The 68,496-nt window shown below is 48.0% G+C and overlaps 3 protein-coding genes and 1 pseudogene across 15 annotated transcripts; 2 read left to right on the forward strand and 2 right to left on the reverse strand.

Moving 5' to 3' along the window:
- Positions 1-5,566: 5,566 nt before the first annotated feature.
- Positions 5,567-6,831, reverse strand: LOC121044516 (glyceraldehyde-3-phosphate dehydrogenase-like; annotated as a pseudogene).
- Positions 6,832-21,041: 14,210 nt separating this feature from the next.
- On the reverse strand, positions 21,042-32,953 carry SLC5A6 (solute carrier family 5 member 6). 12 transcript variants are annotated; one of them, XM_040496312.1, is made up of 19 exons: positions 32,527-32,953; positions 31,416-31,482; positions 30,670-30,828; positions 29,027-29,111; positions 27,706-28,377; positions 27,289-27,354; positions 26,902-26,953; positions 26,458-26,525; positions 25,985-26,139; positions 25,423-25,563; positions 25,088-25,217; positions 24,434-24,522; positions 23,895-24,007; positions 23,482-23,549; positions 22,981-23,067; positions 22,652-22,833; positions 22,333-22,436; positions 21,965-22,083; positions 21,042-21,616 (listed from the first exon to the last, which is right to left on the reverse strand). In XM_040496312.1, the coding sequence occupies exons 5-19, from the start codon at positions 28,096-28,098 to the stop codon at positions 21,464-21,466; spliced, it is 1,920 nt and encodes a 639-aa protein (XP_040352246.1). In that variant the 5' UTR covers positions 28,099-28,377; positions 29,027-29,111; positions 30,670-30,828; positions 31,416-31,482; positions 32,527-32,953; the 3' UTR covers positions 21,042-21,463. The 12 variants fall into 12 exon arrangements, with proteins under 12 accessions (XP_040352246.1, XP_040352249.1, XP_040352244.1 ...); XM_040496315.1 differs by lacking the exon at positions 32,527-32,953 and adding an exon at positions 31,667-31,900 and having other exon boundaries at positions 30,670-30,760; XM_040496310.1 differs by lacking the exon at positions 32,527-32,953 and adding an exon at positions 31,667-31,900.
- On the forward strand, positions 32,125-36,919 carry ATRAID (all-trans retinoic acid induced differentiation factor). The gene is made up of 7 exons (XM_040496325.1): positions 32,125-32,359; positions 33,051-33,172; positions 35,377-35,448; positions 35,660-35,731; positions 35,832-35,953; positions 36,254-36,351; positions 36,574-36,919. The coding sequence occupies exons 1-7, from the start codon at positions 32,261-32,263 to the stop codon at positions 36,676-36,678; spliced, it is 690 nt and encodes a 229-aa protein (XP_040352259.1). The 5' UTR covers positions 32,125-32,260; the 3' UTR covers positions 36,679-36,919.
- Positions 36,920-37,143: 224 nt separating this feature from the next.
- On the forward strand, positions 37,144-60,095 carry CAD (carbamoyl-phosphate synthetase 2, aspartate transcarbamylase, and dihydroorotase). 2 transcript variants are annotated; one of them, XM_040496308.1, is made up of 45 exons: positions 37,144-37,427; positions 37,681-37,820; positions 39,668-39,797; positions 40,938-41,080; positions 41,252-41,393; positions 41,597-41,768; positions 41,972-42,157; positions 42,341-42,453; positions 42,790-42,935; positions 43,200-43,331; positions 43,471-43,704; positions 43,838-44,059; positions 44,264-44,452; positions 44,746-44,870; positions 45,045-45,175; positions 47,932-48,044; positions 48,735-48,979; positions 49,191-49,437; positions 49,799-49,897; positions 50,085-50,309; positions 50,390-50,572; positions 50,776-50,994; positions 51,309-51,476; positions 52,073-52,255; positions 52,384-52,488; positions 52,913-53,152; positions 53,383-53,464; positions 53,753-53,919; positions 54,087-54,251; positions 54,424-54,555; positions 54,766-54,967; positions 55,327-55,517; positions 55,619-55,759; positions 55,986-56,087; positions 56,537-56,633; positions 56,914-56,964; positions 57,253-57,297; positions 57,402-57,571; positions 57,682-57,756; positions 58,278-58,490; positions 58,663-58,788; positions 58,985-59,140; positions 59,228-59,329; positions 59,539-59,633; positions 59,731-60,095. In XM_040496308.1, the coding sequence occupies exons 1-45, from the start codon at positions 37,346-37,348 to the stop codon at positions 59,831-59,833; spliced, it is 6,729 nt and encodes a 2,242-aa protein (XP_040352242.1). In that variant the 5' UTR covers positions 37,144-37,345; the 3' UTR covers positions 59,834-60,095. The 2 variants fall into 2 exon arrangements, with proteins under 2 accessions (XP_040352242.1, XP_040352243.1); XM_040496309.1 differs by lacking the exon at positions 56,914-56,964 and having other exon boundaries at positions 37,145-37,427.
- The last annotated feature ends 8,401 nt before the right edge of the window (positions 60,096-68,496 follow it).

Below are 68,496 nucleotides of genomic sequence, written 5' to 3' on the forward strand. Positions count from 1 at the left end.
GTTCAGCTCAGGTCATGATCTCACAGTTTGTGAGTTCAAGCCTCACATCAGGCTCACTGCTGTCACCCTGTCAGTGCAGAGGCCACTTCACATCCTCTGTCTCCCTCTCTCTGCTTCTGCTCCTCCCCTGCTTGTGCTCTCCCAAAAATAAATAAATATTAAAAAAAGAGAGGGAGAGAATGAAAAGACAATTCAGAGATGGGAAGAAAAAATTTTAAAATCACAAATTAGACAAAGGACTTGAATCCAAGATATATAAGGAACTTTCAGAATGCAATTACAAGGGAGTCAATTTTTTTAAATGGGCAAAAATTTGGAAATATAAAATTTTAGAAGACAGCACCGACAACAATTTCTTTGACATTGGCTATAGCAATATTTTTCTAGATATGTCTCCTGATACAAGGGAAACAAAAGCAAAACAAAAACAAAAACAAAAAAAAAAAACCCACAACCCATTGGGACTACATTAAAATAAAAAGCTTCTGGGGCGCCTGGGTGGCTCAATTGGCTGAGCATCCAACTCTTGATTTTGGCCCAGGTCATGACCCCAGGGTCATGGGATTGAGCCCTTGCATTTGGCTTGGTGCTGAGTGTGGAACCTGTTTAAGATTCTCTCTCTTTCCCTCTGCCCCCATCCTCTGCTCTCTTTGTCTGAAAAAAATAAAAATAAAAAGCTTCTACACAGCAAAAGAAACAATCAACAGAACTAAAAGACAACCTGCTGAGTGGGAAAAGATATTTGCAAATGAAATATCCAATAAAGGGATAGTATCCAAAATACATAAAGAATTTATACAACTCAACACACACACACACACACACACACACACACACACACACACACACAAATAATCCAATTAAAAACGAGCAGAAGACATGAACAGATATTTCTGTAAAGAAGACCTACAGATAGCCAACAGACACAGGAAAAGATGCTCACCATCACTCATCATCAGGGAAATGCAAATCAAAACCACAGTGACATATCACCTCACACCAGTCAGAATGACTAAAATCAAAAACACAGCAGACAAGTGTTGACGAGGATGTGGAGAAAAAGGAACCCTCGTGCACTGTTGGTAGGAATGCAAACTGGTGCAGCCCCTGTGGAAAACGGTATGGAGATTCCTCAAAAAATTAAAAATAGAATTACCATATGATGCGGTAATTCCACTAATGGGTATCTACCCAATGAATTATGAAAACACTAATTCAAAAAATATCTATGCACCCCTATGTTTATTGCAGCGTTATTTATGATAGTTATATTATGGAAGCAGCCCAAGTATCCATCCATAGATGAATGAGTTAAGATGTGGTATATACATACAATGAAATGTTACTCAGCCATAAAAAAATAATGCAGTCTTGCCATTTGCAACAACATGGATGGAGCCAGAGAGTGTAATGCTAAGTGAAATCAGTCAGTCAGAGAAAGACAAATACCATATGATTTCACTCACATACGGAATTTAAGAAAGAAAAACAAATGAACAAAGAAAAAAGGAAACAAACCAAAAAACAGATTTTTAAGTACGGAGAACAAATTGATGGTTACCAGAGGGGAGGTTGGTGAGGAGATGGGTGAAATGGTGAAATAGATAAAGGGAATTAAGAGTATACTTACGATGAGCACAAGTAATGTATAGAATTGTTGAATCACTATATTGGACACCTGAACCTAATATAACACCATGTGTTAACTATAGTGGAATTAACATTTTTTTTAAAAAGGGCAAAGATTTGAACTGACAATTCACCAAAGAAGCTACATGGATGGCAAATAAGTACATGAAAAAATGCTCAAAGTCATTAGTCGCTAGGAAACTGCAAATCCAAATCATAATGGTGGGGGCATCTGGGCATCATAATGGTAGGGGCTCAATCAGTTGAGCGTCCGACTTCGGCTCAGGTCTTGATCTTGAGGTTCATGAGTTCGAGGTTCTGCTGTCGGCCTGTCAGCATAGAGCCCGCTTTGGATCCTCTGTCCCTCTCTCTCTGTACCTCCCCCACTCATGCTCTCCCACACAAAAAATAATAAATACTAAAAAAATCATAATAGTATACCACTTCATAACCAATAAAGTGGCTATAATAAAAAAATACAGACAACAACAAGTGTTGATGAGGATGTGGAAACACTGGAACTCCAATACACCACTGATGGGAACGTGAAATGGCCCAGTTGGTGTGGAAAACAGTTTGGCCGTTCCTCAAAAACTTAAACATAAATCACCACACGATCCTGCAAATCTACTCCTAGGTACACACCCAAGAGAACTGAAAACACGTTCACACAAAGACTTACTTGCACTTGAATATTCATAGCAGCATTATTCATACTAGCCAGTATGTAAAAATAACCTAAATACGTGAGTGATGAATGGATGAACAAAATGTATTTCCACCCAAGGGGATACCACGCGGCCGTGACAAGGAATGAACTATGATGCACACTACAACATGCATAAGCCTTGAAAGCATTATGCTAGGTGAATGAAGCCAGATATGAAAGGCCATGTGCTGTATGATATGATCCCATTTATATGATTGTCCAGCAGAGGCAAATCCATAGAGACAAAAAGTCGATTAGTTATTGTCAGAGGATGGGTGTAGAGGGGATTAGTAGTGACAGGGCTTCTGCTGTGGGTTATCTTAATCAACTGCAGCTGTCATAGCAAAATACTGTAGATTGGGTGGCCTAAACAACAGAAGTTTCTTTTTCATGCATCTAGAGGCTGGGAAGTCTAAGATCAAGGTGCTGGCAAAGTAGGTTTTATTCTGAGGCTCTTGGTGTGTGCATATGGAGACAGAATCCTCTCCACCTCTTCTTATAAGTGCACGAATCCCATCAGGGGGACCCCACCCTCATAACCTCATCTGTCTCTAATTACTTCCCAAAGATCCCAATCTCCAAATACCTTCAATTTGAGGAAGAGGACTTCAACATGTACTCGTGGGTCAATTCAGTCCAAGCAAGGACTGATGGAAATGTTCTAGAATAAGATAGTGGTGGTGGTTGCACAACTTCGTGAATATACTAAAAACTATTGCATTTTATGTTTAAACACACACATACACACACACACTAAGATGCCACCATCTACCTGTTAGAGTGGCTAAAGTTAAAAAAATAAATAAAACAAAACACACATGACAATACAGAGGGCTGCTAAGAATGTGGAGGAACCAAAACTGTCACATATTGCTCAGGAGGGTGTAGAATAGTTCAGCCACTCTGGAGAACAGTTCGAAGGTTTTTTACAAACTTAAACACACACGTACCACAGAACCCAGAAATCTCACCCCATGTTATTTGCCCAAGTGAAATAAAAGCCTGTATTTACAGAATAACTGAAAACCACTTCACAAATGTTGACAGTAGCATTGTTTGTCATCACCAAAACCTGGAAACAGTCCAAAAAATTGTAGCACATCTATAAAATGGGTCGCTAGTTTGTCATTAGGAAAATGGCACTGATACCACAACACAAATAACTCTCAAATGCATTAGCTCAATGAAAGAAGCCAGATTCAAAAACTTACAGGGGGCACCTGGTGGCTCAGTCGGTTAAGCATCCAGCTTTGGCTCAGGTCGTGATCTCGCAGTCTGTGGGTTCAAACCCCACGTGGGGCTCTACGCTGACAGCTCAGAGCCTGGAGCCTGCTTCGGATTCTGTGACCCCCCTCTCTCTGCCCCTCCCCCCGCCCCTCGTGCTCTGTCTCCCTCCATCTCTCAAAAATACATAAGTGTTAAAAAACAATTGAAAAAACCTTACACACGGTATGATTCCATTTACGTAACATCCCAGAAAGGCAAAAGTGTAGGGACAAGACCCAATCAGTGGTTGCAGACAGACACCGTACCTTCGGTTCCTGCTGGCCAATTAGCTTTCTCTTTATTGGTGTGCCCTCCACTCCCCACCTCCACCTGCAGCAGCCCTCCCTCCCATGAGCGCCCTTAGGCTTAAGCTTCTCCATTCTACTAAATCAGTTATATTACTCCTCGGCCGGCTTTCGTTTTCCAGAATTGTGTTGACATTTCTTTTTTTTTATATAATTTTTTAAAGTTTATTTATTTACTTTGAGAGAGAGAGAGAGAGAGAGAGAGTGCACGCACAAGCAGGGGAGGGGCAGAGAGGAGAAACAGAATCCCAAGCAGGCTCCAGGCCATCAGTGGAGAGCCTGCTGTGGAGCTTGAACTCAGAAACCGTGAGATCATGACCTGAGCTGAGATCAAGAGTCAGATGCTAAACCGACTGAGCCACCCAGGAGCCCCTGTGTTGACATTTCTTAACTCTTATCATCTCCTCCCCCCTCTTTAGCCCTATAGGTTTATGGTCTTTTTATTTCTTTACTGTTATTACAGTGGGGATTTGGAAGGGAAACGGATAAATGCACAGTCAATCTGTCACGTTAACTGACACAGCTGTTCTTTAATCAAGTCTACAACATAAATATAGTTGAGGAAATGGATACTATTTTCTCATGAATATATATAAAGTTTATCACTAGCCAACCTGAGAAAATATAGATGTTTAGCAGATAGGATCCCAGTAAGGATGGCCATGCAAGCCATTTGATTTTTGACTCCCAGAGGGGACACCCTAAAAAGAGTTGCCTCGCGGTTTCCGGTCTGTCAGCCAGAATTTCCAACAGCTGCCTAGGCTATGGGCCAGAGTTCATGAGAGTCTGGCAAACCAACAGTTTTATACGGGCCTGTGGGAGCTGGGGCAGCCCCCTAGCAGTGGTAAGCTGGTGACTCAGCAAAGGAGTTGTAGGTCTGCGTGTATCTATCAGCAGAGTCCCAGGAATCACACTTAAAATCAAGACCCAGAAATGCCTTTTCATTACTTACGTCATAATCATCCCCTCACATAAATGCGTAAAACTTGTGTTGAAATAGCACTGACTCCCAAAGGAAACATTCCTGTTCTCTCTCGTTTCTATGGCACTGTGATCTTCGGTCTCAAGCAGTCTTTGAAAAAGGCAGTAATACTCAAATCTTCCACACCAAGATCACATCAAGTACCACAAAAACGCCAGAGTCTCAGGAAGCAGCTGGGCTATTGTTTCCCCCTTCTTTAGATGCCCCACAGAAAAACTGAAGCACACTGGGTGGTGGCTTCTAAACCTTTGGATCCCCCAGATGTCAGTTGCAGGTTGTAACATGCTCTACTCGCATCTTACTCTGTCACTGTTCGTCTTTGCCAGCTGACCCTGAAAATTGAGATTTTACTCTGTAATACTATAAAACTGTGATCTTGTATCTCACTCCAGCACACCACCAATACACAGAAAGAGAGAGAGACATACAGACAGAATTGGGTGCCCTTGTGTTTATGTGGAAACTCCGGGCCATGTAAACCAGGGCTTTCTTTTTTACGTGTGAGGGTGTATAGTGTACTTTATTGATGGTACGTGACAGGTAGGGCTCCCTAAATGCCTCCCCTTCTTCAGGGGGTTTGGAATGGAAACTGTGTTGAGGACAAGCGATTTTTCAGTATGTCGAGGGACCCCTGTAGGGCAAGGACACCCCAGCAGCCGAGGGCCTCTCTCTTGCTCACATGCCTCTCCCTGGGGCTGGTGTTCCAGGGTTCTTATTCCTTGGAGTCCATGTGTCCATCGCCCTATTGCTAGAGACAGATTCATTTTCATCAAAGGAAATAAGCTTGACAAAATGGTCATTGAAGGCAATGTCAGCCCCAGCACCAAAAGTGGAATTGTGGGAGGGACGCCTGGGTGGCTCAGTCAGTTAAGCATCCCACTTTGGCTCAGGTCTTGATCTCACCGTCTGTGAGTTTGAGCCCGGCGTTGGGCTCTGTGCTGACAGCGCAGAGCCTGGAGCCTCCTTCGGATTCTGTGTCTCCCTCTCTCTCTGCCCCTCCTCCACTCATGCTCTGTCTCTGTCTCTCAAAAATAAATACACATTAAAAGTTTTTGAAAACCACATTAAATAAAGGTGGAAGAGTGGGTGTCACCGTTAAAGCTGCAGGAAAACTGGTCCTTAGTGTAGCCCAGGATGCACTTGAGAGGGCCCTCTGATGCCTGCTTCACCATCTTTTTGATGTTGTCCTATTTGGCAGCTTTCTTCAAATGGTAGGTCAAGTCCATGACCAACACATTGTGGGTGGGGATACAGAAAGTCATGCCAGTGAATTTCCCGTTCAGCTCAGGGATGATCTTGCTCACAGTCTTGGCAATACCAGTAGAAGGAGGGATGATGTTCTGGCTGGCTTCTTAGCCATCATGACATAGCTTCTCAGAAAGGCCATCTATGGTTTTCTGGGTGGCTGTAGCGACATGTACTGTGGTCATGATTCTCTCCGCGATGCCAAAGTTGTTATGGACGATCTTGACCAGGGGCTCAAGCAGTTAGTGGTGCAAGAGGCGTTGCTGACTATCTTGAGAAAGTTGTCATACCTCTTTCTCTTGGTTCAAGTCCATCACAAATATGGGGGTGTCAGCAGAAGAGGCAGAGATGATGGCTCCACCCTTCAAATGAGCCCCAGCCTTCTCCAGAGTAGTGAAGATACCCGTGGGTTCCACAAGAAATTCAGCACCAACCTCACTCCGTTGGATGTTAGTGAGATCTTACTCCAGGGAGACTGAGATAGGCTTTCCATCAATGACAAGTTTCTCATTCTCAGTCTGGACTGTGCCATTGAACTTTCCATGGGTGGAATCATACTGAACCAAGTAGACCATGTAGTTGAGGTCAACGAAGCTGTTATTGGTAGAGACAATATTTACTTTGCCAAAGTTAATAGCAGCCTTGGTGACCAGACACCCAACAGAGTCAAAGTCATTTACTTGGGCCTTCACCATCATGTCTCAGGGACACAGCTGTTGTCAAACAGGGAGGGGCAGAGAGCCAAAAGGAGCCAGGACTTTCTTGAACAGAAGTTAAAGGAAATCTTGTAAAGCAAGGAGGCAGATGGTTGGTTGCTACTCTTAGGCACTACTGTCTTATTCTTGCTAATGAAACGCTGATTTTGTGAAGTATGGTCTGGCAACAGACTCAGGAATGAGGAAGGTGTCACCCAGCAGCATTGCCAGAGTCTCAGACAAAAAATATAAACACACCCAGTTAAAACTGAATTTCAGACAAACAAGGAATGCTTCGTGCCTTCAGTAAGCTCATGTGAGGATATGGTGCTGGGACCAGCAACAGTCACTTTGTCACCATGAAGAAAAAGTCATGAGGAAATCAGAGAGACCGAGCCAGAACTCTGCCATTGTTGAACTTCTGAATGAGGCAGCTCTGGAATTCTCTTTGCCAGACTTCTTGTTTTGTGAAAAAATGAATGTCCTCACTGTTTACGCCTCTTTTAGTTGGGCACTCTGTTTATGCTGCTGGAAGCCTCCCAAACGATTCACCCGAAGGTATTTTGAGTCTCGCTCGGTGTTAAAATGGCTGTGGTTCGCAGGCCCAATCTCCTGTCCAGATCAGCAAAACCATCTTGTTATACCATCTACTGGCCTAGCAGTATCGCATGGATCTTTCTCAACTTCTCACAAAAGAATCACAGAAACCCTCCCACGGACTTTGGAGGTGGGCAGGGGACTGTTTCTTGCCTCTTAGGATGGAGTAACTATGAACAGTTCTCTGTGTCCTCAATGTCACTGACAGCTTCAGAGATCTGAACTGGCTGCATGGGGAGTGCTAGCCAGGCAGGCCAATTTTATGGGAAAGACGGACGCTGTTTCACAACTGTGGGTATAAGATAAGTAACCTTTAGCCCAGAAGAAGTTGAGGCTCAGCATCAGTGGCGTTTGTGCTACTACTTTCTTTTTTTTTTAAGTTTGTTTGTTTTGAGACAGGCACACGGGGCGCATGCCTGGCGAAAGCAAGTGGGGGAGGGGCAGAGAGAGAGGGAGAGAGAGAGAATCCCAAGTAGGCTCCGCCCCATCGGCACAGAGTCCTACGATCTCACAAACTGTGAGATCATGATCTGAGCTGAAATCAACAGCTGGACGCTTAACCAACTGAGCCACCCAGGCACCCCACTTTTAATAATACCCACTATTGGTTGGTTCTACTTCCAAACATTCTAAAATTAATACAGTTTATCAAATGTTTGATGGCCACAGTTTGTATAGGTGGCAAACATTTTTACTTTTTGGAATTTTGAGGTGTGCCTGTGTGGCTCAGTCGGTTAAGTGTCCAACTCTTGACTTCTGTCAGGTCGTGATCTCATGGTTTGTGGGTTCAAGCCCCACATTGGGCTCTGTGCTGACAGCAAGGCCTGCTTGAGATTCTCTGTCCCCCTCTCTCTCTTCCCCTCCCCCACTCTTGTGCACACACGCTGTCTCACTCTCTCTTTCAAAAATAAACATTAAAAAAAAGTTTTCGAATAGATTATAGATGCATGTGGCATATGTAGAACTCAGACCAGTAAGTTCCCCATCCATCCTCGTCTCCTTTTTCCCTTCTCTAGAAGCAACCATTGTTACCAGTTTCTTGTGTACCTTTCCAGACTTTTGTATACATGGACGAATATATAAATACGTACAGCTCTTTTAAAGTACAAATGATAGAACATAATGCACATTAATTATATCTTGAAGATTCCCCAACATTATTAGTCTTTACACTACCTTACTTTGTTCAAGAACTGCATAGTATTCTAATGCATGGATGTGCCATAATGTATTAGGTATCTCCAACTGACAGACACTTTAGTGGACATTTGTCATGTTTTCTGGTTTGCCAACTCCTTTGGAATACTTTTCTTATTTATTTATTTATTTATTTATTTATTTATTTAAGAGAGAGAGAGAGAGAGAGAGACAGAGTGTGAACCGGGGAGGGGTAGAAAGAGAGGGAGACACAGAATCCAAGGCAGACTCCAGGCTCTGCGCTGTCACCACAGAGCTTGACGTGGGGCTCGAACTTGTGAACCATGAGATCGTGACCTGAGCCGAAGTCGGATGCTCAACCAACTGAGCCACCCAGGCGCCCCTGGAATACTTTTCATGTTTGTGGAAATACACATTCTGCAGTCTCTGAAACTCCACCAACCAGTTGCACCCATGCCAGTCTCCAAATCAGAAGTGGACCCCAGGAGGAATCGGGCTTTGCGCGGGACACCTATTATGCTGGCAAGGGTGCATCACAGCCTTATGGCCTTGGGGGCAGCATGGGTTACAAAATGAGTTCCTGATGCAAAAGAGACATTAGTGGTGCGGGTCTGAGCGACAGGTGCGATTGCAGTCAAGTTCTTGGGGGCATTGCAAATACAGCATCTAGTTTTTGGTGGCAGCAGAATGTTCTGGGCCTTTTGTTCACCAGGCTATTTATACATGTGGTTTGTGGCTTTAATTCTGGAAGATTGTCATCAAGCCTCTTCTCTAGCCCTCTCAACGGTTTTCTTTATAACAAATGACTTTCTGCTCATCAGCCAGAGTCACTTCTGCTTCTGCTTCTCGCAACCAAGAGCCCAATCTGAGACAAACATTTTGTTTTCTTTCTAATTTGTTGTTTTTATTGTCTAATTTGTTATTTATATTATTTGTCCATATACATCTTTGTAACTGTGTGCAAGTAAACCTGTGGCATAAAGTCCTAAAAATGGAAATGCTCTGGAGAAGCCTATTTGCAAAAGATATGTCTGATAAAGGAATATTATCCAAAGCATACAAAGAACTCTCTTTTTTTAATGTTTGTTTATTTATTTTTGAGAGAGAGAGAGAGAGAGAGAGAGACATAGAGCATGAGTGGGGGAGGGGCAGAGAGAGAGGGAGACCCAGAATCCGAAGCGGGCTCCAGGCTCTGAGCTGCCAGCACAGAGCCCAGTGCCGGGCTCAAACTCACGAACTGTGAGATCATGACCTGAGCAGAAGTCAGAGGCTTAACCGACTGAGCCACCCAGGTGCCCCGGAAATGCAAATTAAAACGAGGTAACACCACACACCTATTAGAGTGGCCAAAGTCCAAAAAACTGGCAATACAAAAGCTGAAGAGGATGTAGAGAGTAACAGTAACTCTCACGCCTTGCTGGTCGGGTTGCAAAATGGTACAGCCACCTTGGAAGAGAGTTCGGCAGTTTCTTACACAACTAAACATACAGTCTAGCAATCATGCTCCTTGGTATTTAACCAAATGGGCTGAAAACTTATGTTCACTCAAAAACCTGTGCACGGATGTTTATAGCAGCTCTAATCATAATTGCCAAAATTGGAAGCACCAAGCTATCCTTCAGTAGGAGAATATATAAGCAAACTATGGCCCATCCATACAATGTAGTACAAAGAAATGAGCTACCAAGCAGCAAAAAAGACATAGAGGACTTTTTTTTTTAAGATTTAAAAAATTTTTTTAAAAAGTTTATTTATACATATATTTTTGAGAGAGAGAGTACAAATGGAGAGAGAGAGAGAGAGAGAGAGAGAGAGAGAGAGAGAATCCCAAGCAGGGAGCCCTATGTAGGGCTTGAACGCACAAACTGTGAGATCATGACCTGAGCCGAAACTAAGAGTCCAGCATTTAACCGACTGGGCCACCCCAGGTGTCCCCCCCTCCCTTTTTTAAAGTAATCTCTACACCCAACATGGGGCTCAAACCTACAACCCTGAGATCAAGAGTCACGTACTCCACCCACAAGCCAGCCAGGCCCCCTGACATGGCGGAACTTTAGAAAGTGTGTTGTTAAGTGAAAGAGGCCAATCTGAAAGGGCAATGTACTATAGGATTCCAACTGTATGACATTCCAGAAATGACAAAACTATGGAAGACAGTAGTAAGATCAGTGGTTGCCAGTTGTTCTGAGGGAGAGAGGGATGACAAGGTGGAACACACGGGATCTTTAGGGCAGTAAAACGATCCTGTAGTATACAGTATTGGTAGACACATGTCCTTATACATTTGTCAAAACCCAGAGAATGTACAACATGAAGAGTTAACCCTAATATAAACTATGGACTTAATTAATAATAATGTATCAATATCGTTCATCAATTACATGTATTACACATTGTATTACACACTAATACAAGATGTAAACAATGGAGGAAATTGTGTGCTCAGGGAGAAGGGATATGTGGGAAATTTCTGTACTTTTCAATTTAGATTTGTAAATCTAACGCTGCTCTTCAAAATACCAAAAAAAAAAAAAAGGGGTGCCTGGGTAGTTCAGTTGGTTGAGCGTCTGACTCTTGATTTCAGCTCAGGTCATGATCTCGTGGTTCGGTTCAAGAGATAGAGCCCTGAATTGTGCTCTGCGCTGACAGTGTGGAGGCTGCTTGGGATTCTCTCTCTCCCTCTCTCTGCCCCTCCCCCAGCTTGCACACATGCTCTGTCTCCCTGTCTCAAAATAAATAAATAAGTATGTTTTAAATACCAAAAAAAAAAAAAAAAAAAAAAAAAACAACCCAAAAAACCCCCAATGAAAACTTTCTTACACCCACTAGGATAAAAAAGATGGGTTGGGGCGCCTGGGTGGCGCAGTCGGTTGAGCGACCGACTTCAGCCAGGTCATGATCTCGCGGTCCGTGAGTTCGAGCCCCGCGTCGGGCTCTGGGCTGATGGCTCGGAGCCTGGAGCCTGCTTCCGATTCTGTGTCTCCTTCTCTCTCTGCCCCTCCCCCGTTCATGCTCTGTCTCTCTCTGTCTCAAAAATAAATAAAAATGTTAAAAAAAAAAATTAAAAAAAAAAGATGGGCAATAAAACTTGGTTAGGATATGGAGAAATAGGAGCTCTCATACATTGCTGGTGGGAATGTTCAATTTGCAGCCAGTTTGAAAAACAGTTTGGTAATCCCTTAAAAGTTGAAACATAGAGTTACCGTACGATCCAGCATTTCCACTTCTAGGTATATAACCAAGAGAAATGGAACCATATATCCACATAAAAACTATCCAAAGACAGAGAGGAGCCCACTCTAAGCACCATCTGTGCTTTGGATTTTGAGGCTCCCTTGCAGAAAATTCATACAGAGCATGGCTTCTTGGGATTGCCTGTCAGAGTCAAATGCTAAATATCCACGAAGGAGATTGCATGGAAAGTCACTCACATCCAGTACTTACATCACCCAAGAAAAGCTGTTTCTATGCTGTTGCCATCCAGGACAATCAATCTATAAATGTAATGCAATCCCAACCAAATTTTAAGAGAACTTTAAAATTGGAATTCAAGAATTCTGATTCTTTTCTGGAAGAGAAAATGTCCGATAACAGCCCTCAAAATCTGAGCAGGATTATTGAGTGGGAATTCACTCTATATAGATGAAAATATAAACATAAAAATATATAAAGCTATATGAATATAACCCAAGCAGATTTAACAACATACAATAAAGGGATAATTATAAATCAGTGGAACAGAATAAAGTGCAAACGAATCCATAAATCTGCACAAATGAAGCTTACATAGAGGCAACATGTAAAATCAATAAAGGAAGGGTGGCATTTTCAGTAAATCATGTGAGATAATTGACTATCTACTGAGGAAAAATAACATTAGATTGACCCTCCTCCCCCATCACATCAAACACAGCTGGTACAAATAATTAAATATTTAGGGGCCAAAAGTTAAAATACTTTAAAGGTTTTAAAACTATATTTTAAATAATATTGGGGTGGAAAATGTCTGCCTAAACAAGATACAAAATCCAAAAGCCATAAAAAACTGAGAGATTTGTAGGTGTGCCTGGCTAGCTCAGTCAGTACAGCATGTGACTCTTGATGTCAGGGTTGTGAGTTTGAGCCGCCTGTTGGGTGTGGAGCCTATTTAAAAAAAAAAAAAAAAAAAAAAGCAGAGAGATTTGTTCTCAAAGTTTAAAACTTCCGTTAAAAGAAACACTATAACAAAAGTTATAAGAAAAGGGAAAGGGGGGGGAGGGATTGTTGCATGGAATTAGTACCCAGAATATATACAGAATTCTGACAATTATTTAAATCAACAAAGGAAATGACCAGGAAACTCACAGAAAAATCCAAACCAAAAAAGAAGGAGGTAGAGAAGGAAAAAAAAAAAAGGAGAAGAGGAGGAGGGGGAGGGGGAGGGGAGAAGGGGGAGGAGAAGGAGGAGGGAGAGAAGAAAAGAAAAGGTGCTCAAATTCAATAGTAATCAAGAAAAGTAAATAAAATGAGGTGGAGTGTTTTTCCCCCCATCAGCTTGTTCAACACTTAACCAACTGAGCCACTCAGGTGCCCCAGATTGTTCAACACTTAAAAGATTGCTTGTCGGGCGCCTGGGTGGCGCAGTCGGTTAAGCCTCCGACTTCAGCCAGGTCACGATCTCGCGGTCCGTGAGCTCGAGCCCCGCGTCGGGCTCTGGGCTGATGGCTCAGAGCCTGGAGCCTGTTTCCGATTCTGTGTCTCCCTCTCTCTCTGCCCCTTCCCTGTTCATGCTCTGTCTCTCTCTGTCCCAAAAATAAATAAACGTTGAAAAAAAAAAAAAAAAGATTGCTTGCCTAATTGCTCTGTAATGCTTTAGTTGCAATATGATTCTAAAATGGTTTATAATTGCCAGTATGATTTTATTTTTAATACAGGTTTATTTAGAAGTGTTATTTAAACTTCCAGATGTATAGGGATTTAAAAAATATTTTAGTATTGGGAATACATGAATTGTTCAAAATGAAAATGTATAAAAAGTGTAGAGAGATGAGACACAAGCTGCCCCCCACCAACCTGTCTCCTTGTCATCTCATCCCCTCTCAACAGACGGGGAGACTCCCCTCTTCATTGGTGTAAGCTTCTTTTGTGCCCCTTCCAGAGGAAGTTTGTGCATATACAAACAAGTAGGAATGTATTCTTTTCCACATCATTTTACTACAGTGACCTACATTATTCTGCACCTTGCTTTTCTTCTTAATATGTGAGAAGGGAGAGCTATGTCAATGACCATGATATGATATTTAAAATTTTTTACTGAAAAATATACATAGAACATATAAGACATACTTTAATGGATGTTTAAAGTGATCCTTTGTGGGTGCCTGGGTAGCTCAGCGGTTTAATATCTGACTTGGGCTCAGGTCATGATTTCATGGTTCGTGAGTTCAAGTCCTGTGTCGGGTGAGCTCAAGCCCTGCTTTGGGTGAGCCCTCCTTCTCTCTCTCTTTCTCTTTCTGCCCTTCGCTCGCTTGCACCTTCTCTTTCTCTCAAAAAATAAAATAAATAAAAATAAAATGATCCTTTGTGGGGCACCTGGGTGGGTCAGTTGGTTGTGCGACTGACTTTGGCTCTGGTCATGATCTCCCAGTTCATGAGTGCCAGCTCCAAATCAGGCTCCCTACTCTCAGGATGGAGCCTGCTTCGGATCCTCTGTCCCCCTCTCTCTCTGTGTCCTCCCCCACTCTCTCTCTCTCTCTCTCTTAAAAATAAATAAAACATTAAAAAAAATAATGGAAGGGTGCCTGGGTGGCTCAGTCAGTTAAGCACCCAACTCTTGGTTTGGGCTCAGCTCATGATCTTGCAGCTCATGGGTTCAAGTCCCACATCAGGCTCTGCACTGGCAGTGTGGAACCTGCTTGGAATTCTCTTTCCCTTGCTCTCTGCCCCTCCCCCACTTTCACTGTCTCTGTCTCTCAAAATAAATATACTTAATGAGAATAAATAAGTCATGTGACCCTTTATGATATTCCCACTCAGTGTAGCACTAGAATATTGCAGGTGGCTGCAAGCCCCTTCCTGATCACATCATCCGCTCTCTTCCCTTGAGGTAATCTCTCTTCCTGGCTGTAGGGTTAATCATTTCTTTGCTTTAAAAAAAAAAAAATGGTTTTACCACCTTTGTATGGGTCCATAAACAATAAAGCATAATTTTTTTCTGTTTTGAACTTTAACAAATGGAATTACGGTGTTTTCTTCCATGACCTGCTTTCTTTTGATCAACATTTTACTTGTTGATGTGTATGGTTGTGGTTAATTTTTAGTCATTGCTGCACAGCATTCCTGTAAGAATATAACACTAGTTTTTATGGACTTCGGGGTTGTCTCCAGTTTGAGGCCACTATGTTGCTAAGAAAGTTCTTGTACATCTCCTGGTTTAGGGCAACAATTCCCAAAGTGTGGTCCATGAACCCCTAGGAGTGCTGGAATGTTATCAGGGAGTCATTAAAGTTAAAACTGTTTTCTTTTACGCTAACACTAAGATGCAATTTACTCTTTTCGCTCTGTGGACATTTGCACTGATGGTACAAAAACAATGATGGATAAAACTGTAGTCACTTAGCACAAAGCAAGTCGATAGCGCCAACCTATACCCGGAGTCATTTTTTGCCAGTTTGGTTAAGAACGTAACTGCATATTATTTGGGTTTTAATTGGAATATTCCTGGTTATGAATAATATTGAGTTCCTTTCCACATATCCTTGATTACTAAGAAGACTGAATTCTTTTTCACATATTTGTAGACCATTTGGATTTCCTTATTTATAAACTGTCAATTCAAATCTTTTCCTCAGTTTTAATTATTTGTCCTTTTTACATTGACTCGTAGCTCTTTATGTCATATGTTCTTTAAGTCAGATATATTTGTTGCAAATAGATTTTCCCTACTTTTTGTATGCTTTTTGTTTGTTTCTTTATTTGTCATGTTAGCCAACATTCAGTGTAGTCTTGGCTTCAGGTGTAGATTCCTATGATTCATCACTTATATCCAACACCCAGTGCTCATCCTAACAAGTGCCCTCCTCAATATCCATCACCCATTTTCTCCACCTCCTCAACACCCCACCCCCATCAAACTTCAGTTTGTTCTCTGTATTTAGGAGTCTCTTATGGTTTGCCTCCATCTCTGTTTGTATCTTATTTTTCCTTCCCTTCCCCTGTGGTCTTCTGTTAAGTTTCTCAGATTCCACATATGAGTAAAATCATATGATCTCTTTCCTTCTCTGACTGACTTATTTCACTTATACCCTCGAGTTCTATCCACCTTGGTGCAAATGGCAGGATTTCATTCTTTCTCATTGCCAAGCAGTGTTCCATTGTATATATAAACCACACCTTCTTTGTCCATTCATCAGTTGATGGACATTTGGCCTCTTTCCATAATTTGGTTATTGTTGATAGCACTGCTATAAACATTGGAGTACATGTGCCCCTACAAATCAGCACTCCTCTACCCTTTGGATAAATTCCTAGCAGTGCTATTGTTGGGTCATAGGGTAATTCTATTTTAAATTTTTTAGGGAACCTCTACACTGTTTTCCAGAGTGGCTGCACCAGTTTGTATTCCCACCAACAGTGCAAGAGGATTCTCCTTTCTCCATATCCTCACCAACATCTGTTGTTTCCTGAGTTGTTAATTTTTAGCTTTGGATTCTGTGCCCCTCTTTCTCTCTGCCCCTCCCCCGTTTGCGCACACACAATCTCTCTCTAAAAAATAAACATTAAAATTTAAAATTTAAAAACAAACAACTTTGATTATAGTTAAAGAAATTAAATTATTTTTCCTTTAATTTTGGTTATAGTTTTAAAAGCTTTGTTGTAGATTGTTTTCATAGATACACTTAATCAGGTTAGGGAAGTCCTTCTTAGTGCTAGCTTTTCTCCTAAATGAATGTTGAACTTCATGAAACCTGTTTCTGCATCTGTTGAGATGATAATGAGATTTTTACTTTCATCTGTTAACATGGAGGATCATATTATTTGAGTTTCTATTGTTAAAGCTACCTCCTATTTCCGAGATAAACGCAATGATGATGATATATTATCTTTTTTATATACATTGCTGAATTCAGTTCACTAATATTTCATGATTTTGCAGCTATGTTCATGATAATATTGACCTTTATACTTTTCCTTTCTGCTTATGCTGTCTCTGTCTGGTTTTGATATTGGATTGATGCTATGATAAAAGATACTTAAAATTTCATGCTTTAAATGTTTGTTGCTGCGTGTGCCTTGGTGGCACCAAGTTGGTGCCTCGGTTAAGCATCCAACTCTTGATTTCGGCTCAGGTCATGATCTCACGATCAGCCCTGCTTATTGAGCCCTCCATGGGGGTCTGCACTGACAGTGGGGAGCCTTCTTGAGATTCTCTCCCTCTCTCTCTGTTCCTCCCCCACTTATGCTCTCTTCTCCCTCTCTCTCAAAATTAAATATTAAAATATTAAAAAACCTTTTTAAGAACTTTAAATGTTTATTGCTGGAAAAGAGAAAAATGCATTCAGGAAAGTTCCCTCTTCATCTATACTCTGGAATCGTTTATGTAAATTTAGAATTAGTCATCCCTTGAAAGATTAGAACTCAGCAGTGAAGCCATGTGGGCCCGGGATTTTCCTCACGATTAGAGGTTTTATTTAATATTGTTTCTTTTTACTGGAAATAGGGCTATTCGCATATCCTATTGCTTCCTGAGTCCGTTTTAGTGATATTTTTCTAATAATTTGCCCATTTTCATCTAAAGTTTCATACTTGTTGGCCTAAAGTTGTTCATAATCTGATTACCATGTTAATGTCTACAATATCTGTCATTATGTACCCTTTTTGTTTCTGGAATTATTTGTGTCTTCTCTTTTCTCTTGATAATTTTTGCCAATTGGTTTTATTATTCTTTTCAAAGTCCCAAATTTTGCCTCGTTGAGCAATGTGAAATTGGACTGCAAATCTAACGAGAGCGGATACGAGATTTTCCAGAGATTTTTTTTCACTGCTTTGTTTGGGTCTAATCCAACTCTCCTTGCACTTGGCTGGCCCCTCTGTGGATGTCTTCATCACCCTGCTTAGGCTGACACCACGCCCCAGGCTACCTCACCCTTCTTGGGCTCCCATCTGACCACAGGTCTTCCTCCTACACAGATGTCCTCACTTCACTCGGGTTCTAACAGCTCAGGCTGGGCTGCTCACATAGGCAGATACCCTCTTCATTCTGTTTGAGTTCTGCTTCCCCATGCGGGACACATGCAGACACACGTACAGGCTGGCTCTGATAACCCACATCAAGCCACCCTCCTTGAGGATGCCCTCCTCATGCTGCTCAGACTGACGCCCCACCTCAAGCTGCCCCTATGCACAGACCCCCTCCTCCCGTTCCACTCCAGCAGACAGCCCACACCAAGTCTTCTTTTGTGGAGGTGTGTGGGGTATGTCTTTTTCATGCTCCAACCCCTCACCAGGCTACCAAACCACATGGACACTTTCCTCGTCCCAACTTGGGCTGTAACACCACACGGCAGACTGTGCCTCCATGTGGTTGCCCTCCTCATCCTGCTTAGACTATGATGTCTAAGCTGGGCTACTCCCATCCATGGTCTCCATTTCACTTGAGCTCTAACATGCACACCAGACATCCTCCAGCACCGATGCTACTTTGCACTGCTCCACCTAATGGCTTTAGGACTGAATTATGCAGGAAGAGAAGGGAAGAGGAAGAGCTCAGATAACTATACCCAGAGGTATTTTTTCATGAAAGGTCTTAGTAACATAATGCAATATATGAGTGGACTGGATCATAACGTGAACATAGTCCTACTGTGGGTCTGTCAAAGGTTTGAAAGCCACTGACCTACAAAGGTTCTGGAATGATGGCATAGTAGCACCCCCCATTTAGTGTGTTATAGTTGTCTGGACTATCTCAAGATTCCCTGTCACCTGTGGACACCCCATCCAAACTGACATTCTTCCATGGCAACAGAGATACAGCTTTGATTCTAGTCCTACAACCTGGGTTCTAGTTCTGCCCCTCAACCTCTCACTAGCCATGTTATGTTACCTTATATATTAAAAATGCAGATGTTACACAATGCACTTCTCTCCCAAGGCATAATATGGGGTAGTACATGAAAAGTGCCTTGAAAACTACAATAAACACGATCACACTGACATCAAAGGAATGAATAAGTCCTTTACGTGCAATGTAACTAAATATTTTTTTGTTTATTTAAGTAATCTACACCCAACGTGGGTCTCAAACCCACAGCCCCAAGATCAAGAACTGCACACTCCAACTGAGCCAGCCAGGCGCCCCTGTAACTAAATCGTTAACCAGCTCTGTGAAATTCACATTTAATAGATGAAAAAACTAAAGCTTAAGGAGGTTAAGTGGATGCACCAGCATTTGAACCTAGATCTGTATACTCGACTCCACCATCACCAGTGGTATTTTTAAAGATTCAATTTTTTGGGGTGCCTGGGTGGCGCAGTCGGTTAAGCGTCCGACTTCAGCCAGGTCACGATCTCGCGGTCCGTGAGTTCGAGCCCCGCGTCGGGCTCTGGACTGATGGCTCAGAGCCTGGAGCCTGTTTCCGATTCTGTGTCTCCCTCTCTCTCTGCCCCTCCCCCGTTCATGCTCTGTCTCTCTCTGTCCCAAAAATAAATAAAAACGTTGAAAAAAAAATTTTTTTTAAATAAAAAATAAAAAAAATAAAGATTCAATTTTTAAGTCATCTCTACTCTCAATGTAGGGGTAGAACTCACAACTCTAAGACCAAGAGGTGCGTGGTCTTCTGAGCCAGCTAGAGGCCCCCTAAGTGGTACTTTAAAAATGTGCAAATAAGTTTACTTTGTTAAAAGAGCATCTTTGTTCTGTTACAGACTTTGAATTATTTATACGGAGTACCAAATGTTTTTACCCTCTCCCCTTAAATGTCATAATCCTTGAAACCTTTGAATCCTGTGGTTTTTCCTCTTTTCTCTGCTAACATGCAAGGGTCTTGGACTGAGGCAACTTTGAAATAATGGTGGCACCTGGTGCAGGGTCCTGAGGTGGCATAGTCATTTTCTTGGATGCAAAATGGCGGTCAACTTTAACGCCCTTGCATGTAGGTGATGGATAAACATGTTGAAAATGAACAAAGCACAGCCTGGTGAGATCTAGAACTCTGATAGCTTGGTGCGTGGGGGTAGTCAGCCAGGAGCAGCACCCCCTTTGCCCCCAGGTAGAGGGGCTATCAAGAAGGCAGACCTCAACTTGGCATTTCCTGAAACTGTCCACAGATCTGCCTGAGGGGCCCGGAGAGCTTATGCAGAGTTACTTCTGTGCAGTTGGACAAGGCCAGGCCAACCGAGGGCCTAGGGTACATGGGCTTGAGCTGTGCTCTTCACAAGAGTCCAGCTCCAATGTTCTATTTTTATTATTATTTTTTTAAGTTTATTTATTTTGAGAGAAAGAGCACAAGCAGGTGAGGGGCAGAGAGGAGAGACAACCTCAAGCAGGCTTAACACCACCCAGCAAGTAGCAGCATTCTCCCAACAGCCTCCAAAGTGAAAATTTGAGCAGCGGTGATTGTACCAGTCAAGGACAAGATGGGTGGGACAGGAGACGGACTGAGCTGCAGGGAACGAACAGCAGCAGAGGGAGTGTGCATCTTCCACCCAGATAAGCACAATGCTGCTCCCTGAAGACATGACAGCCAGTCTGTGCAGGGGTAGAAGGGGCTCTATCACTGCCATGGACAGGCCTGGGGTGAACCAGAGCAGCTGTGAACAAATAGTACAGGAACCCTGATTCTAGGCCCATTAAGCTTTTATTTCCTAGGAACAAAGATATGTGGGAAAGAAACTCCAAAAGGAAACGAGTACAAACAACGAAATGACACTAGGGTGGTGTGCCAGGTGGGTGGCACACTCCACAGTGGACCTGGTCATGCTCTGGTTTCTTGGATCTACATCTGTCCCGTCCCCAAGTGCCCATTACATAGGTGGAGGGTGCGGGCAGCAAGGTAGAAAGCTTCCCAACTTTATGCAAAGGAGATGAATGTACCGATCCTTTTTGGTTTTTTTTAATCTTTTTTTTAAATGTTTTTTGTTTGTTTTTTTTTTGAGAGAGAAATCGAAAGCATGAGCAAGGGAGAGACAGAGGATCCAAAGCACAATCCACGTTGACAGCAGTGAGCCCATGTGGGGCTCAAACTCATGAACCGCAAGATCATGACCTGAGCCAAAGCCAAGACGCTCAACTGACTGAGCCACCGAGGCACCCCGTACCGGTCTGTTCTGAGAGGACTCTTGGGGACAACTAACCCTCTGCCTCAAGAATGGAGGTAGACAGGTAAGAATGAGAGGAGCCTCGGTGTCACGGACAACCTGAAAGTAGTCACGGGCTCTCTGTGGCTGACAGAAACTATGCTCAAAATAGGACTGCAAGAGAAGTGACAGCTGGCCAAGGCAGCTTTGTATTTAATGGTAAACATGGCCAACCTTGTCAAATCAGGCCCCAGAACAGTGATAACCAGCACTGCAGTTTCTATTCACTTCAAAGGATCCTGATGATGATTAATCAGAAGCCATTACCCACTCCCCAGAGGATTTGCTTCTATACCCTTTGCTAGCAAAATCCTGTCCACTGCAAGCCCGGTCTTCTAGAGAATAGACTGTCAAGGGACAAGTAAAAACCCTGTCCTGCCCTCACACTTCCCATGTTATGATGGCTTCTACTGCAGCCCAAACATCTAAGAACAAGGTCCTTTGGTGGGCTAGGTAATCTAGTCCTTGATTGTCTCTGCATTATGCATCACATAACTCATCACTTTACTACAGGCTGCCTCCAGGACTGGGACCCGAGCTCGGATCACAGTGAGGTCTCCTGCAGGATGAAGGTAGGGCTGCTCCCCTGGTGGGCTGAACCTTCCTCAGGCACGGCCATGGCCTCCTTGTCTCTGCTATTCTTCAACATCCCATTACTCATCTTTTCTGGAAACGCAGGGGTATCCACCGAGAGATCCTGGAGAACACACAGACCAAAGGGAATGAGACACTGCTTTGATCCTTGCTGGAAGGGAGATCAGCAAGGGGCAGCGGGAGAGAAAGGGAGAAGCAAAGCACACGGTGAGCAGGGAGGCAGGAGAAAGGAAAGGCCAGCACGTTGGGCACCTCTCTGGGCTGAGACCCTTCTGTCCACCAAGCCAGCACTCCCCCATGGGTAGAAGCCGGGGGGTTGCTGGGGGACGGTCCAGGTTCAGGCAAACAATCAGGTTTGCTGGGGAGAAAGGAAAGGGATGGAAGGAAACCTAGAAGGTCTGGTAATAATCTGGAGAGGTAAGGGAGGGTATAATCTGGGCAACATAACTGCTACCTGGCTGTAGCTTTTGCAGTGAAATCGCTTCTGACAAGACAGGGGCAGGAGATCAACAAGTCTTGAAAACACTGGGGAAATGGTCCGAGGGTTCAGGGTCCGGCCCCGCATTCCCCCTGAAGGCAAAGGCAAAGGCACTTCTGAGTCTCCTACTCAGTAACCAGTGCACACCCAACAAGCCATCTGTTCTTGGGGCTCTGAGTTCTCAGCCCCTGCCAACCTCCCAGAGCTCAGCCAAGAAGTCTGACTGTTAGACACCCAGGAGCCCAGAGGGCAGGGTCCGTTCTACCCCAGAGTCCAGATTCCCTGATTAGCCTCCCTCAGCCTGTCTTGCTTCTCTGTGCCCCCATCCCACATGCCCTCACCAGTGAGCCAACTGACAATCAGGCCCACCACAATGACTGTGGTGGAGTTGTGAGCGCTGTACCATAAATACGACAAGGAGTAGAACCGTTGCAGTCCTGTAGGCCTGGGGAGAGCAGGAATAAGGATAGTTAGCAATTTACTGACAGGGCATTCCTCAGGGACCTGGTTCCACCCACCTACACTGTCCTAGGGTCTTGGGACCCAACTCTCAACATTGCCCTGAGGACTCTGGTGGTCCATCCCTTAGCAAGGCCCCTGGGAAACCCCTCAAAAATGAGCTATTCTCCCCAAGTAGAAAGTGAGTGAACCCCAACTCACCTGGAGTGAGTGGTTGAGGGCATCAGTGTGGTCATGGCAACGGTGGTCAGGTTACTAGGCAGGGAAAAGCTGGATATATTAGAGGGAGAAGGTGCCACGCCAAAGGCCATCTTGGTCACTATGCTCCCAATGCCAATCCAGAAGGCCATGACAAGTCCAGCCAATAGGCCCACAATGGCACCCTGCCCAGAGACACAGCACATTCTCCAGTTATGATGCCAGCCCTAATAAACCTTCACACCAGTTCCCAGAACTCACGGGGAGAGCCTTGCCAAGCCATTCCCCAGGCCCACCCCTGTAAACGACTGTGGAGCCAGACGGTCACTCACAGGAGGGTTGGCACAAGGAAAGAACATCCCAAGACAGAAGAGTCCGAGCAGCGGCCCCCCAACCATGCCAAAGATGCTGAGTGCTGCCTGTGGAGGATAGGGTTGAAGAAAAAAATAACAGAGACTATTCAGGCTCAGAGACCCCCCCAGCCTTACCAATGTAGAGTACAGCCACCTGCCAATGGCTCAGCGCCCCCCTTGTCAGATCTGTGTCTTCTACGTGAAAATGTTAGAATGCAGGATTCCAGAAGGCATATGGGTAAGGAAATGTGCTGTGGGTTCTCCTCTGAGGCTAAAATAATCCCCAGATGTCTGAGCCAACAAGGACCTGGGAATGACTCTGGAGAAGGCTACTCACAGCCAAAGGTGGTCCATCAAAGATGAATTTTTGACACCCATCCCTATACCATTCCCTTCACATCAGTGGTATTCCTCAACTTCCCATCTCAATCACCTCCTTATCTCCCTTAACAATTGCTTTCTTTTCTGCATAGTCCTTACCTGCAGCACAGGTCCCATCTGAGAAGAAATATAGGCCATTCCCAGACAAAGTAGCCCATAGCCAAACGCTGGGGGAAAAAAAGGGAGAAAACACGCAGAGGTAAGTAAATAGAACTAAAAGAAGAAAAAGCAGAGGAAAGCTCCTTCCCCAAACCGCTACCTCTGTGTCCCTGGAAACAGGGCATATTACCTCCTGCCCCAGTTCCAGGTCCCTCCCACCCGGTCCTCACGCTTATGGGACTCAGAGACCTTCCCAGGAAATGCCCTGAGATAATAAACAAGGTTGTGTGCTTCATGTGGCAAGCGCCAAGCCAAGGCTAAAGCCGGTGCCGTCAAGCAGACTGATTGATGACAGTGCTTCAGGTGTGTCTTAGAAAGAATACAACTGAAAAGATGAGGAAGCATAATCCCACCGAGGATTCTGGAAAGCATGATGGCCTGGACTTCAGAGAACTGAGGGAACCAGGGTCGGATCAGATCTTCCATCGTAACAGTTGCCAATGAATTAAAAGCAGAGGATATGGTGCTGAAAGAAGGAAGAAAAAGATGAGCTGTGCTGACTCTGGGAGCTGAGAGGCAAAACCACCAGGGGCCCTACTAAGGGAGTAGCACTCTAAAGGCAGGAGAAAACATATGCAGCCAGAAGCCATCCTCACAGTTGGCAGCCGAGGAAGAGGCCTGGAAGGCAAGGACACCTGTCCTTTTCTGACTGGGGTACAGGTTTTGATCAAGTAGAATCAATTCCTGGTGTCGTAAAAAGAAGAATCCTTCACCAAAAGGGGGGGCATCTCCTGGAAGATATGCTCTCTCCTACACAGATAAGCTGTCCCTCATCATCCACAGATAAGAGGGCACATTGAGAAACTCAGAGAGATCCCCTCCTCCACCTGTCACCTTGTGTCAAGCAGGGATCAGCTGCACCAAGCCTGAGGAAAATGGTCAAAGAAGGTACCTGAGGGAACCACTGAAGAGGCAGGCAACAAAGAGCCCAGGCAGGCCCGGCAGGCCTTTCAGGAGATCCATCACAAAATACAGGACGAACTGCAGGCAGAGCAGAAGTGCACAGCTCTCTTGAGAGAGGAGCCCTTCCCCAGGGCAAGACATGTGAGAAGCCCCCTACATGTGCCCCTGCCAGCCTACGGAAACCCGGTGATTAAGAAGGGTGCTAAGCACTGAAGGTGACCCACAGGAAGTAGAAAAAAACGGGCTCTGGAGACAGAACACAGTTCGCACCCCAGCCATGCCCAATTAGCAGTGTGACGAGCATGTGGGCCACCCTGATGACTTTTTTCCATTCTATAAAATGAGGCTGTTGTGGGGATTAGACGAGACCGGGTATGTGACAGCTCCTAGCAAAGCGCATCACACGGTACATAGTGGTGAGCCAATAAAGGTAGGTCCCCACCCCAGCAGGGTGAGCACTGTGATTAGGTGATACTGGGAACTGGGACCCTCATGTGCCAGATTGTAGAATCCCACAGTGAAAAGCCACTTACATCCATTTCCTACCCAGGGTGGGAGTCCTTGCTGCAGCCAACCAGACACTCCTCATGGGGCCTAGGTTGGCCCTCATGGGCACAGAAGAGTGCCAGGGAGGCCTTCTCACCTGGTCAGGGGCTGCTTGAGCCTGCTGGGTGCTCATGGGATACTTCTGGTAATAGGCAAACATGACCAGGCCAATGAGACAGCTCATGCAGAGGACCACCTGCTGGCAAGGGAAGACTGCATAGCAGGAGCTGCAAGACACCAGTGCCAAGGAAACAGAGACTGTTAATAGACATCTTCAGGCATGTCCCCAAGTTCCAAAAGGCAAACCTGTATCCTGACCCCAATGGGTATGTTTGCGCTCTGGCATCATGCCCCCACCCAACTGCCCCGTAGAACAGGGTCCCACCATCTTCTCTAGCCCCTGCTCCCTGGTCTTCCTGTCCCTGCACTCACAGTATAGCAGCCTTCTCCGTGCGGGAACTGAGGTAGCGCTGCACCTGAGCCTGGTTCACCCCATACAAGGAGAGCATCATGAAGACACCCCCAAAAGCCAACGTCCAGAAAGTGTGCCGCACAAAAGGATCTGGATTCAGCCTGCAACAGATGCCAAATGGTCACTGTGGCATAGCCCCCAACAGTCTCAGCCTTCCTCGCACTCCTACAATGAGGGTCAGAGGAAAGCAGAGCACAGACGCTGCTGCAAGGGCCAAGGAGCTACCGAAGGCAAGAACTGGGTAGACACGAGAGACGGTGCAGCAAGATGGAGGAAGGGTTCTATCCCTCCAACCCACAGCCTCATTCCAAGTACCAAAAACATCCTGCCCCTCCTTACCCTCCAGCCAGATTCCTGTGATCACCCTCAATCTCTGCAGTGCCAGCTTCCCACCCATCTCAGTGATGCCACCTAAGGCTTACACAGCTTGTCCTCTGCTTACTGCAGCCCTGAGTTCAGGTTCTAGGATGGGCTCGGCTCAGAGGCACTACAGACCCCAGCCAGGGGAAGGGGTACACTTACTCAATCCCAGAGATGCGGCCATGCTGGGAAGCCACTTCCCACGCATTCCCCAAGCCGCCCACCCTGGTTGATCCCACAATGATAACCACCAGCTGCCCTAGGAACATGACCAGCGTCTGGAACACATCTGTCCAGATGACTGCCTTCAGACCACCCTGCAGGGAAAAGAAAGCATACCTGACACAGATGTCTTTAAAACCATCCACAAATTAAGACACCCGACCACCAGCAAGGGCACTATACCACCAGGGGCCTAATTCCCACCCCATCCCCTACCTTCAGTATGCCGTCCCCTCTCCTTCGTCCCACTTCCCACCAAAGTCCTATCGCATCTCCTACGTATTGTTTCATCCCACTCTAAAACTCCATCCCATCTTCCCACCTACATTTTTACCTCATCCCTTCTTTTTCTTCCCATCTTCCCTCCTTACTTGACCTCTTCCCCTTTCTCTTTTAAGATTCACCACACTCACCAAAGCAGTGTAGATAGTACAGACAATGCCTAGGGTCAGCACTGACAGCCACAGATCAAAGCCAGTCACTGCAAACAAGTAAAAACCACAATTCTGTCTCTGGAAGAGGGTTTCCCAGAGACTAGAAAAAAACCCAGTAAGACATGAAACGTGCAGTCATCAAAGATGTAATAAATCATTCACTATAATCGAAAAAAATGTTCGAACCCCACCAAAAGGTACTGATTAACCAATTCAGACGAGACATGGTAATGTCTGATTAGCTTTCAAGTGAGGCGAACCAAGGTGCTTCCACCTCCGGCAGAGACAAGCCAAGGGCCCATGCAGTGAAATAACTCCCCGGCCAAGGTCAGATTCTTTTCTGCACACTCTCCTCTACCTGCCCCTCCCAAAGGTGTTTTCCCAGCCTGCTGTGGCTGACAGCCAGGGGCTGTGACTCCTCACCTGCATTGAGGGCCAACGATGGTGCATAGAGCACAACCCCCATGTAGATCACCTGTCAGGTATGGAAAAGAGAATGTGAGGGGGAGGGGAAATGAGGGTGGGTACGGAAAGGAGAAAAGATGGACCTCAGCTCCTAATGGCCTCCCTTCATCTAGGCTCACTTTCCTTTCCCTTCTTCCAAATTTTAGCTTGCTGCCACCATACTGACTGTGCTGGAGCCAGAAGGAATAGGAAACAGGATGCCTCTGGTGGCTTCAGGGACACTGACACCTTGCAGGACCTTTAATCCTGCCTGAGAGCAGAGGAAGCTCAGAGTGCTTCAGAATGCCTGAGTTTGGGTCCCTCTACCATATCCCAGGCTCAAATTCTACCTTCATTTCCACTTACCATCTGAAAGATGAAGGTCACGGTCCCACAAATCCGCACAGCCTTATTGAAGCGGAGCTCCAGATACTAGATAGAAATATGCAGATATAGATATATAATCGTAGACATCTTTATATATTTAAAGGCATTCCTCCCCACTCTACCCCCTCAATTCACACACAGCATCCCTCAAGAAGTCCAGGAACATGAGGGAATATTCAACTCCTATCCACTCTGGGCCTCCATTCACAGTACCTTCCTTCTCTCCCCACTCCCACCTGACTTCACCCAGAAAGAACTTGGAAACACATGATGTGTCCCATCGCTCTAATTAGGCAGAAAAGGTCCAGGGGCCCAGATCCCTTGTATGTGCCCTCTTCCTCCTTTCCACCTCTGACCCTGGTGGTCCTATGTGCTCCTCCCTTCCTCTCTGCTCACCTCATAGGCACTGGTGAGATGCAGGCGGTAGAAGACAGGGATGAAGACGTGTGCAGGGATCACCAGCCCCAGGAAATAGCAGCAGCCCAGGAACCAATACTGGGTCCCAAATCGGTAGATCTCGGACGGCACACCCAGAATGGCCACAGCTGACTGGAAGGTGGCCAGCAGCGACAGAGCCACAGGAAGACAGCCCATTTTGCGGTCTGCCATGAGCAGCTGGCCAACAGTATGCCGGCCCCAGCCACGAAAGGCATGGTAGAGCCCAATGGCAAGGGAAAGAACCAGCAGCAGGGCAAACACCACATAGTCCACAAGGGAGAAGGCAGATGTGACCACGTCTGTGTCTGAGGCTGGAAGCAGGGGAGTAGAGGTGCTAACCCCCACACTCATCTTCACTGTGTCTGTGACCTACAGTCACTTGCTGCTCCTGGGCTCTGGGCTGCCACTCAGCTGGGCAACGGCAGGCAAGTGGCTACAACCTGGCTTCCGGCCACGATCTCACAGTCCTTCTCCTCCACCAAGTGACATTGTCCAAGGTGAGTTGCAAAGGAATCAGCTCCTAGTCAGGCCTATCTTGCCTTCATGCGCATCTGCCCTCAGGCCTGTGTATCCAACAACCATCAAACTTGGACCAGCCAGTTCTGTACAGCCCTTGGAGATCTGGAGGTCCTGGTATGGTTTTGGTAGGGGAGGAAAGAAGCAACAGAGTGAGACAGCCAGGAGACAACTATTTGGCTAAGACTGTTTTGGGCAGACACAGCTGAGAAATATAAAAACTTTCTTAGGTCTCCACCCCAGTAACAAAAGAAAAATCAACTCGAGCCCACATTTCTTCTCAAAAAATTTCCCTGCCCCCACCTGCAGGCACAGACCCAGTCACTACAATGTACTAAGCCAGCAGACCCCAACCTGGCGCCACAGCCCAGCAGGGAAGAAGAAATGGGAGACCAATAACAGCATGGCTCCCTCTATTTCCCCTAGCTTCAGCCCCCACCTCCCATATTCCTAGTGTCAGCTTCCTAACAGGACGCCTTCTTAGCCCTGATCCCTAGTTAGATTACCTTCATGGAAGCCCAAACTCCATTCCAGGCATCCCCAGGCCAACCACTTTGCTCTCTCCTGCCACCCACCTCCCAGCTCCTCCCTGCAACACAACAGTCAATAGCAGATCTGGGAAGAGTGATAGAATTCAAAAGTGAGAGGGTAACATGCTGGAGCCAGGAGTTCAACTTATGATTATAGAAAAGCAGATCAGCCAGGGAGCTGGGGCAAGGGCAGCTGGGGAGAGTGCTCCTATCCTCCTGAGGTAGACACCTACCTAGAGAAGTAATCCCTGTTCAGAGGCAGCACTGCCTGGAGAAGCTGTGTGTGTCTAGAGCTGGGCAGAAGCTGAGAGTCTGGCTCTGTAAGTGGCGGAGGTGAAATCAGGAATTAGGGGTGAAGTGAAGTTCAGCAGTTATTTGTTCTGGCCGCTTTAAGGAACCAATGTGATCCAAATGGCCCTATCACCCTATGGCCCCCAAACTCTAGCTCAGTCCTAGAGATTCCAGAATGGGGAACAGGGAGCTCACATTCAACAGCATTCCTAGCTGGATTAGGCTTTCACTGTAAGTCACACTTGGCACTGTGTGCTAAAGGGAATTACAAAGGAGGAGCTGAGAGAAATGGGAAAGTTGCTTTTCTGACTCCTGCACAAAAAATACTAATCCTCAAGAATATAGCATTATCCTCACAACAAGGACAAGATTATACACTTCAAAACTTAAAGGAATATTAAAAGATCACTATTACGACCCCTCGTTACCAACAAAGACACCGAGGCTCAGTGATTCAAGTGATCTTTCCAAAAACCACAGAGCTAATTATTGTCAGTCCAGATCAGAGCTCAAGTCTGGTGATTCCCATCCAGCCACTCTTCATTTATACCATAATGTCTTCAAAGAATATCTGCGAGATTCTCACTGATATGGAGAAAATACCACAGCATGTCAGATTTTTAGATAGCCTAAATGATGACAGGTAATGTTGTTTTCGGTATCTCTTTTTTACATTTTCTTAGTGAAGCATCTCACTTTTTGTAACCCAGCGGTATGCCGTAAACTTCAAAAACTCCAATAATTATAAATAAGGAAAAAGTAACCATTACTATCGCTTTTAAAACACCATGCCTCAGTTTATGCACTTTACACAAACATTCTCTGATTCTCAAGGAAGCAGAGTTAGACAAGTTAAATAACTTGCCTAAGGTTACAGGGCACAATACAAAACAAAGGAGAACGAAAGAGCACTAACTGCAGGTATGACAGGTGATTCACCTGGGGGGAGGGGGACATCCTTACTATTCCTAGAACCAGGGTAGGAGCAGAACATTAATTGCAGTCAGTCATTCGCAGAACAAAGTTTAGATTTAAACTAGTCTAGACACACATTAATATAACCTATGTCTTCTGTGCTTGCCCACTAGGAGAAAGATCAGCCTGGCTGTCTTATGGTTCTCCCACACTGTGTTCTTGGGCAGATGTTGCCTAGCTGGCAAGATACGGCCTTACACAGACCAAACCTGAACTCTGAACCTCGTGGACCCAACAAAGATAGGAAATCAGAGCCGGCAACTCTTGGATCACATGTTCTACGAGTCTCAAATGTTAGTTCCCAAAAAAGCGTTCCCACCAGGTCCCTCTGGTTTAACCTAAAGATTCCCTGCGGCTCCTCTTTGGCAAATTTGACTATGACAGAGGTGATGAAAAATACTAGGAGTAAGAGAGGGTGTCTGCTGTATGCAAATAAGAATGTGTAGCCTCTGTCTCCCTCTCTCTCTGTCCTGCTTGCTTTCTTCTCTCTCTCTCAAATAAGTAAACATTAAAAAAAAAAAAAAAAAAAAAACCATGTAGGGTTAGTGACAAAGATAGAGCAGTTACAGAAAGGAAAAAAGTCTCGGTATAGACTAGAACACAGACTTACAGAACTGGTGACCCTCTACTTCTGGGGTAAATTGGTGGAGCTTCTTGATAGAATTCTATTAGCACGAGGTGCAGAGAACCTTCCCAGAAGGCTGAAGACAGGCAGGCAAGACGGGTAAAACCTGACCCAGTGAAGTGTTCCTTAGACAGGATTCTGATTCTAGGAACAGGAGAGTTAGTGGCTTTCCAAAAACTCTACACCATTGTAAAGCCCATGGACTCGCATCTGAGACAGTGGGAGCCAAAAGTAAGAGCTGAGTTGTGTCACTAAAACTGAAACACACAAGGCACAAATAGTGGACTGTGAGACCCCTTCTTAAAACTATAACACACACAGAAAGGGAAGAGAATCACTTACACCACCCTACCCCCCCAACCCCTGCCTGCGCTGAACTGCCTGGACTCCTACAAAAGGCAAATGGGGCCACCGCAGGACCCACTGCCTTAAAAAGATTCCTTCAAAATCTGTCCTTGTGCCTAGAATTCCTCAAGGTCTGAAAGGGTTTAGTACCCTCATTAAAATGCTAATAACTACCAAAGCCTTAGAGAACGTGCCGCCAGCTGAAAGTAAATCCTTTTAGGAGAGTCCACGTGCCCGTGCATAAGTGCAAGGGAAGCCCGGGGGGCCACTCTAGAGGAGTTAGCTTTGATGAGCTTTTGCCTGGCCCTCAGCAAAGGCACCACGCAGTCCCTTCGGGCGCGGGGCTCCCCAGGGCCACCCTCGGGGAGCGTTCGCCTTTCCCTTACCTCCGTGGCTCAGCCAGGGCTAAGAGAGTCCAGTCGTTTTTCTCGTGATCAGCATCAGCCCGTTTTTCTGGGAAGGGAAAGGAGATAAGAAGGCAGCGAAGCGCGTGTCCCGCCCCTCCCTCCTCACCAAGCTCCGACAGCCACGCGGTCTCCTGACTGAGGTGACGGGGCCAGGGTGCCCAGGGCGTCCCCAGGCTCATCTCCTCCCGCCGGGGTTTGCCCTTCACTCTTCGCTCCTCCATCACCCTTACCCTCTTTATTTGCTGGCTTCCCGCCTTCCCTCCACACGTGAGGTGGCTTAACCACTAGCACCACGAGGCTCGCAACTCAGATCTTCCCGCGCCTCCACGAGGGGGGCCGACTCGCCCCGCCCCTCCCTGCCTCGGCGCCACTCTCGGTAGCCTTTGGGCACTGGCCCCCTGGCGCCGGCCCGCCCCATTTGCCGGGTCTCCACGGTTGAGTGCGGCGGCGGTGGCAAAGCCTGGCCTGCCACCTGCCGGCTGAGTGACAGCGGGGCCCGCCCCCTGGCCGCCTCGCGTGGCGCCGCCATGTTTACTGTGGGCGGCGGGAGCTGCAAGTCGCTGCAGTGACGCGACCGCGGCATCCGGAAGCGAGGAACGCGGAGCTGAGAGAGCGGCGGCTGGGAGGCCTTTGCTAACGGGGGAAAGGAGAGGGGGTTGGCCAGTCCTCTCTAACGGGGACTGGGACGCACTGAAAAGAGCTCTGACCTCCTCAACCCGCAGCAATCCCCCAGCCCGCTTCGGGCCGACTGGGCCACACCCGCGGAGGGCGGAGCCACACGCGCAAATCTCGCGAGGCGTTGAGAAGGACAAAGGGAGCGAAAAATGGCTCCTCGCGGGCCGGGTAGTCCTTCGAACCTGGTGCCTTGGGCAGCTGCCGTGCTCCTTGTTGTGGGCGCGAAAAGGGCCCTGGCGCTACCCGAGGTACAGAAACAAGTTAGAGGTCGGACTGCAGCATAGTTCCTGGGCAGCCTTGTTTCGCGCTCGCCCGCCCTGGTCTCTCGGCTCTCCCCAGCCCGCCGGTGGCGACGATTTCGTCCCTGAGGCTTCCCTCGCTGTAGCCCCGCCGGCTCCCGCTCCCGTGTACTCACGCTGCGTAGGTCCCCCAGTGACCTCGCCTTGCTGACGTGGACCTTTAAAATTTGATCTCCTTGCTCTTTTGAATAATTGTAAATTGTTCTTCTACCGACGAGTCCTCTGACTGTACTTCACGCTCGTCACGCGCGAATGCCGTATATCGTGCCCTGGCAGGACTGTACTTTCTGTAATGCTTGATGACTTCTTTGTATACCTGCAGTGCTTTTATACCTGGCCAAACCGGGTCTGTCAGATTGAGAAGTCACTGGATAGGGCATAATAAATATTGTCGAATGGTGATCCTCGAAGACGAGGGCCTGTCCTGGGTGAGCTCTGGTACAGAAAGTCTCTAGTGTGCTGATTTGGCTCCTGGCTCTAGGCGAAGAAATGCATCTCCTAGTCAAACTTGACATAAAGATAGGACACCTACCTGCCCATTGTTAAAGGAATTTTGAAGAGTGTACGGTAGTTAACTTTTGACCCCTGCTTGTTCTTGGTTTTTCTTTCTGGAATCCTAATCGTTTTCTCTCCTCTGCAGATATGCATCCAGTGTCCAGGGAGTGTGCGAAATTTGTCAGAAGTGGCACTTTACTGTCAGCAGACACCGGAGCTAATGCTGCAGGCCCGCTGCTGCCTGAATCAGAAGGGCACCATCCTGGGGTGAGAGAAGACAACCCTGGATCCTGGAAGAGTTCTGGAACTGGATTCTTAGAGGCTTACCTGATTGGCTATTGGGATAAATATTGGTGCCTATTTTGGAGTCATCCAAGCCATGATTCTCACACTTTAAAAAAAAATTTTTTTTAAGTTTGTTTATTTTGAGAGAGAGACAGAGAGTGAGACAGGGAGGGGCAGAGAGAAGAGAGAATACCAAGCAGGCTCCACAGTGCATGGGGCTCAAACTCATGAACCGTGTGATTCTCGTGCTTTTAAATGTGTTAGTAGCATTTTTAGCTAAACAACCCTGTTATTCTTCTATGCAGTTGCAACTGCATAGAAGTCATAATTTTTACCCACTTAAAAAAAAAAAAAGGCTTTTATGGCTTTCTTTTAAAAGAAGCTTTGTTCTCTTGTTTGTTTTCAACTCTGGATTATTCACTGTGTGTCTCCATGAAATGACTCCCTTAGCCTCCAAGGCACGATGCTAACAGAATTTTCTTCCCTTCCAATTAATTCAAGTTTGTCTTTGAGGCAAATTCCTCTTTCATCCCTTATGAACATTAGTCTCCGTGTTTACTCCCTTTACGCTTTTGAGGCTCCACCTATTCTCATGACTTCAGCTGTAACCACCACGCAGGTGTCTCCCAAAACTAGATCTCTTTTAGTATCCTTGGCCTTCTCTCCAAGCTGTACACATGGGCACCTCTAGCTTTCTATTAAGCATTTCCTTTTGAGAGCACCCTCACTTCAAAATCACAAATGTCACCTGTCTTCCATTCTCTTCCTCCTCTAATTACCTAAATACTTTTCTTATAGGAAACTATCTGAAAACCATTTTTTCCCCATTATCCCTCCATTTTTAAAATTTAATTGTCTGTTGCCCTCAGGATAAAGTTCAAACCATAAACCACCACAGATTGGTTTCAATCCACCTTCCCAACATTTTTTCCCAATTATTTGTCCACTAAAGTCCTTCACAAGGGTCTGGCTTCAGCCAGACTTGCCTACTTACAAAAGCATTCCACTTTTGTTTTCTTTGTTCAGGCCTCTCTCCTTACCTGAAATGTCCTTCCTCCACCAAATTAAAACATATTCATCCTTTAATTCCAGCATCTTCTGTGAATGCTCTCTACTACCAAATACCAGGGTAATATCTCATTTTTTTACTTCCTCTAATCCTTAGTGTTTGTACCACTTAAAATTATTTATATACTTTCCTGTGATTTCTTTCATATCGTAATTTAATGTTTATATTGCTTTTAAATTTTTGGTTATGGTCTTCCTCTGCTACGTTGTAAGCCACTTGAAAGCTAAGATACTGAGGGTTTTCTTTTATTCTCCCAAGTTTTGCAGTTAGTAGGTACTCAGTAAATATTTGAAAAATAAAGGAACTAGCAATAGATAGTGAAGAAAAAAATAACGTGACATGGTCCTTAACATCCAGTAATTTATCTCCAATCTATGGTAGAAATGCATTTGGAGGGGCACCTGGGTGCTCAGTAAGTTAAGCCTCTGACTTCAGCTCAGGTCATGATCTCACTGTTAGTGGGTTCAAGCCCTGCATTGGGCTCTGTGCTAACAGCTCGGAGCCTGGAGTCTGCTCCAGATTCTGTGTCTCCTGCTCTCTCTGCCCCTACCCTACTTGCGCGCGCTCTCTCTCTCTCTCTCTCTCTCTCAAAAATAAATAAACACTTAAAATTAAAGAAAAGAAAATGTACTTGGAAAAGACTTTCATTTATGTGACTTGCATTTTTTTTCCCATTTGAAGGCCCTTTGTGAATCTGAGAATCATAATACAATGTGAGATTTACTAACCTAGACAAGAAACAAATTTCTTCCAATACATGCACAGATGCATAGGTATACTGATGAGAACAGCACCGTCCAATAAAACTTTCTGCTATGATGGAACTGGTCCATATCTGTACTTTCCAATACAGTAATCACTGATCACAAGGGGAGTGGTTACTGAATACTTGAAATGTGGCTAGTGCAAATGAGAAACTGAATTTTTTTCACTTAACTTAAATAGCTACATGTAACTAATGGTGACAATGGGACAGTGCAGATTAAAACATATACCACAGCATCTAGTGTGTGGCCCTGAACACAGCTGTGTTCACTTAATATTCGCTGTAAAAAGGGTTGTATTAGTTTACCATGAATGAAGAAGAGAGACATAATTGTACTGATTATTTCCTCAGGGTGGATCTCCAGAACTGTTCTCTGAAGGACCCTGGTCCAAACTTTCCTCAGGCACATACTGCTGTCGTCATGTAAGTGGTTGGTTATCCTCCCTCCAAATGGCCAGTATGGTGAAAGGGTGATGGGAAAAGTCTTTAAGGATGAACTTCTAAAAAGATGTTTGAATATTAATGTCGAACGTGGGCAACTCAGAATAAGAACTGGATTGCCAGTCCAGGAAGATGTGTAAATGGAAGTAGAGTGTTTTCCTAGAGCACAGTGCTAACAACATATGCTTTGCAGAGACCTGCAAGCAAACCCCCTCAAGGATGACTTGGCCAACATTTTCCGTGGCTTTACCCAGCTCCAGACTCTGTGAGTAAGGGTACAGGGTGTGGGAGAGAACCAAAAAGGGACAGTGCTGTGAGCGCAGCAATTTGGGGCTGTGTGTTATGACTGTCTGTGTTGTGTTCAGGATACTGCCACAAGATGTCAGCTGTCCTGGAGGTATTAATGCCTGGAATACTGTCACCTTTTATATGAACAACCAAACCTGTCAAGGACAAAGGAACCTTTGCAACAGCACGGGGGACCAAGGTATGTTGTCTCACTTCCATCCTTCTAGGAACTGCCTTTCTTCACGTCTACTCCCCATTTTAGGTCCAACAGTAAAGTTGTGTACGTGCCTCTTGTTCAAGTTTCTGAAGCTCTAACACCTTGAAAGGAAAGGTCATAAGATTCATTTTATTATTGTTGTTGTGTTCTGTTTATCTGAAATCTTCTTTCTTCTACTTTGACCTAGAAATAATGGAGAGAATGAATCTAAGTTGAAGCAGATATTCGAGAAATCTACATGATGAGATCCAGTGATTTTCTCTGTTTCTCTCTGGCTCCCAGAAATGTGTCCTGAGAATGGATCCTGTGTACCTGATGGTCCAGGTCTCTTGCAATGTGTCTGTGCTGACGGCTTCCATGGCTACAAGTGTATGCGCCAGGTGAGGAATTAGGCCTTCTTATTAGGAATAGGAGAAATGCATAAGGAAGAACCTCTTTGAAAGAAGAGCCATAAGACCAGAACTGATGCAAATCATCTAGAGAAGGAAACTATAAGAGAATTGCCCTGGGTAAGGGGATTGGTATACTAGGAAAGAAATAGCTGTTAGGATGTAGTCCTTGATGAAACGCTGTATGAAGTTTTTTTGGTCTGTCATTCACAGGGCTCCTTCTCACTGGTTATGTTCTTCGGTATTCTGGGATCCACCACATTATCCGTCTCCGTTCTGCTTTGGGGGACCCAACGCCGAAAAGCCAAGGCTTCATGAACTGCATAGGTCTTCCTACTGACTTAAAGATTATCTTGATCTGCCTTAGCCCAGCCAGGGAGATTTTCTACCTAGACAGGCATGGTGGCCAGCAGATCCTCCTCAAGGATGAAGCCGCCATTTGGCAGGAAGATGGGAAGTTGCATAGCTTTGGGGTGTTGTGGACACTGCAGTCCAGGAGTGGACAAGGACCGGTGCCCCATTTGTGCTTGACTATAATAAACATCTTTACTTGTCGTTCTTTTTTTTTTTTTTTAATTTTCTTATTTTTTAGGGAAAGACGTCGTGGATTTGTGTGTTTCTTGGAGTGGGAGAGAGTGCTTTGGACTAGTCGGTTGTTTTTCAGGTTTCCCGGGTCTTTGCGGTGGGGCGGTGTTGGGGAGGGCGGGGAGAGGAGACGCCCACCACGCCGAAGTTAACTTGGCCCCGCCCTCTTACGTGCTCGGCCCCGCCCTTCACGCTGCCGGCAGCTCGCGCCGCCGCAGTCTGCGGCTGCCCAGCGCGCCGGGAGCTCCTGCGCCTTCCGCGGCCCGCGCTCCAGCCACCAGCGCGGTTAGCCACGTGGACCGACTCCTGGCGCGCCGACCTCACGTGGTTCTAGCATCGGCTGGGGCTTGCTGCGTTTCCCGCTTCTCTGTGCTCGCCCCCGCCTCTGAGCTCCGTTCCCATGGCGGCCCTGATGTTGGAGGATGGGTCGGTCCTGCGGGGCCAGCCCTTTGGGGCCGCTGTGTCGACTGCCGGTGAAGTGGGTAAGCAAGCTCGGGCCGGCTGCCGACCTCATCCCACTCTCTGCTGCCCCTCTCTGCCCAACCTGCCCTGCCCAAACCCGCCATTTTCCCGCCTGCACACCCAGCCTCCCACCCCCATTTGGTGCCCGTGTCCCCACCCTAGCCCCTTTTATCCCTCAAGGTCAAGGCAGCCTCCGCTGGGGCATTGTCATCGCTCAGGGCAGTGGTGGGAAGGGTGTCCTGCCCAAGCCCCAGCCCTGCCTCTTTCTTGCAGTGTTTCAAACTGGCATGGTCGGCTACCCCGAGGCCCTTACTGACCCTTCCTACAAAGCACAAATCTTAGTGCTGACATATCCTCTGATCGGCAACTATGGCATCCCTGCAGATGAAATGGATGAGTTCGGTCTCAGTAAGGTAGCCACACCCAATGCTTTCTGTACTTTATCTTTTCAAATCAGTGGTTATTAACTGTTAGTCAAGTGAAGACATTGACATTAAGTTAGGCATCCTGGAGAGAACAAAGATACACACTGAAGTGATAATACAAGTACTACCCACAGCTTAAGTACCTTAAGAGGCACAGTGCTGGAGGCCAGCCAAAGAGTCTGGATTTTGGTAGGGAACCAGTGAAGATTTCTTAACAGTGGTGTGATGGGAGGAATGCTTTAAAATACATAGTAGGAAAAAGACTGGAAATTAGGGCCACACCCTTCTCAGTGGCTGTGGGTCCCAGTTCACCTACCAAACCAAGTTGGTAATCGTCTTGTAAACCTACTTTCCTTGCCTTGACTCATTTTTTTGCCACTTTTCAGTGGAGTTCTTACCTCTAGATAAGAAAACTCAGTCTCCTCCCACAGTGAGGTTCCACCTATTCCTCCTCCTCTGGAATTTGGAAACTAAGTTGCGCTGTGAAAATTAAAGTAATGAAAAAAGTCCACAGAGATTAATAGTGGAAATCACCGCAGCCTAGATACAGTATTCCTCAAAACTCATTTTGTCATGGTATTCCACGCTTAGTGGGCCTTTAATTCCTTAATTCACCCTGACATTTAGGAGAGGGAACTCGAGATAAGGAGTGAAAGGACCATTCCTTATCACAGATCTGTAAATACACTGCATTCTAGTTTATAATGCAGTATGTTGGTTAACATATGGCAGTTTTTAGCTTTGTTAGCTGTAGACACACTGACAAAATGAGAGTTTATGAACCTGCAGAATTGGGGCCCATGACAGAACCAGGGTGAGTAAGGCCTCCTAGAGCCTCTAGCCCACCATGGATACTTTTGTGGCACGTGTGCTGTGAATGCACCTGTCCACATGCAGACTTGTCTTCCTGGCCATGGAGGGTTCTGCCAAACTCTCCTTCAGATCCGTAAAGAACAGTCTCAACATCCATCTTCTTTTAAACCTCTACCACTAAACAGATGTGATTTAAATATACCATTCCCTCCCATGTAAATGACCCATTTTTCTCTTTAATTATTAAATGTTTATCTACTGGGTAGCAAATTTACATTAACTTTATTATTATTATTATCCCTTACATGGAGGGGGGTAGAATCATGCCTAGCGTTGTACCCTGAACCTTTATTTTTATTTGATGAGGTATTGTGCACCTGTCTTATTTTCTGTTTTTACCACATTCTGTAATTGTGATCTTGTTTATTTGCATGTTACTTTATTAATTTTCAGGCTCCCTAAGTAGTAAATTCATATGGTAAGGACAGGGATCTTGTCTTTTTGCATACTCACTGCTCCTCCCCCAACATCTGTTACAATGCCTGGCACTGAGTGGGCACTCTGTAAATGTTTGTTGACTGCTACTGTGTGTCAGCCACCTTGTTCTTGCTGAGTTCACAGTTTGGTGAGGAAGACAACACAAACACATATACGATACAATGTAAGTAGCCAGAACAATAGAAACAGTGAGTTTAGGTGAGCCCCTAAGGAGGAGGCACAAACTACAGTGAGTGAAGGGGTGGTATCTTCACAGAAGTAGGATTTGTAATCTCAGTTTTGGACTAAAGAAAAGGGAAGGAAAATATTTTCCGTTATTAATCAGGGCCCAGCTTTTGGTGTTTCATATGAGGAACAACATTGTTGGGAAAGGACAAAAGCAGGAGATGCTTGCTGTGTTAAAGGAATGACTGGGTCATTTATTCAGTGTGGGTGAAGTGTAGGGTCTCAGCCGTACGTTGGGAAAAGAAGATAGGAAGATGTGTGGCCCTCGGCCCCTCATGCTCTCTTCGTTCCGTCGACAGTGGTTTGAATCCTCAGGGATCCATGTGGCAGGACTGGTGGTGGGAGAGTGCTGCCCCACACCCAGCCACTGGAGCGCCACCCACACCCTGCATCAGTGGCTGGAACAGCATGGCATACCTGGCCTGCAAGGTACGGTGCTAGCACAGTTGTGTCTGGGCAGAACACAGGTGCCTGGATGGAAAGAATCGAGATCTCTTTTGCACTACTGGGACTCTGAGGAGTCTGGGACTCTGAGGACTACTGGAGTCTGAGGTTGTGATAGAATGTATCAGATTTGGAAGGTTAGAGTAGGGTCTGGGAATTGGAGAAAGAACTGAGTTCTCACTCAAATGGAAAATTTTGTACATACAAAAGGAAAGAAGAATATAATGAACCCCCCAGCTTCTGTAATCATTAACTGAGGACTAAACTTAACTGCACCACCATGACTAGAACCCCCCTAATTATTTTGACGCAGGTCTCCATCGTTGTATCATTTCAGCCACAAATAGTTCATTAATCTATGAAAAAGGAGTCCTTTTTAAAAGAGCCACAGGGGCGCCTGGGTGGCTCAGTCAGTTGAGCGACCGACTTTGGCTCAGGTCATGATCTCACGGTTCGTGAGTTCGAGCCCCGCGTCGGGCTCTGTGCTGACGGCTCAGAACCTGGAGCCTGCTTCAGATTCTGTGTCTCCCTCTCTCTCTGACCCTCCCCCACTCATGCTCTGTCTGTCTCTGTCTCAGAAATAAATAAACGTTAAAAAATATTTTAAAAATATAAAAGAGCCACAATAACATTATGGTATCTTTAAATAAGTAACAATAATTCCTAAATATTCAGGCGATATTTATAGATTTCTCTATTATCTAAATGTTTTTTATTGCTTATTTGAATTTGGATCTAAATAAGATTCATATATTGCATTTGGTTGGTATGTCTAATTTATGGGCATTGTAACCCACTTGACAAAAACAAGTTGGTTTTCCTTTAGAGTATCCCACAAGCTGCATTTTGTCAATTACGTTCCTGTAGTGTTGTTTAGTATGTTCTTTTGTCTCCTGATATTATTTTCTGTAAACAAATCTAGAAGTCATGGTTCAATTCAGATGTGATATTTTTAGCAAGAATACTTCATGGTAGTGTACTTCCATCAGGATGGCCCAGGATTTTGATGCCCATAGAACAGCTGTGTGTGACTCAGGGCTCTGGAATGCAGTGCTCCTGAAAGTCTAACCTCATGCATGACTGAGTTGGGGGAGTGTGATCTCTGAGAGTGTGCTATTTTGACAGGAGTGGATACTCGGGAGCTGACTAAGAAGTTGAGAGAGCAAGGGTCTCTGCTGGGAAAGCTGGTCCAAGATGGAACAGAGCCTTCAGCCCTGCCATTCTTGGACCCCAATGCCCGCCCCCTGGTGCCAGAGGTCTCGATTAAGGTACAGAGGTAGAGTGGGAAAATGTTGCAAGCTATAGCACATCAGTTTTATTCTGTTCCTAACAGGTGAACACTTGAGGGTAAATCAGAAGAGGCCTCAAAGGCAGGGGTTGGTGTGTGTATATCTATACTCATTGATTACAACTGCCCGCTCTTGCCCTTTATTCTTCAGGCTCCACGGGTCTTCAATGCAGGGGGCACCCCTCGGATCCTTGCTTTGGATTGTGGTCTCAAGTACAATCAAATCCGATGTCTGTGCCAGCGTGGAGCTGAGGTCACTGTGGTACCGTGGGACCATGCATTAGACAGCCAGGGTGAGTAGCTGGGGCGTGTATAGGGCTACAGACAGGTAGCTTGGGTGGAAGATCTGTCCCTTGGTCCAGTCGCTGTAAGTCAACATGAGTTGCAGGGAAGGAGACAGAGATCAGGGCTTTTGCTCTGATGGTAAGGAAAGGCTGCAAGTTTGTCTTTCTGGTTAAACTACTGGTTTTGACATCATCTTTTCTGCCCACTCCAGAGTATGAGGGTGTCTTCCTGAGTAATGGCCCTGGTGACCCCGCCTCCTATCCCAGTGTGGTATCCACACTGAGCCGTGTCTTATCTGAGCCTGATCCCCGACCTGTCTTCGGGATCTGTCTGGGACACCAGCTGTTGGCCTTAGCCATTGGGGCCAAGACATACAAGATGAGGTGGGACTTGTGGGGAGAAGAAGGGCCTGAACTACTGACATGAGCGGTGGGGAGTCTTGGGGATGGGAATAGAGTTGGTGTTCGTTAGTGTTGAAACAGGAGCAGGGGCTGGTGAGGGTCCTAAGCTCCACAAAAGCTGGGTTTGGTACAATGGTGAAGGGAGGGTGAAGAGGGCCTGTGACTCAGTGCGCTTCCATCTCCAGATACGGGAACCGAGGCCATAATCAGCCATGCTTGCTAGTGGGCTCTGGGCGCTGCTTTCTGACATCCCAGAACCATGGGTTTGCTGTGGAAACAGACTCACTGCCAGCCGGCTGGCTTCCTCTCTTTACCAACGCCAATGATCGTTCCAATGAAGGCATTGTACATGACAGCCTGCCCTTCTTCAGGTGAGCTAGAGTGATTCCGGCAGGGTGACTGGATCTGTACAGCTTGCAAGCCCCGGGGTCTTGAAGATCAAAATAGGAAGCGCAACAGTGGGCCCCGGTCATCTATCCTGATGCCCGCTTCCAAGACTACCAGTTCCCAAGTCAGGGATAATGGCAGATTTCGTGATCCCATCTCTTCAACAGTGTCCAGTTTCACCCAGAGCACCAAGCTGGTCCTTCAGATATGGAGCTGCTTTTTGATATCTTTCTGGAAACTGTGAAAGAAGCCACAGCTGGGAACCCCGGGGGCCAGACAGGTAAGCCCCTGAGTAGAACTGGGTTTTGTAGAACTAAGTAGAAGTAAGAACAGGGTTGGCTCCAGGATGGGCATAAAATGGGCATGCCCTAGGAAACTGAGATCTGTTTGGGAGGTTAAGGGGATGAGTTGGGAAAGCAACCAAGCCAAGATGATTCATTTACTTCTTCTACCGAAAGGAGCTCCAGAGTCAAGAGTCCTGGGTCGTTGTTCCGCGTCTGCCACTCATTAGAGGCATGACCTGTTTTGAATTCTTCTGTAAAGTGTGGGAGTTAATACAGGTGATCTCTCAGGTCTCATTCAGCTCTAACATTTATGACTTTCTTTGCCTCCACAGTTCGAGAGCGGCTGGTTGAGCGCCTCTGTCCCCCAGGGATTCCCACCCCAGGCTCTGGGCTTCCACCACCACGAAAGGTTCTGATCCTGGGCTCTGGGGGCCTCTCCATTGGCCAAGCTGGAGAGTTTGACTACTCAGGCTCTCAGGTAAAGCATGTCCATCCCTGCCCCTCTGGGTGTGTGACCCTCAGGAACGGATGGTCTTGAGAGGGCTGAGGCATAAACAAACATTGGTTGTAGGGAGAGAATGAATCAGGAGATCCGGGGAATGTTCAGAAAGGTGAGGTGCTAAGGAAAAGGAGTTGGTTATGAGAGACTGGGAGTACAGGAAGGGAGAGACACGTTGGTGGTTTCAGACTTGGTAGTCTTGCTTCTGTAGGCGAGGCTGGTACGCCATTTTTGTCTCCCTAGGCGATTAAGGCCCTGAAGGAGGAAAACATCCAGACGTTGTTGATAAACCCCAACATTGCCACAGTGCAGACTTCCCAGGGGCTGGCTGACAAAGTCTATTTCCTTCCCATAACGCCTCACTATGTAACCCAGGTATGACTGGCATAAGGCTGGACTGAGGAAGGGACCCACGTGGGCAGGGGTATTCTGTGGTCACTCTGGGTTTCTAAACTTCTTTGATCCACTCTATACCCCCAAGGTCCTAACGTTTGTTATTCCTCTTCTCCCTCAGGTGATCCGTAATGAGCGCCCAGATGGCATCTTACTGACTTTTGGGGGCCAGACAGCTCTGAATTGTGGTGTGGAGCTAACCAAGGCTGGAGTGTTAGCTCGGTATGGGGTCCGGGTCCTGGGCACACCTGTGGAAACCATTGAACTGACTGAAGATCGGCGGGCATTTGCCTCCAGGATGGCAGAGATTGGAGAGCATGTGGCCCCCAGTGAGGCGGCAAATTCTCTTGAACAGGTTCGAGGGGCGGTTGGGGGAAGGTGGAATGATGCCATTTTCTTTGTGTCTTGTTTTCTCTGGGGCCAGGAACCCTCTATGCAGCAAGCAGTCGAGGCCTGATCACTGTGTTCATCTCTTCTGCTCGTTACAGGCCCAGGCAGCTGCTGAGCGGCTGGGATATCCTGTGCTAGTTCGTGCGGCCTTTGCCCTGGGTGGCCTGGGCTCTGGCTTTGCCTCCAACAGGGAGGAGCTCTCTGCTCTTGTGGCCCCAGCTTTTGCCCATACTAGCCAAGTGCTGGTAGATAAGTCCCTGAAGGGATGGAAGGAGATTGAGTACGAAGTGGTGAGAGATGCCTATGGCAACTGTGTCACGGTGAGTGATGGAAGTGGGCTGGGAGTAATGTCAGGCAGTATGAGCTCCAGTAAGAGCAGAGGTCATAGCTGAGATCTTTGAGGGTTCGATGTCCCTCAGACCCAGAATGGGTACTGTCCCAAAAGCAACAGGACCCTGGGATGCAGCCTCTTGCCTCTCTTGACTTCCTTTGGCAGTGACCTCCACGGGATCCTTCTTTCACAGGTGTGTAACATGGAGAATTTGGACCCATTGGGCATCCACACTGGAGAATCCATAGTCGTGGCTCCAAGCCAGACACTGAATGACAGGGAATACCAGCTACTGCGGCAGACAGCCATCAAGGTGACCCAGCACCTTGGAATCGTCGGGGAATGCAATGTGCAGTACGCCTTGAACCCCGAGTCTGAGCAGGTGAGACCCTAGGCCCTGGAGCTGATATTCTAGCTGTTGGATCTCCATCCATAATTTTGAGTCTTTGAGGCCAGGGGACTCTTTGGCCCTACAGACCTTGAAGTAGAAGTCAGGATTGTCTGTGGTAAGGTTGGACTGGGATGGGGGTGGTGCTTTTGTTATCTGTGCCTTTGGAGAGGGCTTAGTTTTCTGGCCCTTCTAATACCTCTCCTAGGTGGACCTTCTGCACCAGTTATCTGATGTCTTTCTCTCTCTCTCTCTCTCTCTCTCTCTCTCTCTCTCTCTCTTTGCAGTATTACATCATTGAAGTGAATGCCAGGCTCTCTCGAAGCTCTGCCCTGGCCAGTAAGGCCACAGGTTATCCACTGGCCTATGTGGCAGCGAAGCTAGCATTGGGCATCCCTCTACCTGAGCTCAGGTACAAGGGTGGGGAAAAGATCACAGAGATGGGGAGGGGAGCTGAAGAAAACATTCATGGGACAAGGAATTTAAAAAAGATATTGGCCTGGATGTGTGGGGTCAGAGGAAGCTATCTGGAAGCTCACTCTGCGTCTCCCACTCTGTCCTGACACCTCCACGTGACGGCTCCCAGGAACTCAGTGACAGGGGGAACAGCGGCTTTTGAACCTAGCCTGGATTATTGTGTGGTAAAGATCCCTCGCTGGGACCTCAGCAAGTTCCTTCGTGTCAGCACAAAGATCGGGAGCTGCATGAAGAGCGTCGGTGAGTGAGACGTGCCCCAAGAAACCCTTCCCCAGGTCACTCTATGGGGTCCCAGCAGTCCTAAGAATCTAGAATATCATAAAGTTAGTTCCCTGGCATAGGCTTTCAGATCCTATATTAGCGGCAGCTTGGGAACATGGTTTCTCAGAACTCGGACATTTCAAACTCCGTGGTCCTCATCAAGAGCGGGAATCAAAGGCATCTGGAAATCTGTGCCAGGATACACATGCCACCTCCACTCCCCCGCCGTCTGTCAGAATCTCTGTGATGGGGTGATGGCCATCAAACTATCTCCTCTCTCTTGGTTTACAAATAAGTAAACTGAGGTGCCCGCAGAAGGAAGGTGACATGGCTGAGTAGAGGGTAGAGCCAAGAACTGAGAACTAGATCCGGTTGCTAGTTATGTGCACCTCTGTCCTACTATGTTGCCTGTCATCGGCAAGACCAGTTTCATGAAATTCTACCCACAGCCTTGCATTGCATTTTGCCCACGGCCTCATCACTAGGTTGTTAATGCCAGTGACAGTTTGTTCTCCATGTGACTTTAAATACTGATGCTTCGGGGAAATGATGCCTGTTGTTTTGTGAACCCTTGTATATCCACGTTAGCACAGTGACAGTCGTCGTTAACGCCTGTCAGCTTCTCTGGGTACTTTCTGCCATGATCACCCCCCAAATTTTTTAACATGTTTAAGATCAGAGCAGAACATCAGAGCCCTTTTTCATAAAAACAAGGAAATTTAGTACCGAACAGCATGCAAGCAGTGGTAGAGTGTGCTGGAATTGAGTTAATACGCTTCCCTGTGACGTCCCTTTAAGTCACGTTAGACTGTTCTGAAACGTTTCAACCAAAGCAAGCATTTCACATACCACAGTGCCACCAGCCAAGGATAAGAGCATTTCATTGTGTCGCAAATATCCATGTACAGCAATAGTAGCCTTTATTTATTTTTTTATATATATTTTTTAACGTTTATTTATTTTTGAGATAATGCAAGAGACAGAGTGCAAGCAGCCAAGGGGCAGACAGAGGGAGACACAGAATCTGAAGCGGGCTCCAGGCTCTGAGCTGTCAGCCCAGAGCCTGATTCCGGGCTCGAACTCACGAACCGTGAGATCATGACCTGAGCTGGAGTCGGAGGCTTAACCAACTGAGCCACTCAGGCACCCCATCAATAGTAGCCTTTAAACAAGCAAGTCTAAGTAAGCTCAGATATTATTTTGGAATTTTTAGAAATCTTACAAGACTGCCAACTTGTTCCTTCTGGAGATGAATTCCTGTTGTGTGAAAATTACGATAAACATGGGAATAAAGCCATAATTAAATTGTTGGTAAAAGAAGTGGACTGAAATAGGATAAAGATTAATCCCCAGATGAGATGTTTAATGTTTTATATCTATTCAGGTGTTCTTAGAACATGATCTTCTTTGATAACTTTTTGTGACTTTTATCGTTGCAAGTAAGATACATGAACCATTGAGAAATTAGTAAAGTAGTTAAACCAAAAAAGAGTAATCCTCTATAGTCTTGTTACACAGGGATTATTTGGGCATATATATGATTCCAGAATCTTCCTAGGCATGTATATGTGAATATGTTGGGTATCTCTCTTACTCAAAATAAGCATTTACAATAAAACCATACTACAAAGGAATTGAACAAAATCATTTATCATTCTCTTCCTTAACACTGCTATTAGCATTTTAGTGTTTTAAAGTTCTTTTGAAGAAACAATTAGGATTGTAAATAGAAAAATACAGTTAGTAAAAAAAGAAAGAAAGAAAACACAATTGGTAAGATGATCCTAGGGTAAATTGTCAGAGGACATTATAAAACTTTGTGGACGAGGAAATCAATAAGCAAATCTGGGGAGTTGTAGGGAGAGGGGAGTTCCCTTTTATTAATAAATAGAAATCTAGCTAAAATGAGCAAATTTAAGAGAAAAATTGTTTAAAACGATTATATGTACTTCTTAGAAGATGGTGAAACTTATACTTGTAAGCATAAACTTCTGTGAAGCAAGTAATACTTATTAAGACCCAGAAAATTCTTACCTATTTCTCCTGTACTTCTGCAAGTTTATCCTAAGGAGATAACCCAAAGCACTGAAGAACTCACAGCCTCACTTAGAAGGATGAACACTTCAGAGCTAGGTGTCCTTCCGTAAGTGAGAGTTAAGTTATGGTAAATCATACAGGAATTAAACTGCCGGTAATAAGGTCACAAAGCAGTGTGGGAACATGGTTATGATAAAAGAAAAAACATGATAGAAATTGTATGTGTACTATAGTCCCATATAAAACATATATTTGAAAGAAGTCCAGGAAGGAATACTCTAAAATGAGAGTTGTGAATGTGATTATTTCTGGATGGGTTCAAAGAGCAGTGGGATCATCTTCCTATTATTCAGACTGTTGAAAAGTTTTAAAGGATGAGACTGATCCCAGATGGTGTCATCATAATAGGAATAAAGCACATAACTGGATAGCTGTCAGTGGTTGGGCCATTGTGATCAGCTGCACTATTTCTAATATCCACACGTCCATTTTAGGCATCTTAATTTCATAGTCCGTAATAAACACAAAACAGAAAATGGTAAGGAGAGAAGTTCCAGTTTAAGATTGCTCAATAACAAAACATGATACATACCACTGCTTTTGTTCTTGTCCTGAGAATCTTCCAGAATCTTGACTAAATCATAGACATAGGAACCTCCTACCTCCAGGGCCTCAGTTTTCACATCCTGTTCCTCCAGGTGAAGTCATGGGCATTGGGCGTTCTTTTGAGGAAGCCTTCCAGAAGGCTCTTCGCATGGTAGATGAGAACTGTGTGGGCTTTGATCACACAGTAAAGCCTGTCAGTGACATGGTAAGTGGCTCTCTTCCCCTGGCAACACCCCTGAAATGGACCCTCCTCTGTCCCCAGTCTGTGGACATGTTACCATTAATAGCAGCAGTCATTACTAGACATTTGCATTTTTCACTTGGCTCAGAATTTTGTGGTTCCTCTCATCTATTCTATAAGGATGTATTCTTTTTTTTTTTTTTTTTTTTAGTAATGTTTATTTTTGAGAGAGACAGACAGACTGTGAGCAAGGGAGGGGCAGAGAGAGGGAGACAGAATCTGGAGCAGGCTCCAGGCTTCGAGCTGTCAGCACAGGGCCTGATGTGGGGCTTGAACTCACAAACCATGAGATCATGACCCGAGCCAAAGTTGGAACGCTTAGCTGACTGAGCCACCCAGGCCCCCCTCATAAGGATGTATTCTTAAACTTGTTTCCGTGGACATTGAAACAAGCCTAGAGAGCTTGTGGAACTTGCTAATACATTAGCTGCACAGTCAGAAAGTGGCAGAGGTAGGATTTATATACAGGTTTTTGCAATTACAGAGTTGCTGCTTTGGCTCCTTTTTTGCAGTGTCTTTTCCTAAAACAGTGTCACTCATGCTCTCAGGCTTTATGAGGTGCTAAAAATAGATTGGGAATGTTTTGCTTAACAATCGTACGTCTCCTCCCTCTGCGCAGTCCTTCCATATCCATCTGTCTGCCCTCCCCGTTAGGAGTTGGAGACGCCAACTGATAAGCGGATCTTTGTGGTAGCAGCTGCTCTGTGGGCTGGCTATTCTGTGGAGCGGCTGTATGACCTCACACGCATCGACCGCTGGTTCCTGCACCGGATGAAGCGGATTATAGCACACGCCCAGCTGCTGGAACAGCACCGTGGACAGCCTTTGCCCCCAGACCTGCTACACCAGGCCAAGCGCCTTGGCTTCTCAGACAAGCAGATCGCCCTTGCGGTTCTGAGGTCAGAGGTGGTGGTGAGGGCCTTGGGCTGAGGATGTGGGGCAGAGAATCTTGGTACCAGTGAGGGGCCCTCGGAGAGATTAGGGTGTTTTGGAGGCTTCTGACCTTCATCCCTGGGTTGTTTTCCTCTTAAATTCCTGCCCTGGGATCTCACCCCTTTACTAAGTCTGAACCCCACCAGGGCTATATTTTTGACCCTTCTTCTCCTTTAGCACAGAGCTGGCGGTTCGCAAACTGCGTCAGGAGTTGGGAATCTGCCCAGCAGTGAAACAGATTGACACAGTTGCAGCTGAGTGGCCAGCCCAGACAAATTATTTGTACCTGACATACTGGGGCACCACCCATGATCTCACCTTTCGAACGCCTCACGTCCTGGTCCTTGGCTCTGGCGTCTACCGTATAGGCTCCAGCGTTGAGTTTGACTGGTGTGCTGTGGGCTGCATCCGGCAGCTCCGAAAGGTCCAAGAGCTAGTCTTTCCTACCGTCTTATCTGCTGTTCTATTCTCTTTCAGTTCCAGCAGTTGCCTTACGCCCACATTTAATCCTGGCACTTTCTGTTAATTGCTACGCTTAGAGCTTTGGGAAGAGTGTGGGGGTGGTAGGGGCGGGGGACTCCCCTTAGGCCATCTTGTGCCCCACACAGGGTATGTGTCTTTTCTCCCAATACTTTGTACCTGTCTCTCTAGTGCTTGGCCCCACTTCCCTCCCAAGGCAGGTGTCCCATATAGCTATTTCAGAGAAAGCTTTTTGGCTTTGCCTTAGTTTCTCCATGTTTTTCCTCCCATCTTATAGTTCAATCTCATCTCCCTCCCTCTCGCAGATGGGATATAAGACCATCATGGTGAACTACAACCCAGAGACAGTCAGCACTGACTATGACATGTGTGACCGACTCTACTTTGATGAGATCTCTTTTGAGGTGAGAGAGTTGAAGGCTGCTCGTTAGCCTGGGTGGCCAGGGTTAAGTGGGAATGGCTGGCTGACTTAAGATTCTTTGGGCTCTGTGGGGTTTGAGGGGACGTGGGTAGAGGGTGAGAAGCAGTGACCAGGAAGGCTCAGATCCCTGACTACCTGCTACCTCCACTTGATTCTCCTGTTGCACTAAGGTGGTGATGGACATCTATGAGCTAGAGAACCCTGAAGGTGTGATCCTATCTATGGGTGGACAGCTGCCCAACAACATGGCCATGGCTCTGCATCGGCAGCAGTGCCGGGTGCTGGGTACTTCCCCTGAAGCCATCGACTCGGCTGAGAACCGTTTCAAGTTCTCCCGGCTCCTCGACACCATTGGTATCAGCCAACCTCAGTGGAGGGAACTCAGTGACCTAGAGGTGGGCTGGGGCTTGGTTGGGGGCTGGAGGCTAGATGCGGTCAGGGGTGAGTGTGACCAACTCAGCTGCACCCTTCTTAGTCTGCTCGCCAGTTCTGCCAGACAGTGGGGTACCCCTGCGTGGTACGCCCCTCCTACGTGCTGAGTGGCGCTGCTATGAATGTGGCCTACACTGACGGGGACCTGGAGCGCTTCCTGAGCAGTGCAGCAGCCGTCTCCAAGGAGCACCCTGTGGTCATCTCCAAGTTCATCCAGGAGGCTAAGGTAGGGCCTCAAACGAGTCTCTGAGGGCAGCCTCCCCAGCCTCAGAGGAGACTCCTCTCTCTGGTCCTACAACAATTTCTAGGCACAGAAGGCTGGGAAGGATGGGTTGTATCAAGGCTCTTCAAGGAAGGGAGCCTCCTGGGGCAAGTGGGAGAAGAAAATGGTCCCTGCCCTACATCACATTGCCTTCACGTCCCCACTAGGAGATTGATGTGGATGCTGTGGCCCGTGATGGTGTAGTGGCAGCCATTGCCATCTCTGAGCATGTGGAGAATGCAGGCGTGCATTCAGGCGATGCCACACTGGTGACCCCACCGCAGGACATCACTGCCAAAACCCTGGAGCGGATTAAAGCCATTGTGCACGCTGTGGGTCAGGAGCTGCAGGTCACAGGACCCTTCAATCTGCAGCTCATTGCCAAGGTAGTAAGAGGGGGCTAAAGGAAGAGACTAACGGGCATTAGTACCTTCTTGCTCTGTGCTGGCCACAGTGCCAGTGAGCACTCACTGTCTCCTGCCCTCATCAGAGTAGGCCCAAAAGCTGGAGGGAAGGGGCTCCTAGCTAGAGCCCACAGTGTTGTAATGGCTTGTGACAGTCTGTTCACAACCTGATCCCTGTTCCCTTGTTCAAGGTTGATTACCCACAGAATGGTAAGTGAGGGAAAGAGTCCAGGTCAGTGGAATAGTGTCAGCAAGCCCAGCCTACAGAAGGTCTGACCAATCCCTGTCTGCTCTAGGATGACCAGCTGAAAGTTATCGAATGCAACGTGCGTGTCTCTCGCTCCTTCCCTTTCGTCTCGAAGACACTAGGTGTGGACCTAGTAGCCTTGGCCACACGCGTCATCATGGGGGAAGAAGTGGAACCTGTGGGGCTCATGACTGGCTCCGGAGTCGTGGGGGTAAAGGTACGGAGGATTGAAACCTTGAGGTTAGCAGTCAGAAGCAGGGAGACATAGTGGGAGAAAGTTCACTTACCACACATGTGAGTCCGCATGTAAACTGAGCACCTATCATGGGCCACAAGGGTGATAAGGGTCTTTGTCCTTTAAGAGCTCACACTAGTAATGGAGACAAGGGAAGTTGGGTTAAAAAATAGCTTGTTTCTAGAACAGTCTATGGTAAACCTGCGTAGTAAAGATAAGACTAAAATGCTATAGGAGTTTACAGACAAGAGATGGCACTTCCAAAAGGAGTAACCTGGGAAGGGCTGGGAGAGGTGGTATTTAAATGGAGTCCTGAAGGGTGGTCAGGATGTTTGATTGGCAGAGCTTGTTGAGGAAGTGTTCCAAGGCCAAGGAATTAGCTTAGTGGAAACTGCCGGAAGACCCGAACTATATTTGAGAAGCAGCTCACCTACTGGTGTAGAGCATAGGCAGAGCAGCAGCAGGCAAGGCTAACCCTGCCGTCTGGCTGAGACCACGGGAAAGGAACTGTGGCTGCTTCTTCTGATGAGGGGAAGTGGGCCCTCCTTGCCTTGGTGTCTCATATCCTGCTCCCACAGGTGCCTCAGTTCTCGTTCTCACGCTTGGCGGGTGCTGATGTGGTGTTGGGTGTGGAGATGACCAGTACCGGGGAGGTGGCTGGCTTTGGGGAGAGCCGTTGCGAGGCCTACCTCAAGGCCATGCTAAGCACTGGCTTTAAGATCCCCAAGAAGAACATCTTGCTGACCATTGGCAGCTATAAGGTACAGAATCCAGAGGCAGGGGCTGCCCAGAGAGGTGGGGGCAGATAGCCTTGGTTCTCTGGGCCTGGGCTGACCTTGAAGTGGAAGACAGAAGAGATACAACCGCATCCTCCTTCTGCTTGGTTCAGAACAAAAGTGAGCTGCTCCCAACTGTGCGGCTGCTGGAGAGCCTGGGCTACAGCCTCTACGCCAGCCTGGGCACTGCTGACTTCTACACTGAGCATGGCGTCAAGGTACCGGGGCTCCTGCAACCTACCCCTGCTTTGTACCAGAGAATTCTGTGTTCCCTTGCTTTTTCTGTCATTGCATAAATCCTCTATATTTCGCATAGAGCAAATAGAGTATACAGAAAAGCAAAGAAAAATTTTCCTTACAGTCTCTCTACCACTCTTAACATTCTGGTGTATTTCTTTCCAGAATATTATTTCTATATGTACATGTATGGGCTCATATTGCACAGTCCTTGATAACCATAGAGTAGATGTTTTTCCTATCAAGAATGTACTCTGCCAATAATAAATAGAGGCAGCCCTGGTCCCCACCCTATAGGTCCTCAGTCTCTTCCTCATGGGTTCCTGGGCTACCTCTCCTCCCTTTGCTGTCCTTCGTGACTCCTGCCAGGTTCAGTTTGGCCCTGACCTTATCTCTGGGCCACAGGTAACAGCTGTGGACTGGCACTTTGAGGAGGCAGTGGATGGTGAGTGCCCACCGCAGCGAAGCATCTTGGAGCAGCTGGCTGAGAATCACTTTGAGCTAGTGATTAACCTGTCAATGCGTGGGGCTGGGGGCCGGCGTCTCTCTTCCTTTGTCACCAAGGGCTACCGTACCCGGCGCCTGGCCGCTGACTTCTCTGTGCCCCTCATCATCGATATCAAGTGCACCAAACTGTTTGTAGAGGTACCTGGGACCTGGGTGCTAGGAGAGCAACAGCCAGTGTTAATGGGACAAGAGGGAGAAGTGAGTGTGCCATGGGGTTGGGAAATCTCAGTATGAAGCAGTTACGGTAATAACCGGGCTTTGGGGCTACAGAGAGAAGTTGGGTATTGGGAGGTAGAGCCTGGTTTATGCAAAACCTACAATTCCTGGGTTGCCCTTAAATCAGAGCTGACTGTGGTTTTCACCTGCAGGCCCTAGGCCAGATTGGGCCAGCCCCTCCTTTGAAGGTGCACGTTGACTGTATGACTTCCCAAAAGCTTGTGCGGCTACCTGGTAAGTGCATCTTCTGGGAGAACCCAGCTTCTGCACACTGGTAGCATCTGGCTCAGAGATCTGGGCTGTGGGACCCACACCCTGCCTGGACTGCATAGAGTGTGGGGGCCAGAATCTTTCTCACTGAGCTCTTTCCTCCCACGATCCTCTGTGCCCTTGACTGAGGAACCTTGCCACCTCTCACCCGTATCAGTGGCTGCTCATTTTCCTACCACCCCAGTTCACATCTTTGATGTCCTTTGTGTCTCTGAACCTTCCTCTAATCTTGCCACATCCATGTTCTCCCAGGACTGATTGACATCCATGTGCACCTGCGGGAACCAGGGGGGACACACAAGGAGGACTTTGCCTCAGGCACAGCTGCTGCCTTGGCTGGGGGCGTGACCATGGTGTGTGCCATGCCTAATACCCGGCCCCCTATCATTGATGCCCCTGCCCTGGCCCTGGCCCAGAAGGTGAGCCCTTGTACTCCTGCTTCACGGTGATCCAGACATCTCTGCCTGTCTCCCAGACCCATCCTCCTTGTGCCCTCCCAGAAGCCTAGGGGCCTAGGCCACTGGTTCCCAGGCTGGCATGGATGCCAGGGGGTCTTATCTCATTATCTCATATGTATCTTCCCCAGCTGGCAGAGGCTGGCGCACGCTGTGACTTTGCCTTATTTCTTGGGGCCTCGTCAGAAAATGCAGGGACCCTGGGTGCTGTGGCTGGGTCTGCTGCTGGGCTAAAGCTCTACCTCAATGAAACCTTCTCTGAGCTTCGGCTGGACAACGTGGCCCAGTGGATGGAGGTAGGGAGTGGGCACGTGGGAGGAGGCAGCCAGTGTCCTGGCTTGAGGACCACACAGAGTGGGCTAACCAACAACAGTGAGGTGTCAGGAGCTCTGTGAGGGCTCTGGGCTCTGATGAGCTCAGAGAATTAAGGGCTCTGCACGCTCCCCGATAAATTCTTTCCGTCCCCAGCACTTTGAGACATGGCCATCCCACCTCCCCATTGTCGCCCATGCGGAGCGACAGAGTGTCGCCGCCATCCTCATGGTGGCCCAGCTGACCCAGCGCTCAGTGCACATATGTCATGTGGCACGGAAGGAGGAGGTGAGAGTACACCCGGGATCCCAGTACCCCTTCTGTTTTCTCAGTGACACCCAGAGGTCAGGGTCTCCTTGGGGGCCGGAGGGGGTGGGGAGCAGGGAGCCAGTACCCTCAGCATGTCTGCCCCGTAACTTTCCTAGAGGGGGTGTTGGCTGCGGAGACTTGGAGGGCAGGGCACGAGGGAGGCCCCTTCTAGATCTCCTGTCCCCCCAGATCCTGCTGATTAAAGCCGCAAAGGCCCGAGGGCTGCCAGTGACCTGTGAGGTGGCACCCCACCATCTGTTTCTAAGCCACGATGACCTGGAACGCCTGGGGCCCGGGAAGGGCGAGGTCCGGCCTGAGCTTGGCTCCCGCCAGGATGTGGAGGCCCTGTGGGAGAACATGGCTGTCATCGACTGCTTCGCCTCAGATCATGGTGAGAGGGCCCACAGTGTACCTTTCTGCCCAGCAGGGCTCGTGCCCCAGCTCAGGGCCCCTGGGCTCTGTGAGGATACAAAGGACTTGACCTTTGTAGCACAGTGCCTGGGCTGTGATGGGTGCTTGATAAATGCTCCCTGAAGGAACTAATGAGCAAATGATAAAAGTTATAAATGAGAGAACATGGGTAAAAGGTGTAGTCCCCGGAAGGTGGCAGCTGTCATGGTTTATCTGTTTTCCAAATAACCAGAGGAGAGGAGCATTGAGATGTGTAGCGAGCAGTGCAATCCTGGTGGCCTGTGTGACTCCCCAGATGTGGAGGCGATGGGGCCTGAGGGTGCTGCTCTCTTCCTTCAGCCCCCCACACCTTGGAGGAGAAGTGTGGGCCCAGGCCTCCACCAGGCTTCCCGGGGCTGGAGACCATGCTGCCGCTGCTGCTCACGGCTGTCAGCGAGGGCCGGCTCACTCTGGATGACCTACTGCAGCGGCTCCACCACGGTCCTCGGCGGATCTTCCACCTGCCCCCACAGGAGGACACCTATGTGGAGGTGTGGGCGTGTGGGCGGCTGCGGAGGGTGGGCGGCTCTGTATCCCCCGCAGCTGTCCCAAGGTGTGGCCCTACCCTAGCATCACCCGTGACTCTGGGCAGGTGGATCTGGAGCACGAATGGACCATCCCCAGCCACATGCCCTTCTCCAAGGCCCACTGGACACCCTTCGAAGGGCAGAAGGTCAAGGGCACCGTCCGCCGTGTGGTCCTACGAGGCGAGGTGGCCTATATTGACGGGCAGGTATGTGTGTGGCCTGAACCCCATCCCAGTAGTGACTTCCTTGGTGCCATTGTCAACTTGCTCTGGCACATCTCTGTGGTTCCAGCACCTCCTCCAGCTGCCCTGAACATGGGTGGGCACAGGTCCCCTGAGGCGTGTTTCCTTTTTGCTGGCTTCCGTTGCTTTAGGGTCTCAGTCCAGCTCTTTGCCCCCTGCTCACTCGCCTGCTCCTGCTTTCTGTCTGCAGGTCCTGGTGCCCCCGGGCTACGGACAGGATGTACGCAAGTGGCCTCAGGGGGTTGTTCCCCAGCTCGCACCTCCAGCCCCTGCCACCAGTGAGATAACCACGGTATCCACAGTGCTTTGAGACTGGAGGGGGGTGTTGGGGGATGTGGCCAGGAACAGCCAGCAGCACAGATGTTATAATTAGTGGTTTAGGGGTGGAAGGCTCTGTAGTTGACACTAAAAGTCCCCCACCTATCTCTTTGTCTACTACAAAACATAGACTTAACTCTCAGTTTAGGAGATTACCTACCTAGGGGAAACACAAGCCCCTTATTAACCCAACCAGAGGTTTATCTGAGAGCCTGTCATGGGGCTAGCACACACCTCTAGGAGGCTAGTTGGTCTTCCTGTGCCACAGCAGCATAGCAGAGGGATGAACCTGAGGGGAGATGATGGAGAACGGGGTCCATTCCATTCTCGCTACAGACAGTGAGCAATTTGGCTTTTCTCGAGGAATTAAATTTGAGGAGTTGGGTCAGTACTTTTTAAAATGTGAGGCCTATATCTCTCCAGACACCCGAAAGGCCTCGCCGGGCTATCCCAGGGCTTCCCGATGGCCGCTTCCACCTGCCTCCCCGAATCCACCGAGCCTCTGACCCAGGTCTGCCAGGTAAGAGGAGGGTCCTGTGACATGGAGGATGGGGCCACCTGGACTCAGAGATGTGTAGGGACAGGCTTCTTTTCCCCCAATGTCCCCCTGATGGACTGGGGTTGGGCTCACAGCCCCCCCCCCCCCCCCAGCACCTCACTTTGGTCCACTTACCCTGTTCTTCCTGCCTTTCCTTCATACTACTAGTCTGACCCGCTGTACCTTCCTTTGCCTAAATCAGTCTGCCCTCTGTGAGGTAGGTACCCCACAGCTTCTCATAGCCCTTTCTTGTTGTGGGCAGCTGTGTTCCTCCGCCCAGGAGCTGGGATCCCACGGGGCAGCAGAACGTGGGGTAAATCCAGGTTACTGGTTGGTGTGAGCCTGGCCGTTCCCCTTGCCTAGGATCCCTTTGCCACTTGGGCGGGCCCTGGGAGGGCACCACTGCTCTCACACAGCAGCCCCCGTGGGAAATCACTGGTGTGTCCCCAGGGCTGTTGATCCTTGTTGTCCCCTAACCTGCTATAGCTACTGTTGTGTGAGTTGGTTTAACACAGACGCTATGATCCAGAGTGTGGGGAAATGGGGGTTCTTCACAGACCTTAGTTGCAGGCTTATATCTGTCCTGTTGCCCTATTTGTAGCTGAAGAGCCAAAGGAAAAGTCCTCTCGGAAGGCAGCTGAACCAGGTGAGACTTCCCCAGAGCCCACGCTCACTTCGGGGACCTGTCTGACCTGACCTCTGTAGGAGGAGCCCTCTGACCCACCTCTTCTGCCCCGTCCCTCACTGCAGAGCTCATGGGAACCCTTGATGGCACCTGCTACCCTCCACCACCAGTACCTAGACAGGCGTCACCCCAGAACCTGGGGACCCCTGGCCTGCTGCACCCCCAGACCTCACCCCTGCTGCACTCATTAGTGGGTCAACATATCCTGTCTGTCCAGCAGTTCACCAAGGATCAGGTGCCTGGGGGAGGGAGGATGGGGACACCCAGAGCTTTGAGAATCTGAAAGGTTGGGGCTAGGACCTCTGGGGTCCACTGCCTTTCCAGCTGACTTGGGGTCTTTTTTAGATGTCTCACCTGTTCAATGTGGCGCACACACTGCGTATGATGGTACAGAAGGAGCGGAGCCTCGACATCCTCAAGGTCAGGGTCAGGGCTGTGGGCTACAGATCCAGGACCCTGTCAGAGGGATCTCCCTCTCCTGCCATAGGTCACCTTGTGTGAGTCCAGATCCTCCACTATAAGTTGCTCTGCCTTCTTTATTCTGGAAGGTCCTGCTGACCTAGACCCCTGACCCCCACATGTTTGCTCCCCTCTGACCAGTATTTAGCTGATTTGTGAGGCCCTGAGTGCCGGTGCATCAGCCTGCTAATCTGGTCACTTGCTCTGTGCAGATGTATTCAGTGGGATAGATCTGGGGTGTTCCTGTTTCTCCCAGAGAATGAATACTTCATTCAGATATTTACCAGCGGTGTTTCGGAGGCAGAACCTTTAGCTCAGAGCAATGCTAATAGAAATGTCAAGGTTAGGACAGGTCACAAGGAGGTTTGCAGGGAGTTCTCTCAGTGTCCCTCCTGTGTAAGTGGGCGAAGCAAGCAGCAGCCTATACTTTCCCCAAGATGAACACACACTTTCACACTGAATCTTGGCCCTCCCCCCCACAGGGGAAGGTGATGGCCTCCATGTTTTACGAGGTGAGCACGCGGACCAGCAGCTCCTTTGCGGCAGCCATGGCCCGGCTGGGGGGCGCTGTGCTCAGCTTCTCAGAAGCCACGTCTTCAGTCCAAAAGGGTGAATCCCTGGCTGACTCTGTGCAGACCATGAGCTGCTACGCCGACGTCGTTGTGCTTCGGCATCCCCAGCCTGGAGCTGTGGAGGTGAGGCCAGCTGTCCACTGGACAGGGTTGATTGGGATGGATCCAGGGACATGACTGCAAGTCTCTGGTTGGGCCACATGGGTGAGGGGACCCAAGAAGAGTGGGACTCAGGCAGGGAGCGGGGGCCACTGAGATGCAGAAGACAAGGCTCTCCTTATTCCCATTTTCACAGCTGGCAGCCAAGCACTGTCGAAGGCCAGTGATCAATGCTGGGGATGGGGTTGGAGAGCATCCCACGCAGGCCCTGTTGGACATCTTCACCATCCGGGAGGAGCTTGGGACTGTCAATGGCATGACGGTGAGCGCAGTGGCAGGGGTTGGGAGCCTGCCCGGGCAAGGTCTGAAGAGGGGGGGCAGTTGGGCAGTACCTTCTCTGTTCCGAGGCATGCTGCATCAGGGAGGCCTGTGTCCTGATCCTGAGACTGAAAGCTTTGAAGTGGGGGGACAAGGTGCTTGATCTGGGGGCCCTCTTGGTGATCGGGTTCCTCCCCTAGATCACAATGGTGGGGGACCTGAAGCATGGACGCACGGTGCATTCCCTGGCCTGCCTGCTCACCCAGTACCGTGTCAGCCTGCGCTACGTGGCACCTCCCAGCCTGCGCATGCCACCCAATGTGCGGGCCTTTGTGGCAGCCCGCGGCACCAAGCAGGTGAGGCCCTGGGAGGCCATGGGGAGCTGCGGGTTGGGCAGTGAGAGCCTGGCACTGCATTCACTCTGACTCTGCCTCCCCCTCCAGGAGGAATTTGAGAGCATTGAGGAAGCGCTGCCCGACACTGATGTGCTCTACATGACTCGAATCCAGAAGGAACGCTTTGACTCTAGTCAGGAGTATGAAGCTGTGAGTACCAGGGCTGAGGCGAGGCCAGGGCTGGAGCTGCGGGGCATCCAGGCTAGTGGCCAAGAAGGCTGGGCCCCAGGAGCTTGATTGGGCCTCTCGGTTGTGATAACTGCATGTGGGTGTGGAAGGAACCCTGGAGGAACCCAGGCTTGTGGCCCTACGGCCACCCTGGCCCTGAGGTGCTGACAGGGCCCCCGTCTGCCTCGCAGTGCTTTGGCCAGTTCATTCTCACTCCCCACATCATGACGCGGGCCAAGAAGAAGATGGTGGTGATGCACCCGATGCCTCGAGTCAATGAGATAAGGTGACACGGCTTCAAAATTGAGGATACACCGGGGGCTGGCTGTGGGAGGACACTTAGTCTTGGACAGGCTGGGGTAACTGTTTTCCTTCTCTTGTAGCGTGGAGGTGGACTCGGACCCCCGAGCAGCCTACTTCCGCCAGGCCGAGAACGGCATGTACATACGCATGGCTCTGTTAGCCACTGTGCTGGGCCGCTTCTAGGGCCCAGCTCCTCAGATTCTTCTCGTCAGGCCCAGCTGCTGGGCACAGATTCTGGTGCCCCCCACGGGGGCAGCACACTTAGGAGATGCTCTGGGGCGTCCAGGCAGCTTACGTGCTCACACATACACATGCAGGCCACACTTGGGCACTGGACTGGACTGGAGCGCTCTAGCATGGGGGTAGGTCCCCATCTCCTTTATTGCACCGCAAACCTGTAAAGTCATTTTTCTACTGACTTAATAAATAGCTAAGCTGCTTGTAAGTGCCTATTTCCTTGCATGTATCCTGGCTTCAGCATAGAACACGAAGTGTAGTGGGCAGGACTTCTGGAAATTTTGAACAGCTGCCCAAATCCAAGAGCAGCCTTGCTGGGCAGACTCTTGCTCTGGCCAGGGCTGAGCAGCAGGGCTCAGCATTTTCAGAGTCATGGCTCTTTGGGGTTCTGGGCAGGGGTGTGCTGTTCTGTTGGTGCTGAGTCCTGTGCTGCGCTGACAGGTGTCCAGTGTCCTTCCTCAATTAAGTTGCACTCAGAGTTCTGAGTTATGGGAAAAGGAATGCCAAACAGCTGGGTCCTCTGGTGAGGCCTTCACTCTTCTCTCTTCTGTCTGGTTAGTTCTCTCCTTCAGAGGCTGAGGTGGCCATTGCGTCCTCAAAACCTGGCCTTGGAGTTCAGCTACCATCACTGTTAGGAGCCCCTCCCACCTACTATCCCTGGGAGCCTCTGGCTGACGCTGGATGTTCCAGACTGGACACGGGCAGACGCTATGGAGGCTGAAGAGCACTTGGCTTAGAGACCGTGGGATTGGGGACTGAGGTGGAGTAGCTCCTGTGTCTTTTCGGTTCAGGGCTTCTATGGATCATACAAAGTACGTGAGCTATTCCATTCCGTTCCATTCCATTCCATGCACGTTAGCAGCATTCAAGAAATTTCTTGATCCAGGAGACTCCACCACCCAGGTACAAAGTACCATGTGCAGTGAGAGTGCAAGAACAAACAGAATTCTCACCCTCAGTTTTGAGGCCTCTTAGCCAGTAAGGCATCCAATGACTACCACAGGTCGGACTGCCGCATGCTGGCACATGATGGTCTAAACTGCATTCGCATCATTCAAGAGGAACCTACTTCACACACAGAGCTATTAGCACGTCACAGAGATGGGAAAGTGAGAAAGGCACTCATTTTCTGAAAACTGTGAGCACAGAATTTCACATATTCTCATGTAATCTTACACCAACTTTCTAACTATTTTACAGATGTAGGAACTCTGAAAGGTCCCTGGGTGGCTTACTCAAAGTCACGTAGCTAAGATTCATATATAGGACCACTTAACTCCAAACCCATCTCTCCTCTAGTAAGAAGGAAAAAGGAATTTCACGCGTTAAGGGCATCCAAAACCAGTGTGAGAGACAAGCCACTCAAATCTAAACAAGGAAAGAAGTCTAAGATGGGAGCCAGTTTTCAAAAGAAAGATCAGCACAAACCTGGACCTCTGTCCATGGAGTGGGGTTTGGAGCTGTTGCCCGAGGAAAGGGCAGGTTGGGTGGGAAGAGAATCCTACTGCCAGCACCACTTGAACGTAGGAGTGGCAATTCTGTGTCTGTGGCACAGTGAAGGGCTACACCCGGACCCCACAGGGAGCACCTGCTTCATACTGTTAGGGATGAGGGTGACAGACCAGACCGAGAGGTCTGGGTGTGCTTTCCAACAGAAACAGGAATTCGTAACCACAGGCGCTGTTGGAGGGTGGAACTGGGTATGACTCTATCAGCTCCTGGAGAGCTGAGACCTCTCGCCCTGCTAATGTTAATCCTTCCAGGCTTCCCAGACCCTGACCCTCACCAGTTCTCCCTCTGGTACCTAGAGGACTTTGTTGGTTGGAAAAGAATATCATTTGGAGAACGCTTCTCCTTCCTAGAGCTCCGGTTACCCTTCTTAGGCTATTCAGACACGTCAAGAGATTATTTTCCCAAGTACCTGGGAATCTGCCACACACAGATTCCCATAGAACTCCGTCTCGGAGCCTCGTCCTCAAGGAGAAGCAGGGTTTGCTGCCAAGCGGCATACACGTTCTACTCAGTTGCTAAGTGGTGGGAGGTGTTCCTGCTCTGTTCCTTTCCTTGACTCTCCTGATCATAAAACGGCTCCAAGTTGAATAAACCTCTTTTCCCTACAACCAGAAAGATCTTGGTACATTGGGCAATAAATGAAGCTATCAGCAAAGAATAAAAACAGTCCTTTAAACAAAATATATCTAAGGCTATTCCACATCCACTGAGAAATTTCGTATGTCCCATGTGGTTATCATTAACTATAAAAAGTTAAAAGTTTTCCGGGCTCCTGAGATACTTAAGCAATTTGATCTTTTTTTTTTTTTTTTTTTAAGTTAACATAGCTCTAATTATGTGCCAAGCACTGTTCCAGCACTTTACAAATATTAACATTTTTTTTTCACTTTTACTTTTGGATGAACCCTTTAAATATACCGCTCTGTGAAAAAAAAGGTCTGACCTAATGTGTTCACTCATTATCGTTGCAAAGTCACTTTCCCCAACTCTTCACTGTCTACCCTAGTGAAGAAGAAAATCTCAAAATAGGTCTTCTTGGAGCTTTGCCACTTTCATCCTATTCCTACCTGTTAGGATTAATGAGCTACAACCATGGCAAGTCGGTGCAGCTTTGGGCGTCAGTAGAAAGCCTGGAGTTGGGAATTCCCAGGGTAACATTGTAGGTGTCTGTAATTGTGTAACGATATCCCATAGACAGTGTGGGGGGGTGGGGGGGACACTGGCTGGAGGAGATGTGGTGCAATGACTGCTAGGATAAGGGAGTGCACAGGAAGACTAACCTGGCAACAGCATCGGGAAGAGTCCACCGTCGGGGAAGCCAATTAGAAGGCTATTGCACTAAAAGCAAATGACGGGTGAAAAGGGTCTGAGTGTTAGAAAACACGAAAATACTAAGGATAGGAAAGACTAGAAAATGACTCCATGGCATGGGACCTCGAGACTGGGAGAATGAGGGCTGATGTAGATCAGAGAGCCAATGTGGGGTAGGGAAGGATGAATCCTGTTTGGGCATGATACTTTTTAGCTGCTGTGGGACATGTATGGAGATGTATAGATACTGAAGCTGGGAAGTTGGGGCAACGTGCAAGTTGGGATAAATATGTGTTTACATAACGGCCTTGCTCATTAATATATCCCAAGCACCAAGAAAAGTATTAAGTCCATAACAGGGGCTCAATAAATATTTGTTGACTGGATCATTAACAGAAAGGTAATCGAAGCTCTTCAAATATGTATCTCTGTAGGGGCGCCTGGGTGGCGCAGTCGGTTAAGCGTCCGACTTCAGCCAGGTCACGATCTCGCGGTCCGTGAGTTCGAGCCCCGCGTCGGGCTCTGGGCTGATGGCTCGGAGCCTGGAGCCTGTTTCCGATTCTGTGTCTCCCTCTCTCTCTGCCCCTCCCCCGTTCATGCTCTGTCTCTCTCTGTCCCAAAAATAAATAAACATTGAAAAAAAAATAAAAAAAAATGTATCTCTGTATTAGTTCACCAAGAGAATGAGAGCAAGGAGAAATGAGCAGAATCTTAGAAAGTGTGGAGAAGAACTCTGAAGAAAGCCCTCAGAGTCCCAGGGTTGCAGGTGTGTGAGGTGTGGGGCGAGATGTCAGCGGATCAGATCCTGCAGTAGGTCAATGGGGCAGGGACTTGGTCACAGTAGTTACTCTGATGCTTTGTGGCTGTAAGGTGGACACCACATGTCATGGGCTTAATGAGGGACTAGTCTGGAAGCTGAGGTCATTTGCCAAGAAGTAAGGAAACATGGGTGTGGCATTAGGACCTGAAAGGTCCGGAAAAAACTGGGAAAGCTGTGATGAATCCTTAGGAGGGTAATAAAAGGGTCACCGAGTGGGGCTCAGTGGAAAGATAGACATCATGAGCTTGTAGTAGGGTTGGGGAAGCAATGTGCAGGGCAGGACCAGAGACAGGCATGTCACCCACCATGGAGGACTCTGGAAATATCAATTACTTCCTCTTTGGGAGGCATCTGATTGGTTACCACCAAATGCTGGTGCAGATTTACCCTGGAGAGTCCGCTTGTAAGGCTCATTGGCTCGTGGGCAGGAGCCTAGGGAATTAAGATGGCAGTTTATAGGCTTTGTGTGACCCCGTGTCCATTTGTTTACCATCTTTTCATCCATTCACTCCACCAACACCTGTTGCTGAGTATCTACTAAGTGCCAGGCAAAGGTAAGGAAAGCCAGTGCCTTCTTCCCTCCGGGGGGTGTGCAATTTACCAAGCAATCTCACCCCATCACTGTGCTTCCCAGAAGCTCCATGTGACCGAGTCCTGATCTGAACCCTGCTCTGGTGCAGCAGGTGGGCAGGATGGAGGAGAACAGGGAGGCAATCGGGCCAGGGAAAGCAAGTTTGCTATTGTAGGGCCCGAAACCTGCTTATTTTGGTAAGCTTTAGCTGTCTTTTAGTTCCTGGGTTTGGTTCCATTGGTTTCTCCTTAGGCTTCTGGCTCCAGTCCTTTTAAAATTTATAGTGTGTCTTAGTTGAGCCAAAGAGAACAAGAGACTGGAATTGAATGTTCAGACTGTTTGGGTCAGAGAAGATGTCAGGCAGTAAGCCCTGGGAACCAGGTGCCATGGGCATAGCACCAGATTGGAGAGAAAAACTCAGAAGGGATTCACCTGGAGACCCCCATACAGGGCTCTTCTGTTCTATTCTGGGAAGCTTGTATGTTTCCTTTTAAGAATGGAAAAGGAACCTACATAGAGTGCTAAGCTAAGGTGAGAGAGGACATTGCTGGCTGCACTTTCCTTCTCTCCCTCCTGAGGCACCCACTTAGGAATTGACCAGAGAGTCTTCCCCAGGGAGTGGAAGATCTGGTGCAGGAGGGGAGGAGGGGAATAGCCCACGAGCGGCCATGGGATGTGCCCTTCCCAGGGTGGCCACAAGGGCCTCTATACTGGTGACTAGTGCAGAGGGTCAGCTCTGACACAAGGGGACCTGTTCTATGAGTGAGCTTCTCCAGGCCCAGTGGGAGCTGCTTCCTGGGGCTTCAGGATGCTGTAGCCAGAGAGCAGGTGAGGGAGGCTGGAGCAGAGAGAGGGCAGGGAGTGGGGACTGAAGGAGAGAGGCACAGGTCTGGCCACCCTGGGCCTATTCTTCCTGGGCATTCTCCCCGCCCACTTTCTCTCACTAGACGTAGCAACAGGGCCCACTTCGTAGGACCATTCGTGATCACCTCAGACTCTGCCCCACTGCCCAGCACCCCTTGTAAGGTATTGATCTAGTGGTGATGGGATGGCTCTGGTGCTCAGATCAGGGACTGAGAGGTCCTGGGCACTCCCAGAGTTGGGGATAAAGAGTCCTTCAAGTACAAAGGAAACTTCCTAAATGCAGTTCTCCACAGGGGTGGGGGAATTTGCCCTGAAGAGGGTGAGGGCTCTTTCCATCTAGCCTTGATTCTGAGATTCCCTCCAGAGCCTTCTGGTCTGGTCGCCTCTGCTGCTTATCATAGCGTGGGCCGCAGGGGGGCGCTGCTCTCCCTCTGATGGTCTGGCTAAAGGCGGCCGGGATGGGCTCCCAGCTCACTGAAGTTCCTGAAAAGACGGCAGGGTCACCAGAGGGAGGAAGATACCAATTTATCACCCAGTGCTTCCTCCCGGCCCGAGACAAGCAGCTCCCCCGGTCCGCTGGGTCGTCAGGCCTTCCCCTTGGACAGAGAGGTTCAGCCCCACCCCGCCCAGAGGGCCCCAGGTGAGTCCCACAGTGAGGGGGCGGGGCCTGCCCATGTGCCCGGATGTTCCCACGCCCCCTCCCCACATCCACACACCCCCATTCTGGCTTCTCCTTCTGACTGCTGGGTCTCCTATCTCTCTCGAACGCTCTGACAATGGCACTTCCAACATCCCGGCCTGTCCCTCTCTCCCCCCTGTCCACCCCATGTTTTTCTGGTCCCTGTCTGCCTCACAGGCGGCCGTCTCCCCTCCCATCCCCTGGTTAACCAGCTGTGTAAAGTGCTGCCAGGGCCAGACTGATGGATGGGCCCTTCCTCAGCCCTGCTCTTGCTCGTGCCTCCCCGGCAAGCCCTTTCTCCTCACCTCTCCCTCCACCACATATTTTATCATCAGGGAAGGACACCAAGAGGAAAGGACGTTCTGGATAAGCAAGTGGAGGTGTGTTGGGCAGATAATGGGGGGATGCGGGCAGCTCTTGCAGATAAGGGTTTCCAAGACTCCCTGGAGAGTGCTGTATGAATGAGGGAGAATGCCCCTGATCCTTCTGTCCTTCCATGACCCTGACTGAGCAAAGCCTGAAGCTGGGAAATGGATGGAAAGGGAGAGTGGTGCGTAAAAGGGCTGGGGATTTAGAGCAGCCAGAACGGAATTTGCATCTCAACCCCGACAGTTATTAGCTGCAGGACCCCGGGCAGGTACACCTCAGTTTCTCCATCGGTAAAGTGGAGGTAAAGCGGTCTATGGTGCCTTGCACCAGTGTAAGCTCAGTAAATGGCTCCTATCCCTGCTATTAGGGTGCTGGGCCACCCTGTTCCCCTGAAATCTCTCTCACCCCTGCATCCTGGATTCCATCCAAGAACACCTATTCCTACATGCCCTTTATATACCAGGAACCTTCACATCCACACTACCATGTAATTCCTCTTTTTATAATTACAAAGGCAGGAACACAGAGAGGTTAGCTGGACCAGTGTATTAATAGAAGCTGAGGCAGAACCAAGAAGCCTGAGTCCAGAGCCCCAGGATCTGCCATGCTGGTGGCAGCAGGTTGCTGAAAAAGAAACTGAGCAAAGGTTTGCTGAGAAACTCCACTGGGCAAGAGCTTCAAAGAGGCCTGAGTGGGAGTGAGAACCCTGGTTCTGCTCCTGCCCCTGTCACTTGCTGGGTGACCTTGAGGAAGTTCTTTTCCCTCTCCAAGCCTCAGCTTCCACTTCCTCATCTCGCCAGGGTGTGGGGCAGAGGTGGGCCACATCCTTTGTGAAATCTCATTCCACCCTGAACACTGTGTTCCCTCCCCTACAAAGGAACCCAGCATTGTGATATATAGTGGGGCTGAGCTCAAGGCTGGTCATAGGGTGAAAATCTAGTCCTCACTTTCCCCACCCTTCATTTCCTCACTCTTCCCCACCCCCATCATGTCGCTTGGGGCCTGTAACCAATGAGACGTAAAATGAGAAAGTATCGGGAACTAGCAAAGCATGGAGCAGCTGGGGCATCCTCGAGTGTGATGGACTGCCAGCCCTTCACCTCAGCCCAGCCCCCCGTGCCTGACTGACGCAGGCCAGCAGCCCAGCCGAGACTCACCCAGCCTGGGCGGGGGTGGGGGGGAGTGCAGGTGGAGATCAGAGTGGGGAGGCCTATTTTCAATGAGTCCAAAAGCCTCACCTTAAAAAAAAAGCAATGAAATGTGTATGTATTGCCATGGAGAGATACATCCAGCACGTATGTTTGAGTCATAAAAGCAGGTTACGTGATCTCACCCATAAAGTGATCCCATCTATGTTATTACATAGAACTGTTGGTTCATACATAAAAATATGGGCAGAGAGACTCCAAACTGAATAGCAGTTACCTCTGGGAGTAATATAATAGGGGAAACATTCACTTTCTACTTTATACACTTTTCCTTTGTTGGACTCTTAAAGCAATCATATATTGCTCTTATAATAAAAGAAAGATCGTTTTATAATAAAGATATTTCCATTACGCAGAGGAAAGCCTTGAAGAAATATGCACGGGCTAATGAAAATGCTGTTTCTTTGCTTTAGGCTGGAATTGTATTAACCTAGGGTCGCAAGGTGTGAACTGCTGATCCAATGCACTAGATCTAAAATCGAAGCACGAGTTTGATTTTTAAAAGAGAAAATCCACAATCCCTTAAGTTTAAGGGAGGCCTTAATAGTAATAATAATCCTTTAAGTTTGGTTTCTAAGACTAAATCTGTCCAAATATATGATACTTAGGGGCGCCCGTGTGGCTTGGTTGGTTATCTGACATTTGGTTTTGGCTCAGGTCATGACCTCACGGTTCTGGGATCGAGCCCCACGACAGACCAGACTCCATGCTGTAGAGCCTGCTTGGAATTCTCCATCTCTCTCTCTCTCCCTCTGCCCCTCTCCCCCACCCATGCTCTCTCTCTAAAATAAAGCAACAACAACAATAATAATATGTATGTGATTCTTAAAGGCAAAGGGAGGATAATTGTAAAAGAGGTGCTTGGTGGGGCACCTGGGTGGCTCCGTCGGTTGAGCGTCTGACTTCAGCTCAGGTTATGATCTTGCAGTTCCTGAGTTCGAGCCCTGGATTGGGCTCTCTGCTGTCAGCCTGTCAGCGCATAGCCCGCTTCCGATCCTCTGTCCCCCTCTTTCTGCCCCCCCCACTTGTGCTCTCCCCAAAATAAATATATTTTTTTAAAAAAGAGGTGCTTGGTGTCCACAGCCCAAAACTGGTCTCAGGATGAGGGCCTCTCCCCCTGACACCTTATACAGCTCAGGAACTAGGCCCACAGCAGCATGTGGTCCAACCACTCTCCCAAGAAGGGACAAAGCTTCTCTATGACCAGCCTGAGGCCATGGTGCCTGCGGGAGTCTTTAGGAACGAGTCTCCAAGATCCCTTGGCTCCCTGCCTCC

Source organism: Herpailurus yagouaroundi, unplaced genomic scaffold (genome assembly GCF_014898765.1).
Source record: "Herpailurus yagouaroundi ecotype Mexico unplaced genomic scaffold, PumYag 188, whole genome shotgun sequence".
NCBI lineage: Eukaryota > Metazoa > Chordata > Mammalia > Carnivora > Felidae > Herpailurus > Herpailurus yagouaroundi.

Excerpts from the sequence above, each read along its gene's own strand:
- ATRAID (XM_040496325.1), top strand. The coding sequence starts at position 32,261 with ATGGCTCCTCGCGGGCCGGGTAGTCCTTCGAACCTGGTGCCTTGGGCA. Across the intron at positions 32,360-33,050 it reads GGGCCCTGGCGCTACCCGAG|ATATGCATCCAGTGTCCAGG; the intron begins GTACAGAAACAA and ends TCTCCTCTGCAG. Across the intron at positions 35,732-35,831 it reads TTTACCCAGCTCCAGACTCT|GATACTGCCACAAGATGTCA; the intron begins GTGAGTAAGGGT and ends TGTTGTGTTCAG.
- CAD (XM_040496308.1), top strand. The coding sequence starts at position 37,346 with ATGGCGGCCCTGATGTTGGAGGATGGGTCGGTCCTGCGGGGCCAGCCC. Across the intron at positions 41,394-41,596 it reads CCATGCATTAGACAGCCAGG|AGTATGAGGGTGTCTTCCTG; the intron begins GTGAGTAGCTGG and ends TGCCCACTCCAG. Across the intron at positions 42,158-42,340 it reads GACAGCCTGCCCTTCTTCAG|TGTCCAGTTTCACCCAGAGC; the intron begins GTGAGCTAGAGT and ends TCTCTTCAACAG.
- SLC5A6 (XM_040496320.1), bottom strand. The coding sequence starts at position 28,098 with ATGAGTGTGGGGGTTAGCACCTCTACTCCCCTGCTTCCAGCCTCAGAC. Across the intron at positions 24,523-25,087 it reads CTCAAGCAGCCCCTGACCAG|TTCGTCCTGTATTTTGTGAT; the intron begins GTGAGAAGGCCT and ends CTCTGCCTGCAG. Across the intron at positions 22,084-22,332 it reads GATTGTCAGTTGGCTCACTG|GGGGAATGCGGGGCCGGACC; the intron begins GTGAGGGCATGT and ends CTTTGCCTTCAG.